Source organism: Chenopodium quinoa, unplaced genomic scaffold, assembly GCF_001683475.1.
Source record: "Chenopodium quinoa cultivar QQ74 unplaced genomic scaffold, ASM168347v1, whole genome shotgun sequence".
Classification (NCBI taxonomy): domain Eukaryota; kingdom Viridiplantae; phylum Streptophyta; class Magnoliopsida; order Caryophyllales; family Amaranthaceae; genus Chenopodium; species Chenopodium quinoa.
In genome coordinates this window covers 1-70,458 of record NW_018743518.1, presented here as the reverse complement: position 1 = coordinate 70,458, position 70,458 = coordinate 1, and the positions used below count along the sequence as shown (strand labels likewise).

At 33.8% G+C, this 70,458-nt stretch overlaps 7 protein-coding genes across 13 annotated transcripts in view; 5 read left to right on the top strand and 2 right to left on the bottom strand.

The window, feature by feature from the left end:
* The window catches only part of LOC110739954 (ATPase 9, plasma membrane-type), a 4,058-nt gene extending 3,550 nt beyond the window's left edge, over positions 1-508 (top strand). For both annotated transcript variants that reach the window (XM_021920434.1, XM_021920433.1), the window contains exon 11: positions 63-508. In XM_021920434.1, coding sequence (XP_021776126.1) covers positions 63-159 — 97 coding nt within the window. In that variant the 3' untranslated portion in view covers positions 160-508. The remainder of the gene's footprint in view (positions 1-62) is intronic.
* A 7,207-nt stretch (positions 509-7,715) lies between these two features.
* LOC110740118 (biorientation of chromosomes in cell division protein 1-like 1) lies at positions 7,716-12,445 on the top strand. Its single transcript, XM_021920615.1, has 12 exons — positions 7,716-7,745; positions 9,481-9,560; positions 9,652-9,711; positions 9,830-9,973; positions 10,792-10,884; positions 10,996-11,058; positions 11,219-11,299; positions 11,378-11,454; positions 11,532-11,585; positions 11,702-11,794; positions 11,914-12,006; positions 12,132-12,445. The coding sequence occupies exons 1-12, from the start codon at positions 7,716-7,718 to the stop codon at positions 12,443-12,445; spliced, it is 1,182 nt and encodes a 393-aa protein (XP_021776307.1).
* Positions 12,446-15,797: 3,352 nt separating this feature from the next.
* LOC110739952 lies at positions 15,798-17,468 on the top strand. The gene is made up of 6 exons (XM_021920432.1): positions 15,798-16,164; positions 16,252-16,411; positions 16,514-16,642; positions 16,718-16,861; positions 16,976-17,176; positions 17,276-17,468. Exons 1-6 carry the CDS (start codon positions 16,118-16,120, stop codon positions 17,387-17,389), a joined length of 795 nt encoding a protein of 264 aa, XP_021776124.1. The 5' UTR covers positions 15,798-16,117; the 3' UTR covers positions 17,390-17,468.
* A 128-nt stretch (positions 17,469-17,596) lies between these two features.
* Positions 17,597-21,988, bottom strand: LOC110739951 (protein FAR1-RELATED SEQUENCE 7-like). 4 transcript variants are annotated; one of them, XM_021920428.1, is made up of 7 exons: positions 21,544-21,988; positions 19,912-21,019; positions 18,665-19,667; positions 18,497-18,586; positions 18,338-18,421; positions 18,189-18,254; positions 17,597-18,102 (listed from the first exon to the last, which is right to left on the bottom strand). In XM_021920428.1, exons 1-7 carry the CDS (start codon positions 21,776-21,778, stop codon positions 17,620-17,622), a joined length of 3,069 nt encoding a protein of 1,022 aa, XP_021776120.1. In that variant the 5' UTR covers positions 21,779-21,988; the 3' UTR covers positions 17,597-17,619. The 4 variants fall into 4 exon arrangements, with proteins under 4 accessions (XP_021776120.1, XP_021776121.1, XP_021776122.1 ...); XM_021920429.1 differs by lacking the exon at positions 18,189-18,254; XM_021920430.1 differs by lacking the exon at positions 18,497-18,586.
* A 6,502-nt stretch (positions 21,989-28,490) lies between these two features.
* On the top strand, positions 28,491-54,207 carry LOC110739950 (V-type proton ATPase subunit a1-like). Its single transcript, XM_021920427.1, has 18 exons — positions 28,491-28,631; positions 30,022-30,066; positions 31,244-31,366; positions 34,744-34,851; positions 37,367-37,480; positions 37,554-37,724; positions 37,985-38,122; positions 39,781-39,888; positions 40,909-41,016; positions 41,133-41,281; positions 43,086-43,239; positions 48,323-48,483; positions 51,472-51,678; positions 51,763-51,946; positions 52,023-52,106; positions 52,753-52,949; positions 53,044-53,103; positions 53,616-54,207. Exons 1-18 carry the CDS (start codon positions 28,491-28,493, stop codon positions 53,818-53,820), a joined length of 2,457 nt encoding a protein of 818 aa, XP_021776119.1. The 3' UTR covers positions 53,821-54,207.
* Positions 54,208-55,360: 1,153 nt separating this feature from the next.
* LOC110739948 (KH domain-containing protein At3g08620-like) lies at positions 55,361-58,135 on the top strand. Its single transcript, XM_021920423.1, has 5 exons — positions 55,361-55,427; positions 56,128-56,210; positions 57,035-57,136; positions 57,276-57,419; positions 57,509-58,135. The coding sequence occupies exons 1-5, from the start codon at positions 55,361-55,363 to the stop codon at positions 57,653-57,655; spliced, it is 543 nt and encodes a 180-aa protein (XP_021776115.1). The 3' UTR covers positions 57,656-58,135.
* Positions 58,136-60,489: 2,354 nt separating this feature from the next.
* LOC110739949 (dehydrogenase/reductase SDR family member on chromosome X-like) lies at positions 60,490-66,943 on the bottom strand. Of its 3 annotated transcripts, none has more exons than XM_021920426.1 (10): positions 66,706-66,943; positions 65,268-65,471; positions 65,124-65,190; positions 64,893-64,921; positions 64,586-64,794; positions 64,158-64,276; positions 63,436-63,531; positions 63,275-63,347; positions 62,457-62,615; positions 60,490-60,979 (listed from the first exon to the last, which is right to left on the bottom strand). In XM_021920426.1, exons 2-10 carry the CDS (start codon positions 65,454-65,456, stop codon positions 60,856-60,858), a joined length of 1,065 nt encoding a protein of 354 aa, XP_021776118.1. In that variant the 5' UTR covers positions 65,457-65,471; positions 66,706-66,943; the 3' UTR covers positions 60,490-60,855. The 3 variants fall into 3 exon arrangements, with proteins under 3 accessions (XP_021776118.1, XP_021776117.1, XP_021776116.1); XM_021920425.1 differs by having other exon boundaries at positions 62,462-62,615; positions 65,725-66,936; XM_021920424.1 differs by having other exon boundaries at positions 62,462-62,615; positions 66,706-66,936.
* Between the last annotated feature and the right edge of the window lie 3,515 nt (positions 66,944-70,458).

Here is a 70,458-nt window from a genome sequence, read left to right as displayed (position 1 = left end):
TAGTCTATATTATTGTCAAGATGGGTAATGATAATAACAATAACTATTATTACTACTTTCAGGTTAAGGGAACTTCACACACTAAAAGGGCACGTGGAGTCAGTAGTCAAGCTCAAGAATCTTGACATCGAGACGATCCAACAAAACTACACAGTCTAAGTATTCAAAAGAGAGGATTATCAGGCTCAAGCTCTAAGCTACTCCACTACTTTGGCATCTGGTGGTAGATAAAAGTGATGAAGATATAAGAAAAATGGGAAGCCTAGCTATTTTTTTCCCTTGTTTCCTTTTTCTTATTTGAAGTTTGTTATAGATGCAAACCCAACGCCAATAAACCCAGCCACAGAGATTTCGCTCGGAGAAGATACAAAAATAGGCTTTTAGAGAAGATAAGACTAGTACAATCTTATCAAAAAAAAATCCAGAAAATGATAAAAAAAAGATTAGTACCATTTTGAGTCTTATGAAAAGTTGTCCCACTCTCTCAATGAAAGAAGATTTAGCTTTGTTTTCCAACTAAATCTGCTTTCGTCAGTTTTGCATAATTGTATAACATTGACTAGTTCATTCAAATAATCAATATAGTTCTTGAATCATCATTGATAATCTGTCAAGAAGATTTGAAAAATTTGTTAAAAACCATCAAGGGAAAAACAAATTTTGTTAAAAATCAATTTTTTTTTTGTCAAAGTACACCTATTTTTAATTTTTTTTTTGTAAGTCCCATCACTCCGGGATTCCAACCTTTGACTATATTTCCCGGCGTTGACTTGCACGTGCAAGTCACGTGACCGCCCCTTTCTTATTTTTTTCCCTTTTCCCTCCCTTCTTTCCTCTGTCTGCTTCTCATCACCTTTTCCCAATTGAAACTTCACCATTGAAGCTCAGATCTTGCTCATGAAAATCGCATCAAAAGCAAACGCAGAAGCAATTCAGGCAAGTAATCCCACTTCTCCACCTTAATTCCAGAAGACACAAATTGATGAAACTTAGATTCACACAAATCAATTGTTCTTTGAAGAGAGAGTGGCTATCTGGATTTCAATTGATAAACATCAAGTACAAATAGGAGTTTACCAGCATCAGAAGATAAAGATTGGGATAGAGAAAGAGTCATTTCGCTTGTTAGGGTTCCAGCGACGAGGAGAGAAGGAGCAAGAAATTGGGATGACGGAGCTTTTGGGTTGCCATTGATGTTGTAGTTGAGGTTGGAGTATGGAGTATGGGACTGAGAGGGAGGTTGGGGTAATGGCGGAGTGAGGTTGCAGAGTTTGCCGCCATTGGAGGTGGAGAAGAGAGAGTGCGAAGGTTGGTTGGTTGCTGCAGTGGAGCGGGAAAGAGGTTAAAGGGAAAGAAAGGGGGAGTTTAGTGGAGGTCAACGCCGGAAGTCCAATCAATGGTCGGAATCCGGGGAGTGGTGGGACTTAACCAAAAAAAATTAAAACAGGTGTGTTTTGAAAAAAAAAAATTATAAGATGGTTTTTAATAAAATCTACTTTTTTATAAGATGGTTTTTAACGAAATTTCCATATGATTTTGGTTGTTTTTTTACTAAGGCGAGGCCTTTTAACACATAGAAGGTCATTATTCACAATACTACATCAAAAAAAATAAAAATAAAAAATGCAGTTATTACTTTTGATGGAATTCATTTGTACCGTTTAAGGTATTGCATAAATTCATCTTGACAAAGTAAAATTCATATTGCCCCTATAGTAACTACTATAATAATGTATTGATTGAAATGATCATCAACAGTTTCATAATGAATCATATATTCTCTCAGTTAATACTCAATGTACTCTACTTATCCTCCAATAAAAGCATAGTTTATATGGCTCGGTCTCTAACCCTAGTCTCTATGTTTAAGTTAAGATTGCAGCAAGTTCAAATCCTTGTGTGAATGACTAAATGATAGGACATTTGGATTTTTTATCAGCCCATCAACACTCTCTCTTCCATGTATAAAAAAGTTTGTTTTATTATTCTTTTTTGTAAAAGTTTCCCATCCCCCATCTCTACACTCTCTCTTCTACATTGACTACATAGATAGATAACATAGTACATCATACAATTAATGTAATTATAATTAATTAAAGTTTGTTTTATTATTGGTAACCACTATTAAATTGTTTAAAGTTGATCAAATAAAAGTATTACCTCCTTTCGTTTTCTTAATATTTGCATCACTTTGACTGACACATTTGCTGAGACATAACTCTGATCATTAATATTGTTAACTATTAGTAACAATTATTATATTTTTTTTTATGAAAATAGACGTTGTAACTAATTAATCCAATGATATACTCCCATTTATTCGTTTTATAAAAAAAATATTAAGTCAAAAAGTATGTGAATAGTGTATAAGTCAAAGTGATGTAGATATAAAAAAAAATAGAGGGAGTAATTTAAATAGAAAAAAGTGAACTTGAAAAATATGTGAAACAGTGAAAGTACATCAATTAAAAAGTATAGTCTAGTTTATGCGTAGATCTCGAAAAATTATAAACATCGACATTTTTTTTTTAATTTTTTACTTAGCTTCATGATTTTTTCTTAAAATGCAATTGAAAAAAAAAAAAAAGATACATGCTCACTCAACCACATACCATGACCTGGTTGACCAGTAATGCTAAATATTTATACCATATAAATGGGGTAAACTTTATCAGAGTAACTAAATTAACTCTTGTGCGATGCACGGATATAATAAAAGAATTTATAATTGCGTAAACTTCAAAGACGTATCAATCAAAGTATGTAAAATCTTTGTATTACATACGATATTATTAACATTAACCAAACTACAAAAATTAAAATCATATAAACAAAAGAAAATTCACATCTACAATAAAACTTAGCGAACTTTGTAATTAGATGGAGTAATCACATACATAAAAGGTTGATATTTATTTTCCTTAAGATTTTAAAAAGGTTTTTTAAAGAAAAGGTAATGAAAACTAAAAAGTTTAATGTACTATATTAAACTACATTGCAATCAGTATTTAGATTTTTTTAAAAGAAATATGAAAGTGGAAAAAAGTTTAGGCGGGAAAAAAATGAAAGATAAGCTGACACGTGTACAATTTGAAAAAAGGGATAATGTCAACGGTTGTTACTTACAATACTCACTTGAAGGTACAAGGAAGCCATTAGACGTTGTAAATAATCCAATTATATACTCACATTTATTCGTTTTATAATAGTAACAATATAAAGTAAAAAAAAAATGTGAATAGTGTATAAGTCTAAGTGATGTAGATATAAAAAGATATAGGGAGTGATTTAGATAGAAAAAAGTGAACTTGAAAAATATGTGAAATAATGAAAATATATCTATGTTACTTTTTAAAGGGAACACCCTTTTTTGGTTGGGAATTTTCCCTTTCCAAAAATAACCTTTATTAAAATACTTATTTACTACAAAAATATAATCTTTTTAAAAGTAAAAAATGAAAAAAAAAAAAAAAAACTGCCAACAATCTTTAAACAGTTTAACGTGGTATTAAAAAAAAAAAAAAAAAAAAAAAAAAAAAAAACTACCAAAAACAAATTATACACAATAACTACCAAAAAGTTTGATAAAACTATTCTTTACTTTCTCATACTACCGTCAAATAAAAAACTAAAAAAAACAAAAAAATTTGTTTACAATTGCATCAATTTGGGTGACTCAATCTCTCCTCTATCAAATACATAACAATACTTACAAGGTAAATTTACATTTATTGTCTGTATATATCTTGAAAATAACAATACAAATCTAAAATCATTTTAATTTCTTATTTAATGAAATGCTTAATGAAAATTATTTTACTTCAAGTTTCTATCTACATGGAATTTAAGTTGTTCGTTTATTTTACTTTTTTCTACTCCCTTTCGGTGTTTGTTAACGATTATTTTTTTCTCTTAGTATATTGAATAACAATGAGTTTCTACCAAATCTTAACTTCGAGAAGTTTGTTGCATTTGATTGTGGGTAATGTATGTGTTTAGTCCTTCTTTAATATAGGGTATGCTTAATTATTAGTTTTTTTATATATAATTTGATTATGAGTACATAATTTCAAAAATATATATTGTACTTTGTTCCTATGAAAAAAAGTTGTTTTGTTTAATCTATATAATTATTTAATTTTAACTATTGTTTTTCTATATATCTCTATTACTAATGTAATATGTGTTCTTATCTCTGAATTTATAAATACAGGTTAAAATTATATATGATCATAAATGGAATCAATTCGCTCATTGGTATATGTTGGTGGATTTACATGCACATGTAAACAACATCTTTTTAATTAGATAAATTTCCATTTTATTATGGCTATAGATTTCTTTGTAAAATTGTGATGAGATCATTATAATTGTTTAAGAATATTTTTAGTGATGCTACTAACCATACCTAATATTGTTTGGTAAGTGAATGAATTGCTGATTAACGCATTGATTATTGAAGGATTTAATATCTTGGGATTATGCAATGACTAGCTTTTATGTTGCCAAACCTTAACGTTAATTGAAGTATTTATGATTGTTTGGAGTCAATGGTGTATCTCTTTCATCAAAAAAAGCAAGGAGTATATCTTGCCTCAAATCTTAACGTTAATTAATAAGATTAAATTGTTGGATTTGTGTTGTACTGTATGATTACTTTTTTTTAAAAAAAATAAGATGTACTATGATTAAACTCCTTTTTTTTTTGTAGATAAAAATTATTACTCAAAATGGTGTTATCAAGCTTATTAGTTATACTTAAACTCCTTTTTTAGGACTAATTATACTTTTTACCCTGAATGAGGGTGACAACCTTTCTTTTATTTCAACTTTTATTTATTACTTCAATTTTCTAAGAACCTAACGTTTGAAGTCCTTGACAATATTCTTAAAATAAAAACTTCCAAGTAGAAGGGTTTTTAATTATTTTATTTATTTTTTAAAATTTTTATTTTTTAAATTTCAAATAGAAGGTTTTAAGTAAAATGATTTGCTATGCTTAACATATTGGTTGAAGCAATTAAACTTTTAGTTTCGAGCCTGGATGACCCAAGGGGAATTTCAGCTCAACATTTACTTTGTTACGTATAATATAATTTATATGTTGAAAATTACTTAATTAAACTCTAACAAAATGTAAATTATATGAATTTGCCACCTTGAAAATCGTGCACGCATTGCGTGCACTTCCGAGCTTGTATAAATTAAAAAGTATAGTCAAGTTTATGCGTAGATCTCGAAAAATAATATAAACAATGACATTTTTTTGAATTTTTTACTTCATCATCGATTTTTTTTCTTAAAATGCAATTGAAAAAAAAAGGTACATGCTTAGTCGACCACATACCATAACCTGGTTGGCCTATGTGTTAAATATTTATACCGTATAAATGGGGTGAACTTTATTAGAGTAACTAGATAATCCCTAAGCAAATGCTTGGAATTTTAAGTTATTTGCAAAAAAATTTATCAACAAAATCGAAATGCGGAATAGATAAAATAAAAAATCAAGAAAAAAAATCATAACTAATAACGATAGCAATCCACACAAATATGATATTAGTCATTAGAGATGAAAAAACAAAGAAAATCTTCATGGTGACCTTGAATTATTAAAGAAGCAGAATTCGAAATTAATTTCCTTTCCATCGACCACCATATTAAAGCCATAAAAGTGATAAAATTACTTTTTAATTTATTTTTTGGGTAAAAATATCTACTTTGTTTACTTCTCTCTTCTAGGCTTGGCCATGGAGAACGATAGAATAAAGTCTCAATTCGTATACCGCTTCACTCACCTCAACTAAAAATTAAAATCCTAAATCAAGAGAATCTTAACCCATGTTCACAAAATTATACAACAATATCTCACCAACAAAATCTAGGAATCAGCAACTCAATATAACAGTTATAAAAGTTACTCCATTTCATAATAACCGTAATATTTCCTTTTACATCCGTTTCATAATAATTGTAACACTTTCTTATTTGGTAAGGACCCATAACTATTTTATTATTTCTTTCCCCTACCAACCCCACTTGCACAAAATTCTCAATGGTAGCCTTCATATTGTGACATTGAAATGGTAACCCTACCTTTTTGGATTTATCAAAAATGATAAACATAACCCTTAAGGCTATGTATAAGAAGCTAAAAAGGGAAATATTGAGGATAAATTAACATTAATTACACCGATTTGCGCGTAATGTTACCATGAATTCCCAACTTAATTCCATTTTAGGAAGTATATTTAATGCTTATATATAGCCCTAAAGGCTACACATATCATTACCCTTAGATATATCCCAACTATTATACTTTATATTAAAAAATTCTCTTTTTGTTCCCCATCAATAATTTTTCTAAAACTTCATGTCAACCCTACTGCTGCAATTATTATGAAACGAGAGAGTATCTAATTGATGAGAAAATTTTAAAAAGAAAGGTGAAGTCATGTCAATTTTTTCATCACGAGAAAGAAAATTGGAGAAAGAGAAGAAGCGTTGGTACTCCTTAACTTTGAAGAGGAACAATGATACTAAGAAAATCGGTGAGGTTGATTAAAGATCGGAGAGAAAGAGAAAATTAACATTCAACAAAGCAACAACCAAGAGAATATGAAAGAGTTTATTGGGAATTAAGTTTTTTTTTTGGATTAAAGTGTAATCAGATTTATCACAAATTTAAAAAAAAAAAGAAGTGATGTCATCATTGCATTTCGGCGGAATTTTTTTTTATAAAATAGTGACACATGTATAACTTGGGAAAAAGATGATATCAGCGATTGTTATTTTAGTATTAGTTATATATTATAGATTGGTAAACTACGGTTGGGGTTGCTTTAAAAACACAACTTATTAAGAAAAGTGTACTCTTTAAAAATCCAAAGAAGTACAAGTCCTTATCCAAATTCAATTCAACAAAAATAATTTCAGTTCATTAAAAATTAGTAAAAATAATTTTAGTTCACATAATTTTAATTCTATAAAAACGAGTTGCGTAAAAAAAATTGGAAAATTTAACAACAACAAACCAACCCTTGCCCCGTTCTCCCAAAATGAACCAACCTTTAAATCTGCTCAAAATAAACCTAAGTTTGTAAACACCTAAGTTTGTTTTGGTTGTGAGGAGGGTCCTTTGACCAAATTTCGGCGTTGACCTTGATATTCCGGCCATAAAATGTCACGTGCCGGGCACGTGACCTCTTAAATCAATTTTTTTTTATTTTTTTCCCTTTCCCTCTTCTTCCTCGATTTCCCCTTTCTCCTACAATTTCCCTCCCTTATTAACCCTAATTTGAGAAGAAAACTTCAATTCTTAACCCAGAAACTACAATTGAAGGAACAAGGGTAAGGTGCTTACCCTTGAGCAAAGGGAGACCAGATCGAAGCCGCGACAGGTGCTTACCCTTGGGCAAATCTTTAACCTGGAAGAAGCGTGATAGTGGCACTAGCTGACTCGACCTCCACCCTAAGATCGATGTGAATTTAAGGTTGTGTCTGGAAGACGTCCTCGTAATTGATACAATCTGAATGAATCAGTAGTTGTTTCCTCATAATAGCCTTTTGATTCTGCTTGAGCCTTGATTGAGATACCTTCTCTAGGTTGGTCAAACAACAAAGTAATCACTAAATTACACCCATAGCACTACAAGAATAAGTACTAAAAGAAGGAATGAGATCAGATTAATGAGTGCAAAACCAACACAAGTACAATGCAAGTTGAATATCCTGGTAGAGCCCAGGTTAATAAGGGAGGGAAATTGTAGGGGAAAGGGGAAATCGAGGAAGAAGAGGGAAAAGGAAAAAAAGAAAATAAATAAATAAATAAATAAATTTAATTTAAGAGGTCACGTGCCCGGCACGTGACATTTTATGGCCGGAATATCAAGGTCAACGCCGGAGTTTGGTCAAAGAACCCTCCTCTCAACCAAAACGCCATAAAAGGACCTTCTGTGCCACGTTTTTTTTTTAAAAGGACCTTTCTCACAAGGTCGACCAATTAAAAGGATCTTCCTTGCAATTTTTCCTTTTTTTAAATTAACAAAATAAAATAAATTAAATTAAAAAAAAAAAAAAAAACTCAAACCTCCCCCAACCCCACTGCCAGCCCCTCCTCCCCCCACCCCACTGCTGCCAGCCACTCCCTCCTCCCTCCTCCTGTCGGCGGCCGACTCCCAACAATCACCACCACTTCAACCGACAAGTGGTGGTTGTTGTTTGTTTTATATTTAAGAAAGGGAATCACCCTAACAACCACCATCACTTCAATCTACCCCTTCACCCTACCACCACTACTTTTTCCACCGCCCTCTTCACCACCTACCGTCGTCGCCCCTCCCACCGGACCGCCAACCGCTAACCGCCTACTACTACCATAACTCTTCTCTTTATCACTTTTTCTTTTATTTTTGAGTAAGTGTTGTTAGATCTAGTTTTGTGGTTGTTTTTATGAGTAATTGTTGTTAGATCTAGTCTTGTTTGGGTGTTTATGGGTTGTTATGAGGGTGGTTAGGGGTGTTTATGGAGATAATTAAGATTTTTCTGGTGATTTTCGTGGTGGATGTGGTGGTTTTAGAGGGTGATGGGTAGTTTAGGTAGTGTGGGGGGGGGGGTTATTTTTATGGGGCGTTGAGTGGTTTCATGGAGGGTGGGGGAAAGAGAGGAAGGTCGCCGGAGCCGAGGAACGGGTCAGGCGCCGGCTGCCAACAGTGGAGGGGTGGCTGGTGGGGAGGGAGGGCTGAAAGTGGTGGGGAATGGAAGGGTTTTTTTAAAAAAATTATCAGAATTTTTAAAAATATAAATAAATAATTATTTAAATTATCAGAACTTTTTTTATTAAAAAAAATTAAATGGATTGCAACTTGGTATAAAAGGTTAACTTAACTGCTTGATTTAATATAAGTGAAAAATTAGAAATTTAAGTTTATTTTGGGCTGATTTAAAGATTGTTTCATTTTGGGCAAACGGAGTTTATTGTTGTTGTTTGGGTCCAATTCAGTCCAACTAATTGGGCCAAGTCCAAATAATTCAACTCAAGCCTAAAACAATGTTCAACTCTCGAAAAGTAATTAGTATACACTAGACCCTAGTGTAGGTACCATAACCTACACCCCCTACAAAACGCAGCGTTTTGCGTTTTTCCCCTACCCCCACAAACTACAGTAACTACCCCCACTAACCACAGTAAAAAAAAAAAACTATCCATATCAAATTATTCTCTCTCTAAAAACCATCTTCTTCATTTTTGTAGAATTTCTCTCTCATCAACACCGTCGAATCGGAACGAAATTCTCTTCAAATTATTGCAAAATTGCTTCAAAACACTTCATAATTACTTCAAATGTCTGATATTCGAGATGAAATTAAACAATCGCAGCAGCATTTTGATAAAGAGTAAGTAATTTTGTTCATTTGATTACGATTTTAGTACAATTTTTGTATGAAGCATAATTTTGGTTCTTTTCCTTGTGATTGTAGAGTGATTTTGCAAAAAAAAACGCTTTAGAGAAGAACATGGAAGATAAAACTGGAAAATCAGAGCAAAATGTTACCAAAGAGTAAGTAATTTTGTTCATATTCTTGCGATGACAATTATAGTGCGATTTTATGTGTGAAACCTAATTTTTGTTCAATTTTTTGCAATTGTAGTATGATTTTGGAGAAAAATACTTCACAGACGAGTAATTTGTTGAAAATTTCTGAAGAAATGTATGAACCCTAACTTTTGTAAAACCTAATTTTTGTTAAAATTTTTTGCGATTGTAGTAATTGTTCTAAGATTTTACTGAAAATAACTAAAACATTAACAATTTATTAAATAAAACAGAGACGATGATGATGATGTACCTCTTCAGTCAAGAGTAGACAAATTGAAAAAAAACCGCCAAAATGATCCAATTGTAGATCCGGAACTTTTAAAAGATATTGACAAGTCAATTGGTACGGATTTAACAATGTCTCCACTACCAAGGTAATTAGTCATTTACAGAATATATTATGTTCATGTCTAATATGCTAGTTGTATTTGATAAAATTGGTTTTATCTTTGTTTAATATGTTATTTGTATATGATCATATTTGATACTCATAATGTTCATTTATAGATATAGTTATGATCATATATTTATATTTGTTCATATGAGTATTTATTGAGATTTAAAAACAAAAGTACATTTCATTGAAACATCATTGTATATGATCATATTTGATACTCATAATGTTCATTTATAGATATAATTATGATCATATATGTATATTTGTTCATTTGAGTAGTCATTGAGATTTAAATAACAAATATACATTTCATTAAATCATCATGCACATATATAAATATGATAATAATCATTTCAGTGATATGCATTCAAACTAATGTCATGTAATTAATTTATAATGTAGTGATGTGCCATTTAGAGTGATACACTTGCTTCAATTTAGAGATGGGAAATCTGAACCATTAACTCTAAAGAAGGTTATACAACAAAATGAATATGGTAATAGTTATGAAAGATACACTTTAAACAAGTAAGTTTATATGTATAAAATAATTGTTTTTACATTCAATTATTGTACATTGTATATATATACCAAACTTATTAGGTAATTCTTAAAATTTTAGTGAAAAAAAAAAGGTTCGAGTGAAATTTGTTATGTCAAAATCAAGACCACCAGAGACAAATCAAACAATAAGGTATAAAAGCTTTATACAAAATAACTAATTATCTTCTTCATTGTATAAATTAGTTCATACTTTAATATCATATTATATAAAATAATTCTGTTTTTTTTAAGTGAACAAAGTGAGAACATTCCTGCTACTAATGCAACAACTAAGAGTGTGTCTGCTACACATAACACAACTGACAAAGAGAGCAGGGATGAAAGGTATACTAATGATCAATTTTATATAAACAAATGTTCATTTTTATAACAGTATATTTTATGTACAATTTATGTGCATTTTTTATTTAAAGTATTTCTTAATATTGATTTCAGCAAGCAAGAAGAAGTTCAACCAAAAGTGCAAAGCAATCCAGTAAAGAATAGTCTTGGCCAAAAGTAAGAAAACTTAAATGTTCAATTTAGATAGACTATATGTTCATTTGAAAATCAGTACAAAAAAGTTTGCTCATGGCCAATAGTAATATAAGTTATATGTTCATTTTTTTATTTACTAATCAAAATTGTAAATTCAAACATATTTTTAATGAAATATCAGAAAACCCAAAGATGATTCAAGAATAACAACATTAAAGGACAAGATGCAAGAAATACATTTAGACATAGAGAGAAACCCAAAGTATGTTTAAATTTAAATAATTGAATTAATTTAATCAATTAATGAATATATTTCAAAGTTAATATCATACATTTACAGAAAGTACAAAGAATCGACAATCAGAATTATGAGAAATCTCAAAAGAATGGAAAAGGCAAGCAAGGAAATCAGGAAAGGTAAATGATCATATTTATTGAATATTTTTGTTTAATAGTCATAAATATCAATTTTAACAATACTATTACTTTTGAAGGTGAAGCAAAAAAGAAAGAAAAAGGGCCAATAGAAGAGAAAACTGTGGAAAAAGGTAAAAATTTTAAAATGTACATTTTTATTACAAAAAATGTTCATATTGGAAAAGCATAATATTAAATATTCAATAAGATTAAAAAAATTAAATTTTAACTAAATAAATTTTAATAGAAGTACAAGAAGGAAAAAAAGGGACTGAAAAAGAGAAAAGCCCTAAAGACAAAACTGTGGAAGATGTCTTTCCAAAGACAACAAATGTAGAAGGTAAAAATTTATAAATGTACATTTTTATTACATAAAATGTTCATATTGGATCTACATAATATTGAATGTTCAATAAGATTAAAAAAATATATAAATATTAACTAATTAAATTTTCATAGAAGGACAAGAGGGAAAAAAAGAGCCTGAAAAGGAGAAAATCCCTAAAGAGAAAACAGTGGAAGATGAGTCTACAAAGACAACAGATCCGAAAGGTAAATAGTGGAAAATGTACATATTCATTACCTGAAATGTTCATTTATATTGTATATAGTAAACTTTTGTCATCCAATTTAATAATGTTTATTTAATCTTTTATATTTGATCATTTCATATGCAGCACAAATTGCACCTGATTTTGTTCAAATTGAGGATGAAACTTATCTTCTAGATCAAGATGATGATAAAGTTTCCACAAAACTTAGTGAGGAGACAGCTCCATCATCACAAAAAAGTGATCAGTCAACCAAAATGAAAACAAGATACAAAATGGTTGCAAGGAAAAACAAAAACAAAAGCCTTGTTGTTGTGCCAAGTGGTAGAATTACAAGGAGCCAAGGTAATCATAATACTTTTCTGTTACACAATAAATATTACACTTTCAAATATACTAACATAAATTTTTTTAAAAACAATAGATGTTCTGTTAGATGAATCTAAAAAGGGAAGCCTGAAGAAGGATGTTGAGCCTGCTAAAGAAACCGCAAAAATAGGACAGAAGAGAAGAATGTCTACAAGGAATTTTCCTATTCAAAAGGAAGCTGATGCACCACCTCCAGCACCTACTCCAATAAAAAAAAATGGCAGGTGCTCCTGCTGAATATCCTCCAGACCAAGGCAAAAAGGGTAAATGTTCAATCTTAATGTATAGAATGATCATTTATGATGGTATATCATTAATGTTCAATTTCAATATATAGGTGGGAAAAAGAAAACTCTAGAAGTGAAGAAAACTTCTAAGGTTGCTGGCAAAAGAAAAGCAGGTATATAATGATATATTATAAATGTTCAATTTCTATATATAGAATGATCATTTGAGAAAACAATTTTGTTCATTTTATCATTTGCTTACTGTACATTTTCAATACTTAAACAAAATTATATATTTAATTTTCAGATGTCAGTCCTGCCAAGAGAAATGCTGGAAAGAGAAAAAAAATACAAGAAGTACCATCAGATGAACCCTCTCAAGATCCTGACAGTGATGATGATAGTGAAGAGTCAGTTTATAGAGCAGAAGAAGAGCCTGTCAGTGAGGATGATTATGAGGTGGAGGAAGAGGAGGAAGAGGAAGAAGTAAAGCCAAGGAAGAAACAGGCAAAGAAAGGGAATTCAGTGAAGGCAAAGGTTGAAAAGGAGGAGCAAAAGATGGTACTGTATGATGAAGGAAAGATTGAAGGTAGGAGAAAAAAGAAAATGAAAACTGAAATGGTTCAAGCAATAGAAACTGATGAAGTTGAGGAAATTCAGGAAGATGAATTTGAGGAAGAGAAATCTTCAAAGAGAGGAGGACATGTGAAGTTCATTGCATGGATAAAAAAGATGACACCTACCCAAAAACAACAAATTATTGATATAGGGTTAGGATCACTTCTTGACATTAGTTTACCTCAACTTGATCAAAAGTTCTGTAACTGGTTATTGGGAAGTTTTGAAGAAAATAGCCAGTATTTTGAACTACCAAAGAATGAAAAAATAGAAATTGAGGTAGAGGATGTTAGGGTAGTTTATGGCTTGCCTACAGGAGAAATTCCAATTGTTGAGCCAAAGTCTGATAAAATTAGTGAGGAGTATGCAGAATTTCTGAAGAAATGGAGAAAATCATGGTCAGGAAAAACTCCATCAGTGAGTCAGGTATGATCAGTTTTAAATGTTCATTTTAAATACATTAAATGATCAAAAGTATAAATGTTTTGTTCATTTTGTTTGCAGATTGTGAATGGATACATAAATGATAAATTCACCAACAACAGACCACCAAGTGAACATTTCATTACTAACTTTTTAGCAGTGGCTGTGAACTGCTTGATGAAATGTGTATCAAACAATCAATGCCATTTCAAATTTCTTTATTCTATGATGGACAAAGAAAACATAAAAAATTTGAACTGGTGTCAGTTTGTATATGACTCACTTATCAAATGTCATGTTGATTGGAGAAAGCAGCAAGGCAAGGGGTTCTACAAAGGCCCTCTTCAATTTCTGATGGTATATTCTTAGATACAAGATGTTCATTTAAATTTAAATAAATGCACTTTTTTTTATTGTTTATGTTCTGTTCCATGTTTTCTTTTTTCTTGTAGTTGTTCTATTTTGATAGAGTTCAGAGGTTAGACAAAAGGCCTCCAAGAACAATTCCTATCATATCTGCATGGAATAGAGACATGGTTCTTGAGAGGTTGAAGATTGAATTAGAATTGGGATTTGGGAGAGGGAAAATTCTACCAAGGATTGCTGCAGAAGTTGAAGAAAGTCCTAAGGTTATAAAATGATCACTTTTGTTAACATAAATGTTCATTTGTATAATCTGAAATGTTCAACTGCATAATTTTTAATATTCATTCATATAGGTTTTTATGGATGATTTTGTTTCCCTGGTAAAAACAACTTGTTCAAACCTGTCAAAGCTTTCTTCAAAATTGGTGAAGGCAAAGGATATCTTCCCTGGAAATGACTTGGTGAAAAAAGTTGATGAAGTTTTAGGAAAGGTGGTAGCTAGGGAACCATCAATTCTAAGCCAAGATGAAGAATTCTTTGGCAGTGAGGATTTCCTAAATGCACTTGCACAAGCTGAGAAGAATCTGATGCAAGGGTCTGAAAAGCAAACAACTGAGAAGCAAATGACTGGGAAGAAATTAACCAAAAAGGGAAAGGAAAAAGAACAAGAATATGACATCAGAAAAGCTTTCAGCTTGGGGTTGACTCCACCTTCTCCAGCCATTGGTAAATTCTAACTAAAAGAGACTATATATCCTAATTTTTATATGAAAAATTCTAAATTTGTGGTCTAAATTGTCCTAAACAGAAACAGGGCCCACCTTTTCAACACTTGGTGATATAATTGAACAACCAATAATTTCAACAAATGGTAATATGTTCATATATTTAATAATAATGTACATAAACTTAAGTAGAAATGTTCATTTCTAATTATTATGTGTAAATACTATTAACTTAGTGTATCTCCAAAATGATGATTTATAATACAGCTGGAGAAAAGGATGTGGGTAAAACTTCAGCAGCTTCAGAACAAAGAATTGAAGAATTTTCTAGAACTGGTATAATGTTCAATTAAAAAGTGTAAAATGTTCATTTACAAACAAGAAATATTCATTATTAATTGTATTATTTTGTTAGACGCAGCAACTGGTTCAAAACTTGATGCTGACACTAGGTCAGATAATGAAGGATTGCCTAGAACAGGTATAATGTTCAATTATAAATACTCAAATGTTCATTTACAAAGAAATTATATTATATCTAATTAAATTTTTTCTTAGATGCAGGATCTGGTTCAGTGGTTGATGCTGACCCTAGGTCAGATGGTGGTGAAAAAAGTGATGATCCAAAAAACACAGTTGGAGGTGGAAAACAAAACAAGGAAGATGTTTTTGAAAAAACAAAAAATGATGAAAAAGTGGAGGGGTAAAATCCTGAAGACATGTCTTACTATTAGGGTTATGTAATGGTGTAGGATAAAATATCTAGATGGAACAATTTAACTTATGTTACTATCGTGTTGTAACTTGAAACTGGTGTTTCTCAAACTATTGTATGTGTGAACATTATTTTGTTGAATATGTAATATGAATGTGTGGTTTATGTTAAATCAATAGGTTTATGTTAAATCAATATCTTTCATTTTATGAATTGAAAATGATTCAGGGTGTTACATAAGAAGCTTTTATTTTATTAATATGTACTGACATTGTTTCACTTTTCAGTGAAAACAAGAAGATTGTTGCTTCATCCTCAAAAGTCACAAAAAGGTACATTATTTATATTAAGTAAATGTTCAAAAATAATAATGAACATTTTCATATACCTAAATGTACATTTGTGTTATGTAATATGACCAGGAATGATGATAAGAAAAAGTCAATTGCAGAAAAGAAGAAAAAAACTGAAAAGGAAAAGGTTGAAAGGTATAATTTCAAATTTATTTATATACACTCAAATGTTCATTTATGTTCCTCATAATTTTCTTAATTTAACAATATTTTATATTGAACAACAAGACCAAAACGCGAAAAGAAAACACTTCCTCCTGCTTTCCGATCTCCTTACTTGGTCAAGTACAAGGATCTGTTTAAAGATGAGAAAGCCATGAACCAAATTGCAGTAGACTTTGCTCTTGGTGGAAAAGATGAAAGGTAATTACTTACACTAATTAAACTTAAGGTTTAATATCTTTTATAAAAATATGTTCACATTCATATTATTAAATGTTCATAATGCAGTGCACTCTTATACTATGATGGCTTGAATCTCATCAATAGAAATGAAATGAAAACTCTTGGAGATGATGTTGAAGTGACAAATTGTGTCATAGATGGATGGGCAAGGTTTCTTAATCATAAAAAGCCGAGAAACAAGATTTATTTCTCAACAGTGCTTCATGTTAGTCTTTCTTCTTTTTTTATATTATTGATTCTATTTTCCTATGATAAATAATTGCTAAAAATTCATTTAACTTCTATATGTTTGTTTGTATTTCAACAGCACATTATGTGCACAAATAAAGTTTGTCAAGAAGGATCATCAATGAAGACAAGAATTAATGCCTTCATAGAAAGAATTGACAATGAACTGAAGTTGAATAAAATTGACAGCATTGTTGGATATAAACAGGTATTAATTCTTGTTTAATACAAATGTTCAATTACCTTCAATATATTGTCCAATAACATTATATAATTTGTTCAGGTCTTCTTCCCAGTATCAACTTCTCAACATTTTTTTCTGTTGTGCGTCAATCATATAGAAGACAAAATTCATATAATTGACAATAGAAAACTACCAAAAAAGGTATCAGTCCAAGCAAAATATGAAGAACAACCAAAAATGATGGTGAGATAATATGTTCATTTATAGTTGACTACATGATCAATTATATTTTATTAATTGTTCATGTCTTCATCACAATACAAACTTCTAAACAATTTTTACTCTTTTTTCTATCAGTTAAAAGGATTGGCAGAGTACATGAAACACCTTGGATATCAAGATGCAAAAAGAATTGAAGACTACACAGTTGTTTTGGAAAAGATGAAATGGCGTAGCAACAATGACTATACAAACTGTGGAGTTTACATTATGAAGCATATGGAAACCTTCACTGCTGATCCTAATGAGAGCTGGATTTGTGATTTAAAACCAAACAATGTAAGAGTTATAAATGATCAATTATTTAAGATATAATATTCATTTATGAAACAGTAAAGATTGTTTAATTAAAATTTGACAATTCATTTTGTTCAACAGGTGGAACAAATTAGAAATCTAAGGCTCCAATACACAGCAGAACTGATGTTATTTGAAGAAAACACTGAATCAAGAGCAAATAGAAGGAAAGCTAGAAAATTTGCAACTTTGTAGTTTCAAATGTTCATTTACAACTATGTATATGTTCATTTCTTATATATGACTATTTTTTTTTTTTAGAAGTAGACTTATGGATTTTATTTTAATATTATTGTAATTGATATTTCATTTTAATCTTTGAATGAAAGTTTTTTATATAATAGATCGAAAATTCAAAATTACAAAATAGTAATTAAATCAACATTACAAAAAAGTCTAATGTTTATAAAGTTCTGGAATACTAATTATTTATCTTTATTAGCCAAACGTTTAGCTACACTTGTATCAAAAAAGGCTAACAACCTATCATATTTAGAAGAAATCTTTTTAGAACCTAATTGAACATTTCTTGATTGAAGAATTGGAACACGAGCACCTTGATCATTTCTTTGAACTGTGGGAGGAGTAACTTGAACATTCTGAACAGGAAATCCTTGATCATTTATTTGAACCGTAGGAGAAATAACTTGAACATTTGTTGATTGAACATTCCTGGAGTTGGATATGATCATTTCTGGATTGGTGTTTGAACAATTCTGAGTTTGATTTTGAACATTCCTGGGAACAGTAGGTTGAATAACAACAGGAGATTTTGTTGACGCACTAGTATGAATTGGAACTCTTGGATTAATTTGAGAGTAAGTTTTAACACCAGAAGCACCTTCATTTGCACCAAAATTAGAACAAGGTTGAACAGCAGAAACACCTTCAAGATTTAAATCCTTCGCCTTTAAAAAAATTAAATTGATCATTAATAAACCAGTATATGATCAGTTACAAACACTTATACAAACAAATATGGAAAAAAAAAAACCTTAGCAATAGATGAAATATCAACATCAATAGATATGATAGATGAAAGAGAGCTTTCACCAGTAGCCTACAAAAAAACCAAAAAAAAATATAAAAAATAAAAAATTAAATAAAAAAAAATTATAATATAGATCATAAATGTTCATATACCTGATCAAAATCATTGGAAATACTATGATTTGATTCCTTAGAACTAGAAGGAATTTCTTCTACAACAGCTGATTTTAAGCCGACCTATATTTTTAAATTATAAAAATCAATATTAATAAAATATAAATAAAATGTTTTTTTTGGCACATTTGAATTTACCTGAGCCCGTTTATTGCTCAAAACAATCAATTCAATGGGATCACTAATAGAATTAGCATAAGTAACAGCACAACCGTTCTCATCAAGTTCCTATTTAAAAAAAAAAACATAAATGATCATTTACGAAAACTGAAATGATCAATTTGAAAATATGAAATGATCATATACCTGTACAACTGCTTGCCCTATACCCCTTTTGTAAGGAGTGTACAGAGACTTTTTCCTCTTGAAATTACCCTTTGCCTTGTTACACTGCTTCTCCAAGGTACTCTTAGGCCTTACATTCCTCTCACCTTTAGGCCTAGCTTTTGGAGGATTCTTGATCTCAAGATCAACAATTTCAACCTCTTTAACAGGTTCACTAAAGTCAATTACACCTGATACACTCTCAACCTTTTCTTTTAACAGATTGAAATAACACTCAACCTCTGCCCTTGCATTCAAAGAATTCTGACAACTTGTTATCAACTTAACAAACTTTCTGATTGTTTGTGACCTCCAAACACTAGTAGCCACAACATTTGTCCTCAAAGTAGGTTCTTCAATACCATGACTACACATGGCAGCCTTTGTCCATCGTTTCATTATATACTCTTGTGGAATATTACGCACACAATGCAAATGATATACTCGAAGAGAATGAGAACAAAGTAAACCAGTCTCACTAAAGTACATGCATGTGCAACAAATTGCATGTGTTTCCTTATTAAAAACAACTTCATGCTTAATTATATCCTTCCCAGGCCTCCAAAGAAGATATGAATATTCTGGAAAACGCAAACCATTATCAACATGATCATAAGCTGTCCCCCTAATGAACTCCTCTTCAAAAAGAACATAAGCTTGAATAGTGTACAATGATCTTGCATGAACTAATATACCAATATTAGCAAAAGCTAGGTGCCTATTACCCCTCAGAGTATTGTAATCTCTTGCACCTTCCTTACTTCTCCACTCAGAAATGACATCAAGAAAAACATGATAAAAATCACATAAACCTTGAGTCTTATTAAGACGTTGTGAAACTGACTTATTAGTAGTTTCACTACGTTGAGAAGACAATATACCACCAGACCAATACTTCTTAGAATAAGCAGGACACCACATTTCCTTTATTTTATACAAATCACATAACCAATCATCATTTTCACATTTGTATTTATCACACATCCTGTATAACAGAAATGATCATATATTAATTTAAAAATGAACAAAATATAAATTAAAATATGTACATTTGTGTAAAGAATAATGATCATAAACAATATGGACACTAATAATATTATGATAACATACATAACAAAGTAAATTGTATGATCATATGTAAAACACTAAATGTTCATATATATATCACATAATAATCAAATATATCACATAATAAAAATAAAAAATAAATATAAAAAACAATAATTTACCTTTTCCAGAAATATTCAAATTCAGCAGGAGTTTCACAATACTTCAAAAGATATCCAAACAAATCTGTAAAGCCTTCCAAAGCTCTCAATGCTCCAATGTGTTTCTTAGAATTTTGTTCAAGATGCCATACACATAAACGATGATGAACAGTTGAAGGAAAAATGTTTCTTATACCCGCTGCAATCGCTTGTGCTTGATCAGTCATAATTGTAATGGGACTTTTCCTCCCCATTGAGTGCAAAAATGTATCAAACAACCAATCAAAAGACTCGGTGCGCTCATTAAGAATAAAACCCATACCAAACATGACATTGTTACCATGATGGTTCATCCCAACAAATGGAGCACATATCATTCCATATTTATTAGTTCTATAAGTTGTATCAAAAACCAACAAATCTCCAAAGTAATGATAATCTCTCATCATCCTACCATCACGCCAAAAAAAACTAACTAAAGCACCACTATCATCTTGTTCAAAATCATAATAAAAATCTGTCTCATCCACATGTCTCTTGGCAAAATATTTAATCAATTGGTTACCATCACATCCTTCAATTTGGGCAGCTTTTTCAGATGACAATGCATTATAAGCATCAGAAGCAGTAAAACAAAGATTAGGAGATCCCCCAACCTCCTTCTTTAGAACCCTCAAAGAATCAGTAACTTTGACTCCACTCAATTTCATTGTTGAAATGAAAAGAAGCTGCTCTTTATTCACATCTCTTTGAGACCTTATCAAATGCCTTTTTTCAGGAGGAATCATAGCATGATTATGAACCATTTCATGTCTTGTACATGTATAGACCCCTAAATGATCAATATGAAACTGCACAAAAGCTAAACAACCAGTTCGATGATCCAACTTCTCATAAATCCTTTTATTCTTACACTTATTATCTTTGAATCCCTCATTACAACAAACAAATCTTTTCATCAAAAAAGAATCATCTCTTCTTCTCTTACTCTTCCCAATTCGAATTCCAAAACCTTTCCTAAAAGCATATTCATTATACGCTTCGAAAGCTTCATCTTCAGATTTAAATTCTTTATCCTTTAATTCAGACTGTTCTGCTTCTAAATACATAATATCATCATTTTTTTCCACTGCACAATATACAATTATAAATGATCATAAAGAGTTTCATGAATGAACAATAACAAATAAGTAAAATGTTCAATATCAAAACAGCACATGATCAATTGCAAAAAGAATTTCAGCACATAATATTTTGAACAATATTTTCATTATTTACCACTACACATAATATCGATATAAAAATGTAAAAATAAATGATCAAAAATGACTTTAAGACTGAACATAAACACATTAGTAACAATGAATAAGAAAACATAAACGATTAATTGAAAGTATAATCTACAAAATATACGACAAAAACACACAATTCTAAAACACAGAGAAAACAACAAATGAAACAACAAATGAAGCAACAAAATGTTCATACAAAGTACAACAATCCAAAAACGTTCATCATAATGTAATCAAAGTAGTAAATTCAAAAATCGAAAGTGAATAATAATACATCAATTAAGTTCAAATTAACAGAGCATTATAACAGAACAAATTAGGGATAATTAAAAATTGAAAAATTATGATCACAATTACTCACATTGTTGCACAAACGAATCAACGAAACGAAGTCCAGAAGGAAACACACGCTCGCAATCGCGATCAAAATCAACGCAATCTCCAGATGCAGAATTCGCCATTGATGATCGGTAACAATTAACGAATTCGTTCAAAAAATCAAATGAAGAAGATGAATTAGCGAGAGAAAAATGTAGATCAAAAATGGAGGTTGGTTGATCAATTGAAGAGAGAGAAAAAATAGGGTTTAAAATCATATATATACATAAATTGAATAATAAGAATCAAAGGAAAAAGGAAAAAAGAGGAAGAAAAGAAAAAAAGAAAAAAAGGAAAAAAAAAAAAAAAAAAGGAAAGAATCGCAAAAGGAAAGAAGCTGCACATGAGAACTCAATACCAGCTACAAAACGACGTAGCATAGGGGGGGTGTAGGGAACACACCCTACACTAGGGTGTAGGGTAAAATTTTCACTCGAAAAGCATGCTAAGGCCAATAAAAGCCCAGTCAACGTCTTCAGCCCACCAGATTTCAAAGGCCCAATTCTCCTCAATTGAATCAGGGTATAAAAACCATCAATTGAATCATTTTACATTCATGCAAATGCAACAAAAGCCTCAAGCACTAAATCTCTTGCATAGCATTCTCTCTCAACTGAACTAACTTTACCATCGGAGGGGCCTTCCTCGGCAACCACCCCCAAGGCTAGTTTACGTGTTCTTTGTTGTGTAGGAAGTCCTCAGCTCCAGTATTCTTTGGACCGAGACCAGTCTTCTCCACCTTGAAAGGGCCTGCTGAAGGTCCTATTCACTATTAGAAATGGGCTTATTTCCGAGGGAATTGTTCCGACGGAATATAATTCCCTCGGAAAATTCAAAAATTCCGGCGAAAATTGTAATTGTAGGAAAAATCCGCCGGAAAAGTTCCATACCAACGGAATATTCCCTCGGTAACGTTTCGACGGATTGTATTTCCCTCAGAATATTCTGGTTCCGACGGAATATTCCCTCGGAAACGCTTCCGACGGAAATTATTCCCTCGGAATATTCAGGTTTCGACGGAAATTTTCCGTCGGAACCTAAATATTCCGAGGGAATAAATTCTGTCGGAAGCGTAGAACAATAAAAAAAACACGCGTTTTACGGAACAGAACCAAAAACAAAAAAACGCAAAGAGAGAAAGGGAGAGCGAGACAGAGGAAGAGGAAGAGAGAGGGCCACGCAGACGCCGGACTGCCCCTCCGCTGCTGCACTGCCGCCGGTAAGTTGTGGTTTAATTTTTTTTTTTTTTTTTTCGGAAAACCCTAACCACCACCATGTCACCTAGGGGTTATCGGAAAACCCTAACAACCACCGACCCCAAAGCCTCACTCGCCGGCCGGTCTGCAACCACAACATCCACCAGCTGCTGCCGCCAGCAAAGAGTATGCGGTTTTCCTTTTTTTTTTTTCTTTTTTTTTGTTTATTTTTTAATTAAATTTCACATCTATCATTATTCATTTTTTTTATATAAAATGCAACCATAAACTTAAAAGCTAAAATTATAAATATAGTTTATACTTTTATTTGTTGTTTATTTTTTGTTTGTAATTTGAATATTTGTAGGATTTGTAGATTGAATTGGTTCTTCGGTAATAACATCTTCAGATCTACAGGTTAGAGAGTATTTTAAAGCTAAATTTATAAATTTAGTTTATACTTGGCATGTTAGATCCTAATGGTGTGTAGATATATGTTAGTTTATTATTGTTTTTAGTTATTGTATTTACAATTTGTTGTATTTATATTTTAATTTATTGAAATATTTGAAATGAATGTGTTTGTGTTATGATATGTTAGATTAGTTTAGTTTATTTAAGTTTAGTTTTTAATTATTGTATTATAACATTTTAGTTTAATTTGGTTTAGTTTAGGGTAATTTAATATGTTAGTTTAGTCTATTTTAGTTTAGTTTAGTTTAGTTTATTTTAGTTTAGTTTAGTTTAGTTAAACTTGGTTTAGTTTTGTTTATAAAGTGTATGCTAGTGTATTTAGTTTAATATTTTTGTTTGATATAATGTTTAATATAATATTTAATAAGCGTTCTTATTTATTTGCTTAGTTTAGTTTAATTATGATGTATCTCTGTTTAGTAAAATGCATGTGTCCTTCACTTTATAATAAATGAATCATTTTCATAATCATATACCTAGATACCCGTTCAAGGCATACACATTAGGAGTATGTCTTGAATAGTCCCCGGTTGGGACTGTCCTTGTACGCTTATTCTCACTTAGGTGGTGAATGTAAGCCTTGTTTTTTATTCTAGGGAAAATCCTGCTTTTTCATGCATTTCTCTACCGTGTTCTCTGGGTACATATGTAGGTGTGTTTAATCGCCTACATCGTGTACTTGGAGAACTGTAGGGAAATGCTGGCGGATTTTCCACAGAATTGAAAACCTGGGTTACATTCGCTAGTGAGAATAAACGTACAAGGATGGGTTAGGTTGGAGTTATAAGGACCCTTTGGAAGCATTTCAAATCTCATTTGCATTTCCATAACGCTTTGGTGGATAATGACTGCAAAATACGGTTTATGACTAATGTGATTGTACATATGCGTGAGCTGTGTAGAAGTTGTAATCATGAAACGAAGAGAACGTAGGTGGATGTATGAAAGGATGGTTGGGCAAAGTTATAATCCTGAGTTCGTGAAAGGGGTTGATGAATTCATTCAGTACGTCACAGATCATCCCGAGTGTAGTAACCCGAATGAAGTTAGGTGTCCATGTGTTAAATGTAAGAACAAACGCCTTTGGGATGCGGATACAGTTAAAATTCATCTATATCGCAAGGGTTTCACACCTAACTACTATGAGTGGATGTGTCACGGGGAAGGGTATCCGGGAGTTCCCGAACGGCGGTCTAATGAATATCGTGACATGGTTTTGGATGCTTTTGGTCATAGTTAAGATCAGGGGAACTCCGAGGAGGCTAGTGTTTCATCAGAGGAGGAGCCTAATGCAACTTGCTAAGCATTTTCTGGATTTGTTGAAGGCTTCTGAAAGGCCATTATACGAAGGGAGTTCTTTGTTTGTGTTAGAGATGGCCGCTAGAATCACTAGTCTAAAATGTGAGTATAATTTGCCTCACAGATGTGTCGATGGGTTTGCTTCTTTGCTAAGTGAGGCGATTCCGAACAACAACCATATGGCCGACACTTTCTACGAGGTGAAGAAGATTGTGAAGGGGTTGGAACTGTCCCATCAAAAGATTCATGCATGCCCGAAAAGGTGTATGTTTTGGAAGGATGATGCTCAGTTGTCTGCATGCAGGGTGTGTGGCAGCGACCGATACAAGCAGACTTCCAGAGGTAGCCTAGTGCCTTTGAATGTTCTTTTTTATTTCCCGATCACACCAAGGTTGCAAAGACTGTTTGCAACGAAGAACATTTCGGAGGAAATGATATGGCATTCGAAAAATCCCCGAGTTCAAGGCATAATGGCACACCCTAGTGACAGTGCAGCTTGGAAACACCTCGATTGTCGGTTTCCAGAGTTTGCTTCCGAGCCTCGTAATGTGAGACTTGGCTTACGTACCGATGGTTTTGCTTCTCATGGTAAGTTTGGGGGACAATATTCTTGTTGGCCTGTCATTTTGACCCTTATAACTTGCCTCCCTCATTGTGTATGAAAAGACAATTCATGTTCCTTTCGTTACTCGTTCCCGGTCCTAAAAACCCTAAGGGCAACTTGGATGTTTACATGCAACCGTTGATAGAGGAGTTGAAATTGTTGTAGGAAGTTGGCGCGGCAACTTATAATATTTCGAAGAAACAGAATTTCAATCTTCGAGCAGCCATCCTATGGACTGTTAGTGACTTTCCGGCTTATGGCATGTTGTCTGGTTGGGCCACAGCTGGTAAGAAAGCTTGTCCACATTGCATGGAGAAGAGAAAAGCATTTTGGCTCGAACATGGTGGTAAAGTTACTTGGTTTGATTGGCACCGACAATTCCTTCCGACAGATCACCCTTTTCGGAACAATAAAACTGCATTCTATAAAAATAAATTAGAGAAGGGTGCCCCTCCACACATCATGTCAGGAGAGGAGTTGTGGGAATGTGTGAAGGACCTCCCGAAGGTTACAAATGGACTCGATTCAATTAAAAGGCTGAAAAATGAAAAGAAGGGGTGGTTCAAGCAAAGCACCTTGTGGGAGCTCCCATATTGGAAGCATCTCCTCATTCGTCACAACTTAGATGTCATGCACATTGAGAAGAATTCTTCGATCAGTTAATTCACACTGTAAGGGATGTGAAAAAGCATACGTGTGACACGCCATCTGCTCGGATTGACATTGCCAGATATTGTAAACGTCCCCAGCTTCATCTTCAAGAGGATGATAGAGGAAAAGAGGTCATGCCAAAGGCTCCATTCGCTCTTGACAAGGCTCAGAGAAAAGTTTTGTGTGAGTGGGTTAAGCAGCAGCGGTTCCCTGATGGTTACGCCTCCAATTTGAGCAGATGCGTAGATTTGCAAGCGTGTAAGTTCCATGGAATGAAAATCCATGACTGTCACATGTTCATGGAGAGGATGTTGCCCACAGCTTTAAGGGAATCGCTCCCTGGCCATATTTGGAATGCAATTACAGAGATCAGCCAATTCTTCCGCGACTTGTGTTTCTATACAACATCAGTTAGTGACATGGAGCGATTGGAGAAAAACATACCTGAGATCCTCTGCAAGCTTGAGAAGATATTCTCTCCTGCATTCTTTAACTCCATGGAGCATTTGCCTATACATTTGTCGTACGAGGGGAAGTTATGTGGTCCTGTACAATACAGATGGATGTATCCCTTCGAAAGGTAAATCAAATACCCTTATTTCACATCCTTTGTTTTACATCCTAATCACTTGTTCATACAGTTACATAACAACTGTAATTGCAGGTTCCTCAATCATTTGAAACGGAAAATTGGGAACAAGGATCGAGTTGAAGGGTCCATATGCAATGCTTATCTCACTGAAAAGATAGCAAACTTCTGCTCCAATTACTTTCAGTCGACAGTTGACACTAAAACTCGAGATCTTGGTCAAAATGTGAATGTCGTTGTTGAGTCCACATTGGACGACGCTGAAATACCAGAGTTGTTTTAAGAGGACAGTGGTCGTGTGTCAAATGAGGGTAGAACTCGGTTCTTAGATGACAAAGAACTCGAGTGTGCACATTTGTTCACGTTACGAAACACCAGCATTATTGGCGAATACGAAAGGTATATTAGGCCCAGGTATTCAGTGTATTCGTATTTACGATCATTTACAATGATGACTTTGTAGATTTACATTGTGTGTTTGGCCTCGTAGGAAGTTTGAGGACTACATTCTTAGTACTCGACCTTTCCTGCGTAAAGAAGAAGTCATGGAGAACTTCAAAGCTGAATTTTCTAATTGGTTTCATCACAAGGTGATATACACGGTGTAACCTGAAATAATTATGTATTTTACATCTTGCATTTCAATTCATTGAATTCAAAAAACCGTGATGTTGATATTCAACCACTTTATAGGTGGTCGAAGAGAAGCCAAATTCGGATGTCTAGCGAGCGTTGTGCATGCGTCCCTTCAGGCGAGTTCGTACTTGGGGCCAGATTTTTGTAGGTGGATTTAATTTCCATACACATGCCCATGGCAAGCACAAATCCACCATGAATTATGGTGTGTGTGTATCAAGTGAGGATGACGGAGAGTACTTCGGCATTTTAGACGACATAATTGAACTTGTCTACACGGGACCTAAGAGACAGTACAAGACAATTTTGTTTAAGTGCAATTGGATGGATTGTGGTAGGGGATTGAACATACACGAACAATACAGGCTAATCGAAGTAAATCACACTAAGAAATACCCCAAATATGATCCATTTGTCTTATCTTACCAAGTGGCTCAAGTGTACTACGCATCATACCCTAGCCTGAAACGGGACCGTGTTCAATGGTGGTCTGTGTTTAAAACACAAGCAAGGTCAGTGGTTGATGCTCCGGTGGACTTAGAGTTTCTGCAATCATCATCCCCAACAGTTATATGAGGATTTCATGAATCAAGAATTCTAAAAGCCTTAAACCGCCAAAAACCCCACGAATTCTTAATTAAACACAAATTGTCACACACGTTCCAAGTTAACTACCCACTAAATCCTTTATCCTCCCTAATTAATCTCCTTAATGGCAATTAAACGTCATTAATTGCCTAGATTCCTTCAAAATTCAAGTTGTCGTTATTTGTCCTTTCAAATTTGCAAGTCAGACCTAACCCATCTTTCAGCCGAATCGGGTCTGGGGGGCAAATTGTTTGGGTCCAATTCAGTCCATCTAATTGGGCCAAGTTCGAATAATTCAACTCAAGCCCAAAGCAAGGTCCAACTCTCCAAAAGCATGCCAAGGTTAATAAAAGCCTAGTTAACGTGTTAAGCCCACCAGACTTCAAGGGCCCAATTCTCCTCAATTGAATCAGGGTATAAAAACCATCAATTGCATCATTTTACATTCATGCAACAAAAGCCTCAATCACTAAATCTCTTGCATAGCATTCTCTCTCAACTGAACTGGCTTTAGCATCGGAGGGGCCTTTCTCGGCAACCACCCCCGAGACTAGTTTACGTATTCTTTGCTGTGCAGGAAATCCTCGGCTCCAGTATTCTATGGACCGAGATCAGTCTTCTCCACCTTAAAAGGGCCTGCTAAAGTTCCTATTGTTTTTATCCGAAACAATTGTTAAATTTTCTTAAATAATTTTGATCAAGTGAATGGGCAAATGTTACTCCGTATGGTACAAGTTTTTTGGGATGGACAGAATACTAAAAACTTCCATAGCAGATATAAATAAAAAAAACAAAATTTAAAACAACGTACTTCTATTTTTCTCCCTTGTTTCTCATCTAAATTGGATCACTAAACTTCCCAAATTTTGATCTCCGAGAGTGGTGAATGGAAGATGGAGTACATAGACAATTTGCCGGCAATCGATCTGATGAGGTCAGAGAAGATGACGTTTGTTCAGTTGATTATTCCAGTGGAATCTGCTCATCGCGCAATTTCTTACCTCGGTGAACTAGGCCTCCTACAATTCCGTGAGGTATTCCTCGCATTACTTTGTCAGATTAAGATTGTATTCGTATGTGATTTCTTTTGCTGTTGGTATGATTAGGCTTTTTTTTTTTTTATTTTTTTTTTATTTTATTTATTTATTTATTTTTTAATTATTATGTCTTAATATTGATGTTTCAATTCGTCATTTCATTTCTGATGTTGCTTTTGATGTGACTGTAGTTTGTAATTTAATGGTTCATCTGCACTGAATAGCTTAGATCTGAACCTCAATAAGGCATTATGAGGTTCTAGTGAGAGGATAGCGGAGCGCAGAACATCTCCATTAGTGCTCAATTACTTAAATGTGAATTAGAAATGTTATCGGGAACCTAATTCTAATGATTGTGATCCCCGCCTAGACAATTTGTCTGACTAATCAATGTTAGGTTTGTCTTAAGTAGGTATCAAATATTCAAATTTCGAGAATTATTTGGGGATTATCTTATAGAGTACAGTAATAATTCAGGAGGATCTCTATGTTCTGCTGGGCTGCTGTCCACAATGTTTTGAGGACAACTTTCCTCTGTTTTTGTACTTTCTTCTAGGCTCTCATTGTTTTTGTGCCATAGAAGGATGGTTATGGAGTTATGGACCACATTGCTAATACAGTTTGAGAGGCGTGTACTCTTCTCATTGTCTTGTTATAGAGCGGGCTCTTTTGAGGGTAGCAATCGTAGGATATGCCCCTGTTTCTCAATACTCTCTACACCGATTTTTAAGCATGTCAACACACAACTTTTTAAATTAATATCTTTAATTAAACTTTTTCAAATTTTTAAATTTTTTTTTTGCGTTGACACAATTTAACTTTTAACATGACCTCCTTTTGTAATTTATTCTTGTGAAAAAACATAGTCATGTGGGGTCTTGTTAGATTTGTCTCGACATCTATTTTTCGAATATTAAACTTTTACCAATTTTGTTTATGTTGATTGAAAATAAAAATAGTCAGTATAAAGCTGTGTGTCGGCAAATGTGCCTGAAGGAAATAGTGTCAACTAAAATGAAATGGAGCAAGTATATTAATTAAATTTTTAGAAAGTTGATCCTTTGAAAATATACATTGAGATCAACGTGACAACAACTAAAATGATGACATACTTAACAATGTGGCTTAAGTTAGTTATTAGTACGTGAATACTGAACAATGTTATAAAAATTCAAAATGTTGAAAATATTGAAACAAAGGAAGTATATACATCATAAAGATTACACATGCAATGAAAGAACTATTGTTGGAGTAGCTTTCTCTGATGTTCTAATTTAATACATTTCCTGGTTCCTTGCCTTGCAGCTTTGAGATCCAATGTATTGATCATTCTTTATTTTGAGTTGTGGTTGTCGGATTAATGTTTAATTTGTTTTCTATTGTGCAGCTTAATGCTGATAAGAGCCCTTTTCAGAGAACATTTGTGAATCAGGTACCTTTTTAATGCCTAGGTAGCTTTTCTGTTTTTGCCTATGTACTTTAGAAGGCTTCTTTTAAGTAATGCCTAAGCGGCTAAGCTTTTGAAAAGATGCAAGAAGCAAGGAGCTGTCTACTCGGGGGAACTTTTCCTTTGAAGCTTATTCTAGGCATTGATAGTTGAAAATGAATACAAATTTGTCATCCCCACTATGATAATTATTAACTGTGGCTATGTGTTACATAGTATGTTTATATGCCCTTGTTTCACGAGCCTCCTTTATCATATCTATTAACTAATACTAAAACAAAATATGCTGACATCATCTTTCTCTAAATTTGTACACATGTCGCTTTCTCATAAAAAAATTTCCCGCCTAAATGCTTTAATTACATCATCTTTATTTTTTATTTTTTTTAAAGCTGAACTACCCTATCTTTATTAATTTGAAAACTGAATTTTGACTAAAAAATCAAATAGATGCTTCTACAAACTACTATACAAATTGTTAATTGTTGGAAGCTAAAATAATAATTTTGATGACATTGGTGCTAATTATATACTATGTATTTTTTTTTCTTCAGATTTCATTAATATGCATTCCTTAAATAATTTCCTTTTGACTATTTCAATTATTAATTGTAAATAATGTGGTTCATATATATCCTTAAATGTAAATTAATTTTATATCTAATTATAATCTTTATATACGGTATAATGCAACAGTTAATAAATTACAAGAAAGATACATTCTAACCGTGCATCGCAAGGGGATAACCTAGTTTACTTATATATTTCCTATTGCGAAGAAAAGATGGAATAGGATAACTAGGTATATTGCTGAGAGGACCATCCCAAATTTTTATTGGCTAGGCCTATAGCAAAAAAACCCCCATTTTTTAACGATTGCAATATGTATTTGATTAAGAAACCTAATCCTGGAGTAAAAAGAAAATATTTTTATTTCAATTTTTTTTTTTAATATATTTGTGTAAATATCTTTTAGAATAAGGACTATCCTCATGTCAGTGTCGGTTTCCCAATATTTTCCTGATATGTCTGCTATATGCATGCCCTGAAAGGCTGAGATTCATACCCTATGACTGACTAGCATAGATTTCGGGCTATTGTTCTTTCAAATTTCTAATATAGACACAAATGGATATTTCATATAATTGGGTTATGATTGCAGGTGAAGCGATGTGCAGAGATGTCAAGAAAATTAAGGTTTTTCAAAGATCAAATCAGCAAAGCTGGCTTGTTAGTTTCTGGTCATCCTGGGATGCAACCTGATCTTGAGTTAGAGGAGTTAGAGGTTAACCATATATCTTTAAAATAATTTCCAATTCACAAATATCAGTGATGCTGGAAACTGTTAATTGCTGCTTCGTCTTTCAACAACATTTCATTAGTTGAATCTTCTGTTATTCTAGCTTTATTTGAATTTTTCTTGTCTTAATTAGATAGATAGGCAAAACGTGGTTAGATGTAATGTTACTTCATTCCTAGATAAGTCACACATTCACACTTGGTTTGGAGATTTAGGACATTTGTTTATCGTGAATTAAATTTTTAGAAATGGGTGTAGACTATAGAAACAAATGAAAGGGATAAAACAAATAAAAGGCTGATGATGTGGAGCTAGAAAAGGAGAAAATAGAATCGTGATTGTGTGAAGATTATATTGGGGCATCTTGTAACAGAATGTGTGTAGTTGATTCTGGGAATGGGTTTATATTTGATTACCTTGTTATACTATGTTGCATTCCAATTAGGTTCCCTCTTTTATAATCGTGTAGAACTGAAGTCTAGTCTTGGATCGACTATTGAAGTAGGGTGGATGGTAAAGAGGTGGTTTTTAAGATTGATTTTGAAAATAAGGGGCTTGATGGGCGATAGGCTCTAGATTTGCAATTGCTTGTCTAATACTCTAATGCTTATTATTCAATAATGGATTAATGGTGAATGGTGCACCTAGAGTGTTTAATCTTGTTGCAAAGGGATTCTCTTCTTCTTTTCTTTTTCCTATCTCTTAGGAGAATTTTTGGAGTTGGGGAGGGGGTTGTTGGAGGTTAAAGTTATTTGGTTAATGGTGTGTAAAGAGGAGTTGGAGGTTTCCCTTTTGTTTTGTCTTTGGAAGCTGACTTTTAATATTAAAAAGTTATATTTGAGGTGGTTTGAGCAGTGTTACCTTATTCGCAGTTTGCTTTGGTACATGGTATGGCAATATCACAATTCGCTAGTTGGTTGATTTACAATTCGTTTTGGGGTTTTTGTTTGGTACGAAGTTTGGGAACCTAATTCGTCATTGGTATTCAATCAGTTTGCAACAAATATATATAATTAATAGAGTTTAAATTGCATTTTACATGGGAACATTCAAAGGGGACATTAAGAGAGAGAGAGAGAGAGAGAGAGAAGGGGGGATAGAGTTAGAGTCGGAGTTAGATTATAGTCATGTCTAACATGGTGGGGCAAGGGACTAGGGAGACACCTTCAAATTTGGAAAATGCTACCTACCATTGTTGGTGGATTAGCATAAAGTCACTAGGGTCTCTACAGTTTCAATTTTTCAAGCAATTGCCAACCAGTTGTCCAGTCATACCCCTTTGTCTAGTACCACACACCATTTAATTTTCAGCCTCCTTGAAAACAAAGGAGAAAAAAGAAAAAGAGGATAAATGAAAGGGGCAAAACTTCAGGTATCAAGAAATGAGGGTCATTGGTTAGGATGGCGAATTGGTGCTCTAGTGAACTGTAGTTTGGGACGGTCAAACAAAGTAACTCACAAGGGTTGGAGCAAAACAGGGAACATTGGGCTTGATACTTAAGTTTAACCTTATTAAATGTAGTGTGGAGGGCATTAACTTGATGCTTGTGCTCTTAGGGAGTATGCACCTATGGCTGGCTGACAAGTTGAGAGCTGGCCTCTAGTCAGGTTTTTACTCTATTCGATTAGTTTGAGGATTTTTTTGAGACGATGTATGGAAGTTCTACCTTACTCTTGGTGGTAGGATGATGTTGATTTTTATTTATTTTTAAATATTTATTTATTTATTTAATTTTTTTTTTGTTTTGCTGTTGTTGTCTGAAATCTCTCTATACAATCTCTCATTGTTCAAAATTCTTGTTGCTATTTAAACTTGTAAGTAAAATTTTAGGACTGGTGATATTTTCTGATTTAGGTCTGGTGATTACTGTTAAAAAAACTTGTGATGATGATGATATTTTCTGATTTAGGTCTGGTGATGACTGTTAAAAAAAACAACTTGTGAGCTGGCATTGGTATGTTATCCAATGGCTAAAGGAGGTTTATATTTTGAGAAAGTGGTTCCTAGATATATTGCATTTGTTGGAAAATGGTTGTGGCGTTTTGCTCACAAATTTGAGTCTCTTTGGCTCCAAGTCATCAAGGGCAGATATGGGTGGGATGCTGCCAAAATGAAACAAAGTACCCCCCCCCCCTCCTCTTTGGGTGAGGTTCAAAATAGGGGATAGACTTCGCATTTGTTTTTGGGAATATAATTAGAGAAGAGACTAAAGAGCAACCTTTTTTGTGTTCGATGTCCTTGATTATTCCACTTGTCTTCTATTTATATTTACGGATTAAAGAGGAGCTTTCTTTTCTTGTTGAGATTATTGATTATTGATTATTGATTTGCTGAATAGAAAAAGGCTGGTTGGGTAATGATATCTGTATGCATTGCCAAGTTAAAAATGTGTCTTGCTCACAGGGAATTGATCATAGTGAAGTGGCAAGTTGATTTTGAGGAGATTTTTTTTGCTTTGTATGTCTTTTCATGGCTTTCAATGGGATAAAATGTTGTCCAGGGTTTATAAGACTTACTTGATTGGTAAGATTCAAAGATATTGGGTTAATTTGCAATTTTGGTTTGTGGTTGACTGATTGCAACGCAGCTTGTCCTTTATTTGTATTCCTTTACAGGCTGTCAATATAACCAATTTTCTTATACGACAACAACAATAACAACATGAATAGTTCATGAATCTGATTTGGGGTCGGGTTAGCATAAATCATCACAAGGAATTGTTCGCAAAAGTTGGAAAATTCTCTTTGCTTCCCTACCTTTTAAAAACTTTGAGATAACTCTTTTGAATTGTGTTTGTGACAATAATGTCCTCTAAAATGTTTATTTATTTATTTGCGCTCATTTATGTTAATTGCCTCTTTTTTTGAACTCTTAAGATTAGTGTGCGGATATTTATACCCTTAAAAATATTTGTTTACATATTTTCCCTCATTAATGCTGTAACAACTAAATTTGTGACACAAGGCCAAACCATAAGAGTTCCACGGACACCCACATTAGCTGCCCTAGTATACAAACATATGTCACCCTATATCAGCTGACACTTTTTAGTCTGGATCATATTATACGTTCTTTTATGCTATTCTAAAGCCAAAGATATCCAATAGAGGGCTCTAATTCAAAATTATTTGATGCAAGTGTTTGATGCTCCATTAATTTTCTTTATGTAATCATACCTATATGACAATTCCTCCTTGTGAGTACCCAACTTATGATAAGACAAAAGGGGCAAAATGCATTAAGCTACTAAGACAATAGTATGTCATACCTTCAGGCACTTGACTGAAAAATCTCGTGTTAGTATCTTACAAAGTTTCATATAGGTTCCAGAATGTTTAATCACTTCTCTTTGTTGCTGTAGATACGACTTGCTGAGCATGAACATGAGCTGATTGAAATGAATTCGAACAGCGAGAAGTTGCAGCAGACGTATAATGAGCTTCTGGAATTTAAGATGGTCTTGCAGAAGGTACTCATGCAGTCATGCTTGCTATTCCGAATAGATTTTATATTCTTTGTGCCATTGTATCTTTTAACTATGTGTCCTCTGCAACCTTCTGTTTCCACAAACGCAGCATGATTTTGTTCTAGGAATGCGCCAGTTATTATCCTTGATGTTTGAACTCCATATAGTGTTAATGCTACCTTTCTTTGTCTATCAATCTACTATCTTGTACTGTGGTTTCAGTTTTTGTGTCTGGTTTCTAATGAATAATGTTGTTAGAATATTTCCTTGGAAAAAAGCTTCTGATTTGTTGCAGTTTTTTAGACTGTTATTCTGATGAATACCCCTTGTCCACCTGCCCTTAAGTTAATAAGTCCTGCTTGAGATAAATAGGTTAAGGCAACTCTTTTAAATAAGGAAATTGAAATGCAGCGCAGGATGAGATGTCCACTATCTGTGGTTATGGGGTGAAGAATTATGGAAGTTTTAGTTGAAAAACCACTATGGCATACATAATTGATTTATGAAGCTATACATTGATACTGGGTATCCTCTGTGGTATAAATTGAGAAAAACCTAACTCAAAAGAGTTACTTTGCTCCAGATTAAACCTAAACAAAGAGCCTGTTCATGGGTATCTTAGCATGATGATCTCTTCAATGGTAATTAGTAGAAACGAGTTATGTAGTCAGTGTGTATCTGTTTTACGATATTTGCATCATATTGACTTTTTACACTATTCTCTTATTAACTTAGACCATATATAGTTACTCACTTACTCATATGTAACAATTAATGTCATTATTTTATGAAGAATTTTTTACTGTTGAAGTAGTGCATTGGTAATTGGTATACATGAATATTTAAAATGATGCGACTATTGTGAAATGAGAAAAATTCAATAATAAGGGCTACTTGTAGTTTAAAAAGGAGTATTGTATATTTGTATATAATTAAAGGGGTTTTGCAAGAAATGGTGAACATGTCCCTAGCATATGATCAGTGTATAAAAAGGCACGCCTAGGCGCTAGGCAATGAAGGTAGACGCTTTTTTTGTTCTTGGTGAGGCTAGGGTTGGCAATCGGGTCGGGTCGGGTTGGGTTTAGGTTGACTTGTTTACATAAACGAGTCAAAAAAAATTTTGTTTGAAAGAATTGTTTAACCGATTAATTTGGGGAAAATTGAAAATAGATTATAGCAAAAACACATACTCAAATTTCAGAGTAAGGATTAAGTAATAGAGAATTTAATAATACTTAAAATGAGACAAACCCTAGAAATTAGGGATAATTGAAAGACAAATTAAATAAGTAAACAAAGAGGGGACAAAAGACTTTATCACACAACGATAAGTCGGTAAAAAGGGGGAAGAATGAACTCATTAAACATTTCCAATATCTCTTAACAAAATTAAACGATATAATTGTAAAAAGACGGAAATTAACAAGTAAATTAATAAGTAAGTTGAGGAAGATTAACAATTTGAATCTACTATGAATTAGCAATGAATGAAAAGAGGAGGGTGGAGAGAGGAGAGAGTAGAGTGAAGGAAGGAAAACGGCTGTGTGTTATTTTCAGGTCGGGGGCTAACCCAATTAGATAAACGGGTTGAAAATCTCAATCAAAACCCATTTATTTCGGGTTGGGTCAACTTTTGGCAGTAAGGCGCATTCAAAGATGCGCATCTGAGGCGCGTATAAGCAAATTTCTTGGAATATGTTCCAAGTTAAAAAGGGGTATTGTATGTAGCTAAATGGGTATGCTAGAAATGGTGAACATGCTCCAAGCATACAAATAATCACAATAGCCGAAGCTTTTAGGCGATTATGGATACATGATGTATCTCTCCTCTTCAACACTATCACAAACTCATGAAAACAAAGGTTAGGGGTTGTATTTTTTATGTCTAAGTTTGTGCTTAAAATATGATAATTACAATGAGAATATTGTTGTTTACTTTGAAGTTGAATTTTATTCAATCACGATAAAAGAGCTCTTGTTATTTTCCTTGTATTAGAACTATATGTCCATCTTGTTCCTTTGATTGAACACTATACCCATTTTAAAAGGAGCTTAATTTGATTTAAAAGGAGGTCCTATTTTTCAAAAAAAAAAAAAAAAGAAAAGAAAAGAAAAAAGAGCCTGCTCCTAGAATAAGAAATTAAGAAGCGAAGAAAAATATCTGAAGCAGACTCACTGTTTGCCCTGTATAACCATCTGTCTTCCTCTGTGGAGAAATGTTCTCGATTATTTAAATTATGCTGATATTCCACAGCGAGTTGTTTTATTTGGTCAATGTATAGGGCTGACCTTTTGAGTAGACAGGGGTTAGTTGTGTACTCAAGATTTGTTTTTTCCACGTAGAGGTTAATATCTTTATAACGTGATTAAACAATGATGCATCAGCTGTCAAGACATGCTAATTATACAACTTAAATTGATGAGTTAAATTATGCTTGCAATGTGCTAGTTAATGCCCCTTTTGGAATTTGTTATTTATCTATTTATTTTTTATTTTTATTCTATTTTTATCAACCAGGCCGGATCCTTCCTTGTACCAGGAAAGAGTCCTGCTGTTGCAGAAGAAGTGGAATTAGATGAGAATATTCATTCAAGCGATGATTATGCTGATACAGCATCTTTATTGGAACAGGTAACTTTGTGCCTTCTTTATATATTCTTTACTTGTTGCTATATTTTCTGATGGAAGAGGACCAATTTGTCAGGAGATGCGTGGAACACCAGTACAATCTGGTGTCCGGTGTATGTGTGGAATCATATGTAAATCTAAGGCTCTTAAATTTGAGAGGATGTTGTTTCGTGCTACAAGAGGCAACTTGCTTTTTAATCAGGCACCAGCTGATGTTTATATTTCAGATCCTACATCATCCGAAATGGTCAGTATCATAGATTGTTCTTGTAGCTAATGTTTTTTTTTTCTCAGTTCCTGTACTTGGCCAGTTCAGTTCTTTGCTATTATGAATTATCGCATTTCAAAAAAAAAAAAAAAAAAACTTTACAACTATATCTGATTTGGTACTGTTCTACCTTTTCTGTTTTTGGAAACATTTACATTTGGAACTGTAGAAGTCATCTCCTACTCAATCTCGGCTTTATTGGTAGAAAGTTTTATAGTGGTTGATTGTTGTTGCTGCAGGTTGAGAAAACAGTTTTTGTTGTATTCTTCTCTGGAGAGCAAGCGAGAATGAAAATTTTGAAAATTTGTGAAGCATTTGCTGCTAATTGCTATCCAGTTCCAGAAGAAATTAACAAACAAAGGCAAATTATTAAAGAAGTGAGTCTTGTCGATTCCCTATTCTAGCTTCCTTTTTTTTTATTTTTTAATTTTTTTTTATTTATTTATTTATTTTAATTAAATGTATTCTTTGGCAGACAACTTCAGCTTCTGTTTTCTTTAAAGACCTGGCTCTTTATGTGTGAAACAAATTTTTTCATCTTCAAAATATATTATTAGACTAGGGGCCTAAAAATTCAACAGCTATCCATGGTGCAAGATCATAACTACAACTAAACCCATCAACTAGGTTGGTAAAGTCAAGTTTTGAGTTGGGATTTGTTTGTGGATGAGTGGATGTAGATGAGTTGCAGGTCTAGTGATGTTGAATTTTGACTGTACTAATGCTTGGTTGTAATCCAAAATTTCCATTAATGGTAAAAGTGACTATAATGGATAGTTTCTGCTAATTATTTTTAAAAGTTGAGCTTTTACTCTAGAATCGTGGTTTGAATTGACCTTTCTAATATATTATCCTATTTCTAACATGTACTGTAATTATTTTCGGTCAATCTGCATGAAAATTTTGACTTCAATTAATATTTATTGTATACCAAACTAATGAAATAACCTTGACCTTTCAGCCCAACATGTGATCAAGACTGACCTGTTCAGGTTATTCTTGTGCAGCCAATTTTGACTTGTGGTCCATGTATCCATGTTATACCTTACTCAGCTCAGTTCCTAGTTGGGTTGGATTTGTCTTTTTATTTATAATAGTTGCTTAATCAACAAATTTACTCTAAGTTATCCCTAGACATGCTCACCAATGACAACACCCTCCCTCCTCCCAACGAAAATATTATTTTGAATGTCTTGCTCCTTACCTTCCTTTTCCAATGTACTTCATTTGGAAATGCTCTTAGTTTAACGAGGATGGATTGCATGGATCTGCTTTTCCCCTTCCACAAAATGTACCATACTTATAAGTAGCAGCAGCTCTAAAAAAAAGACATTATTTCCTTGCATGCTTGCTCAAATTCATTTTTAGGAATTTGGTTTGGTTTTCAATTCTCGGGCAATTTTTAGTATTGATTGATAAAAGTGGTTGAAAGTTCCCTTCCCTTTATTTATAAGGGAATTAAGTTCTGAAATGGACCATTTGATTGATTTTCCTTCTAATGAGATGTTTATTTGTTACATGAAGTTACAAAGTCCTAAACCACCTCTCTCTAGTTGGCCTATGGACTTGAATCTGCCATATATTATTCCATTACTTCCAATTATATTATTAATTTATAATTGAGGCATTCTTTATTTTGTTTGATCCTATGTTTGGGAGACTAAATGTAATCTGTTATTACCAAGAAGATGACCCCTGCGATCCATAGTTATGTACTTGGTTACTTTAAAAATGAAATTAGCTTTCCTAATATGATTTTCTATTATGGTATCAAATCTTGGCTGCATCACCACATCACAATTGCTTTATAGAGGACTTTAAACTTACCCGGACCAATATATAGACTGCAACTGCTGATTACCACCCACATTGTCCACCAAGATGGTTTCATGGCTGAACGTGAGATTTAAACCATGTTTTCCAAGCTGTTCCTAAACATGCTGGTTGAATATGATTGTTGTCTTTTTAACCCTGAACCATTCAATAGTGAAAAGGGGGCCATAATAAATAATGTAGGCTGTTGACATGCTTTCAGGTTTCCTCACGGTTGGCTGAATTGGAAGCCACACTTGATGCCGGGATGCGTCACCGCAACAAAGCCCTTGCTGATGTTGCCTTTCACCTAACAAGATGGATGAATTTGGTAATATATGTTGACATTTCTAGATCTGTGTAGATCACTGCTTTGAATTTGGAACCTTCACTTCTTGGTGGCGTGAAAGTGTTTATAATCAGTTTGGATTGTGTCATTTGCTGGCCATGTTTATGATTTATGTGATAGTGGACTGTTTAATTATGATAGAATCTTTAGGGTTTTGACTAATTCAGAGTTAAGTACTTGTGATGCCAATTCAGTTTTGAAAAGGAGTTAAATGAGGATTTATGCTATTTTTATGAAATTTTGTCTTAGAAGGTATTTCTTTTTGTATTTTTGTGATTAAATTAATTTTAAATGAAAGATGGTATTGAAACCCGCTAACAATCAACAGAACAAGTAAGTACTCCCTCATAACAATAGAATATTAATCAAGCTTAAGCTCGACTCAATAATGAGGGAAGACAAAACTTATCTTGGATGGAATAAAAATAATATATATAAATTGGGTTTACAAGAGTTTGCTTAACCTCCGTTCTTTAATAATTTGCACATTTGCACGGTATTTTACACAATTTGTACAATCTCCTCGGATAGTATCTCATGATTTATTTATAAAGAAATAACGTAATCATGTAAAATCTTATTGGATCATCTCGATGTAAAACAAGAGTATGACACTTGTTAATGTGAATGGAGAAGTTACATTTTATTTACTGAACAAAAAAAGTCTGATGCTGCTCAAAACCTGATGCTTGACTCCAGCTATTCGAATAAAGCAACTTGGAACTTTTGACATGAGAAAATTATACTCAGAAGCTGCTGTCTTATATAAGTTCATCACCACATTGCCAGCAGACCCAATTTTCTGACTTCAACAATCCAGCCTTTTGTTATCCTTGGTTTTTCACAGGAACATCATTGTTCAAACGAGGTTGCATCCAACGTTCCAACTTATCCCAAACTGGGCTAAGTGTCAAATAGAAAGAACTCAAGCAACCTGGTGTTTGCAGTCCTCTTAATTTTTGTTGCCTTTTAAGTTCTAACGTCAGAGTGAAATGTTCATAGGTAAGAAGGGAGAAAGCTGTATATGATACCCTGAACATGCTGAATTTTGATGTGACAAAAAAATGCCTTGTTGGAGAAGGTTGGTGTCCAATATCTGCAAAAGGTCAGGTAATACCTCTTTTATCAATGTACAATACTACAATATACTATTGGAAATGTTTTTTCAAATTCTTTTGAAGTAAATTTTATCTCCCCAACTAATATTCAGAATTTATGATTCCCAGATTCAGGAGGCTCTTCAGCGTGCAACATTTCACAGTAATTCTCAAGTAGGCGTAATATTTCATGCTATGGATTCAGTGGAATCTCCTCCAACGTACTTCAAAACCAACCGTTTCACATATTCATTTCAAGAAATCGTTGATGCGTATGGGTGAGTTTAGCTCTATCTTCTAGTTATCAAAGGTCCTAGTGTCCTACACTCCATTCTACTTACCATTAAACATTTTTTCTCATGAAGTCCGAAAAGGGATAAAGCTTTCACTTTTATATTTTATGTGTAAGAAATTAAGAATAACATCTCAAATATAAGATTTCATATTGTTGGGTATAATGGGTTTGTCCAACTATCTTTGTTTCCAATGATGCTCATCTTCTAGGGTAAAGCTTGAATTACAAACTCATGTACAAAAAGTAAACATTAAACGTAATGACAGGATAATTCATCAAGAGCAAAGAAAATTTGGATATTCATGTACCATGAGATTCTCCATTTTTATATTATAATTAGCTTCATTAAGTTAGGAGTTCTAATTGTTGGAAGTGTAGAGGAACAATAGGATTTTTTTTTTTGTAAAAAAATAAATAAATAAATTTGTTTACAACTGGACGTTGTCGAGATTAAGAAGATCTATAGTATTGTATTATGCCTTTCTGCCTTCCATTTTACTTGCAACACTAAAATTTTACACTTGCCCATCCACAATTTAAACTATTAAAATTTTTGGTGTGTTTTGGTAAAAATTATTAAAATTAAATTTTAATAAAGTAAAAATAGACAAATTCGACAAGATCCCGCATGACTATATATTATTATCCCTCTATACATTAGTTTATCCCACGTGACAAGATCTGCAGTTAATGGTTCATCTTCCTTCTCATTCTTATATTCTTATACCTCTATACATTAGTTTATATAATCCCACCGTGTTAAAAATCTCCACCCATTTGTCTCTCACCTGCTGTTAGGTTTTATGATTGTACTTGCATTAGTTTTTTGCTATTTTGCTTATGGTATGTAATCCAACTATTGGTTTGTATTGAAGGTGCTAATGATGTAATTAGTCTCAAAGTTAACTCAATTTATTCATTTAGACTTGTAAAATGAAAATTCGAGCTCCCAAACTTGAAGTCAACTCAACAGGATGATGAATTAATAGAAAAAGGTGAGAGATAGATGGGTAAATAAGGGGCAAATCTGGTTATCCTTACATGTTTTAATAAGTGGTTATACCCAAAGTTAAAAGAAAGTAATACACACTTCCTTTTATTTTATTTTATTTTATTTTTTTATAATTTGCAGCACAACTTTTGAGCACACTTTTTTAGGAGTTCATTAGAGTAGGTAAATGAACAACTATCAAAATAATTTTAACACCGTATTAGAGGAGGGTTAGGTACTCCGTGTACAAAATATTTTGATTTATTTGCCCATTTACATTACTTAATCTCTTTCTCAAAGTGTGTGCCATGAAGGTGTGTTGCAAATAAAAGAAAATGAAAGAAGTCCATTACAAGTTGATTTTCCATAAAAGGTATATTTACATGCGTGTATGCTTACATGCATGCACACGTTCATGTTCACATATTATGTGCACACAAACACACATGTGACTTAGATGTTTGATGAAAAAAATCTCTTAAATTGCACTTTACTCCTAGCACATCTAGCCTAAAATTAAACAAGCATATACATTTACTACTCGATCTTTTGGCTGTCGTTCGTTGTGTAATACAAATAAAGTAGTTTTCCTTGATTGAATAACCTATGTTGGTCTGACTCTTCATTTGTGCTATATTCGACACTTAGACATGGGTATGACACTTGCCAATAAATGGGTAGACATTAGAGTTGACACGAGACCAAAGAGTGACTTAGATATCAAAAAGTGACTAAATTTTCTTCTTTTTTCTCTGCAATGGTGAAGTAGTGACTCAAAGAGGGACTTATTTTGCAGTGTTGCTAGATATCAAGAAGCCAATCCTGCAGTTTATACTGTTGTCACTTTTCCATTCTTGTTTGCGGTTATGTTCGGGGACTGGGGTCATGGAATCTGCCTGCTGATGTTAGCATTATTCCTCATATCCCGAGAAGGCAAGCTTAGTTTGCAGGTACAACCTTTTTCTGGTATTTTGTTGGCCACTGTTCTTTTTGGTGATTTTCTCTGTCGCCTCCTATGTGTTTAATTTTTCATCATTGATTGTTTACTTTTCTTCTTCTTCAAAAGAATCTGCATAGTCATTGAAGAAATTTGTCTTGCCATAACACACGTTTGATATATCTAAATGCTTGTAGATTATCTAAAAGATAATTATTTGATGAGGTCCTACAAATTATCCACTGTTACAGTAAGGCGACAATCAGGCAGACATATCATCTTCCTAAACATTTCACTTTTTTTTAACACATGAAATATCTAAATCCTTTTAGATTAGGAAAAATTGAAACTAATAATCCCACCTTTGGCTCACCTTCTAGAAACAATCCCACCTTTGTGTATTCTGAAAACAATCCCACTTTTATACCCCATATTCTCAAAACAAGCCTTTTACCGGTTTGTGAAATTGGTAACTGTTTTAGATGGTAATATGACACGTGTCACCTTCTAATTGGGTTTTATTTATAATTTTGTAAAAAATAAAGGAATAAACAAAAAAATAATAATATAACCTTCTTCTTCCTTCCCCTGACGGAGTAAATGCCTCGTCGGAGCAGCCACCCAATGACCAGCCGGACCCAGCCACTCGCCGAAACAGCTGAACCCTACCAATCGTCGGAACAGCCAGACCCAACCACTGATTCCCTCCCCTGCTGGACCCTCCCTCTCCCGTCGGACCAGCAACCCGCCGGATCAGCCAGGCAGCCACCTATTGGAATTCCCCTTTGCTTATTTCCTTTCCTGCCGGACGCCGGCTTCACCAAAACCATTGTAAAGCCATTCACCATTTCTCACAGCCGTATAATACCCAACGCCACACTCCTCTAACCACCAAATTTAAACGGACAACGCACCTCATCAGCGGCGGCGCTGCTCCACCATTCATTCAGCCCAAAAATAATCCCGACAGCCACCAATTCAAACAAAAATAGCGGCCAGAATTCGCAATACAATCCACAAATCATAACAAAACCATTGTGGTTGGGTGTTGCAGAGCAGGTGTGTGGTTTGATGGTGCCGGAATTGGCTGCAGTGAGGAGGTGGCTGGAGTTGCGGCTGAGTGGTGGTTGAGGGAAGGTGGAGATGGCTGGGCTGGTTGCGGTTTGTTGCAGTGGGCTAGTCAGGTGGTTGTTGCGATGGGGAGCAGGGGAGCAGGCGAAGGTTGGGGCTGCTGTGTAACTGCGTAAGGGTGTGAGAATTGGGGGTTGGAGATGGTGATGCGATTGCTGGAATTTGTACAGTAGTTGGGATTGCTATTGGCGATGTGGCTGATTGGGTTTGTAATGGTTGGAGGTGTAACATGGCAGCCCCTTTGAGTTTCGGGATGGGGATCAGTTTGGTGGTGATGTGGTGGTTAGGGCCAGTTTAGTTCAGAGGTGGGGGTGAGGGGTGGTACCCATGGTGGTGATGGAGGGGTTGCCATGAAAGAAGGTGATAAGGTGGGAAGAGATAGATTAAAGAAAAAAAAAGACAAAAAATTTAGGGTGTGTTTGGCATCATTGCCGTTTTTGGTTTTCTTGTTTTTTTCTGCCAAAATAAAACAAAACAGTGTTTGGTAAAATAGCTTTAAAAAACAACTTTACACTTATTTTGGAGAAACTAAAACGATAAACCTAAAACATCTCAAAGCAGTTTTTGAGGTTTTGTTTTATAAAAGATTAAACACTATCAAAACCCACGCTCATATCTCCTTCAATATTTCATCTTTCTTCCTCAAACCCTAATTGTTCTCTAGATTCAAGGAGCAAGCAATTATGGAGCCTTCTGTCTCTTTTATCTTAATTTCCTTTATAATTGCCATACGTTTCTCCCCATTGTTCTTACTATATGTTTTTGTTGGTGAAATTGGTTGAATTGTATTTCTTTGATCAAAATTGTTTATCTTTGTTCTTAATTTTTTCTGTATAATTTTTATACAATTTATTTTGGGTTTATTGTATTTGGGTTCATGAAAGTTCAGTACTATCGCCATTGTATAAAATCGCCTAAGTGGTGATGTGATTTGGTTCTTGAGAAGGTATGAATTTTTAATCTCATACCGCGGGCATTTTTTTATAGTTGGTACTATCGCCATTGTAAATTTTCGATACGGGCAATTTTTTTTTAATCTTCTTACTATCACCATTGTTAATGGTGACTGAGTTTTATTGAGAAGCGGGACTGAAGAGAGTGTATAGAAAATGGTGATTCTGCCTTTTGCAGAGTGTAAAAGCAAAGGTTATTGTTATGAATTTGGAACTTTTTATTTTACTCTGTAATTATTTTTTCATGGATTCTTTTCTCAAGGTTAACAGTGTTTCTTCTACAATTCTAGACCAGTGTTTCAATAATGATAATAATAGTTGATTGAAGTAATACCTATAAATAATAGAAGTAGGTAGTATAAGAGTTAAATGCAAACACAAAACTGGTGGAATATAAACAGTTTTAAAAAGCAAAGAATCAAAAACTGAAATCAGTTTTTAGTTTTTAAAAAACAAAAAACTGAAAATAGAAAACAATGCCAAACGAACGCTTACCTGTTGAAACGGTTGTAGGTAGAAAGGCTCATTTTGAGAATATGGGGTATAAAGGTGGGATTAAATCCAGGATACACAAAGGTGGGATTGTTTTGAGAAGATGAGCCAAAGGTGGGATTATTAGTTTCAATTTTTCCTTTAGATTATCTAATAGGCATATCTTTGATGAGGTCCTACAAATACTGTTACAATAAGGCAATCAGGCAGATAGGTCATCTTCCTAAAGGACCTAAACAGTTCACCTTTTTTACAAAAAAATAAATTAAATTAAGTTCTATATCTCTGAAGAGGAGGCGGGCTATTGTTATTGATATGAAACATCAGTATTTAGATGTTTTATATGTGTTCTTATTTTTTATAAAATCTACCACTTTAACTTGCATTATTTTATTAGATTTTCATTTTTATGGGAAAACGATATATATGATTAGACCCACATTCTTCATCCCAGATGTTTTATCATTTTTTTTTCCTACTTTTGTTATATGTAATGCCTAATAGTGATGGTGCATAGGTTGTTTTGCTCCGTGACTTCATGTTAGTCTTTTTAGGATAGATGCTCATCCCAGTAAAGTCCCAGGCAGTTTATTGGGATTTGCTTAGAAGATCCTAGTCAACGATGATTGTGGTAATAGACGTTTATTAAAATCTTGTTTAGATAATTTTCCTATTACAGTGTGTTTGGATAGGATGTTTTGGAGGGAAAGTGATTAGAGAAAGTGAGGGATTTAACTTCTTTCGTTTTGGTATGATTTGGTCGAGAAGGGAAAGGAATTGGGGGGATGCCTCCAATTCCCTTCCCCTTTAATTAACCAAATCCTTTTAATGTTATAAAGATTTGGAAGAAAAATGCTAGCTCATATCTTCTATTCTCTAGAGTTGGGTTATTGTGAAATTGGAGCAATGCAGGCAAGACTTAGAAATTAGGGGTTTAGATACTATGTCGTAGCAAGATTGAGTACATAAAATGTGATTTAGGACTTAATGAGGAAGTCAAGTGGGGATATGATAACATTGGATGGTAAGGAGGTTCCCATGAGTGAGTTTTTTTATAAACCTTGGGTCGATTTTGCTAAATGGACCAAGGTGTAACCCACACAATTAACTTAAGTTGGCTCATATGATTAGCAACTTGGGTACTTGGGTATTGTGTGAGTTGCTAGGACTTAGGATTAATTAGATCGTAATAAGCAGATTTGCAAAAGGATAGAGCAGCAATTGGTTGTAATATTTAATCAGAGTAATCAAATATTACAGATAGGCCTTCTTTCGAGAGGAAGGTGCTCTCCAAATGCTACTCAATTTTCTGGATGCCCTTTACATCATCATAGCCTCCAATATATACTGCTTACAGCAAGCTTCTACAAGGATCCACAACATTCCCCCTTGCTAATGGAATATTGTTCTCTAAACAAAAAGACTAACAAACCCTTATAACCCCCTAACAGAATTACAAAAGCTCAAACAGATTTATTGAAGGCAAATAAAATATCTTGGGCTGAAAAACGCATTTTCCTTCACTTGATTTGCTGGCGCTTCTTCCTAGCATAAGTCACCAGAATTGGAGGCTTGGGCTGATTGGGCTGATTCCTTGCATGAGTGGAGCATACCTATGAAGTTAAAGGAAAAATTTTGTTTGCCGACTATCATTGAGTTGTTATGTATGACAGATCCAGGAAAGTCCATATTAGGAAGATGAGAGTAGCAGATATGTGTTTGTTAGAGATGGATGCGTGGGAATACCTTAAAGGATAGAATTAGAATTGTTGATATTAGAAGGAAAGTTGGAGTTGCGGACATTGAGTATATAATAAGGGACAACCGATTGCATTGTTTTGGGCATGTAAGGCGGAGATTGGAAGACGCACCAGTTAGGAAATTAGAGGGTTGGGATTAAGGCGATCTTAGAAGAGGTCGAGGAAGACCAAAGATGACTTAGATAAAAGGTGTTAAGTAGGACATGAAAAAGTTTGATTTGCGGGAGCATATAACATTGGTTAGAAGGGAATGGAAGGAGAGGATCATAGTTGGCGAAGAGATAAATTCTTAGTCCATGTAGCCGACCCCATGATTGGAATGAAAGCTTTGATTGTTGTTGTTGTTATGAGTTGACATGTAAATCATGATTACATATGTTTGGCACTTTAAGGTTTATTAATCCTTTTAGGTCTTATATTAATTATAACCTATTTGAAAGAATAAGGTTGTTGATGCCTGGAGGCTGGAGTTATATATTCCTCCTATTTGTGGTATGTTTTAAGTTTAAATAGTCACAGGATTAGTACCTTTTTCTGTGTGTTAAATATGAGTTTCCACTTCTTGTTATTGGTGTAGACTGCTTAAATTTTTCGTTCTAATTTTACAATTCTCTCTATCGTTGTTCTCTATTTTTCTGTGACTTCCTCTTATCCCTAGTTCATTATTTCTTTAATAATTTTCTACATGTAAACTGGAAAGGGTTGGTTACATGTGATTTCTCTCAGTTTACTTTCCTTACCGTGCAATTTTTACTTGCAGAAACTTGGCAGCTTTATGGAGATGCTGTTTGGTGGGCGCTATGTGGTCCTTCTTATGGCTCTCTTTTCAATTTACTGTGGGCTGATCTATAACGAGTTCTTTTCTGTCCCATTCCATATATTTGGTCAGTCTGCGTACAAATGCAGAGATGCAACATGCAGGTAATTGTTATATGTTTGCTGCCTGGGTTGTGGAAAATATGATGGGTTTTGTAACACCCCCAAAATTCGAGTCTTTGTAAAATGATAAGAATTACCTTTTTACCTTTCAAAACCCAACCATTGAACCTTGGGAGTGTTACAGCTACTCTTATTTTCCATAGAAAACAAATGCAAAGCAAATTAAAATACCATTTAATAAACTAAGTGATCTAAGTGGCAGCAAAATAAAATAGTCATTACATCCAAACTGTAAAACATTTTAAATAAAGTAAATAAAAGGAAAATAAATAAGTTCAGAAGTAAACTAAATTGTCTTAGCTACGTGATTATTCTAACGTCTCCTCACACGTAACCGAGTACCTTCTCACCAACTTGCAAAATAAATCAGAAACAAGAAAAGAGAGAAAACTCCCAAAATCAGATAAACTGAGTAATTCCAACTCCATCCCGTAAAATAAATAATTTTAGTTCGAAAACATTTTATACATAATACAGTTACATAGACATTATGTACTAAACCAATATCAAATTATCACATAACACTTAATTACTTTGGTTAAGAAAGGGAAAGAGAACGTCCGGGACTCCCAGTCAGAGGGTCGCGCGTAACCCCAAATGGCCATAAAATAAAACAGAAAGTCCCTAATGTGCACACCCCTTACTAATACCCATTGATTAGGAGGAATAGGAGGAAGACTAAACAACAATATACGTTAATTTAAACCAACTAGTAGCAACCATAACTACTAGTGGGCAACCTGTTCTTCACCCTTTCGGGTTTCATTTCCCTTCTTAATTTCAATGTACATTTTAATAGATTAAATTTCCTGACCACATTGCACACAAGTATTGCACAAAACAATTTAATCCCTAGTAACAATATCTCAATTTCAGTATTATTAGAACATAGTCATTCTACTTGACATACGAATTACAACTCGTTTTCCAATAAGCCTTGGAGACCATTAATTACATATAATCAATCATCCCGTACCCAAGATTTTAATTATTTTAAAAAAACTCATACGATCAAATTTTCGAAAATACTTATACTAGTACACAAAATATAGAAAACTAGTAAATATGATTCCAGCATATCATACAATAACACTCATCACATATAATTACATAAGCACGTAGTTACTTGGCACACAATTTTCAAAACAATTTCCTAACGGGATTCTAAAAATGATGGACATTGAAAGTTACCTTGAGTTGCGCTCAAGGTAAATAACCTCCGAAACGTTCACCTAGTAGCCTCCGTCTACAATTAAACAAATAAATGGCCTAAGTTTGATAATTATACTACTAATAGAAAAGGGCGTAAGATAAGTTGAATGATAAATAATGAAGATGTCCATTTAGCTTCGGTAAAACATAAGTCAAAGGTAAAAAAAAAATCCTTTTTTTTAAAAAAGTAAAACAACTAATGGTTAATTAAGAATCCAAACCCAAGAAGGAAAAGTGACGAGTTGTAGTAATGAGTTATGAACTCGGTATTTCGGCTTCAATACTTTCCTTTTTTTTCAAAAAATAAATAAATAATGACTAACATGATTAATTAAGAAACCAAAAACTAGAAAAACAGAGGTGACGAGTTGATGAAGTACCGAGTTCCGAACTCGATGTTTCGATTTTCATATACTTTTATTTCCTTTTCTTTAAGGCTTCCATTTGAGAAGAAAATAATTAAAAAGGAAAGAGTATATATGTATACATATGAAGCAGTTCAAGGTAAAGGTTGAAGGAGTGATCATAGCTTACCAAAGAATGAAGATGTAGAAGGATTTGGTATTTTTTTTTTTTTTTTTTTTATGGGACCGAATATGACGGTAGAGAAGGATGATGAATATATTTATAAATCAATCTTGATGGTAGGTATCAGTCTAGAAGGTTTGTGGGATAGGATCAAAATTTGAAATTAAAACTGATTTTGTTTCTAGCCTTTATCCGTGAAACCATTTATGCCTTTTTTTTTTTTTTTTTTTTTTTTTTTTTTTTTTTTCAGTTTTCAAAATCAGTTTCTATGAATTATCCGAAACCAGATTTTTTTTTTTTTTAATAATAAATCCGAAAATGGAAAATAATAATTATAAGATTTATTACTTGAACATATAAATTTGAGAATAATTATAAATTTAAAATTTATACTAGAAAATTCGTTGACTGAATATACTAAAAAATTTGGGGTATTATTGGTATGGGAAAAGGCCCAATTACAATTAGATTTATAACTAGCTTTGATTTAAAAGCTTATACGGAATTATATTGTATTAATCCAATTTAAATATAACCTCAAGTTGGATGTCACAGTGTCCCACTAACAATGGCTTTTGCTAGGAATTGGGTTAATTTCAGAAAAAACAGGGGAAATTTGAGGTAAGAGAGAGAGAGAGAGAGAAGATTGGTGTAACTAATGGTTGTATTGCAAAATCCGTGTGATCTTACAGCACAACGATGGCCTTCATTTGAGAGGAAGGTGCTCTCCACAATAGCTACACACTTTCTGGATGCCCAACTAATTACCCTCATTACAGCTTAAATAGCTCTATTACCCCACTCCTAAGCACACCTAAGCATGCCCCCTAACAGAATTATATTCTGTTTTACACAAAGACTAATAAGCCCCCATAACAGAGTTTATTATTATAACAGAATGCCCTTAACCAAAACTGAAATGCAAAACTGAAATGCACTAGCCATGCTGCTTCAAATATTTCCACGCTTGCGCCTTGCATAAGTTGTTGTAATAGGAGGCCTGGTTATGTTCCTTGCATTTCAGAAAAATATAAAATTTAAGGTTCCTTTGTAGTTATATTTATCAAATATAACGATCTGTTTATTGTTTTGAATGATTATGAATTTGTTGATTACTTAGGTAAAGGCAAGTCTAAACCTGACTTGCAAACATGCCTCACTAATGTTCTGGTATCACTCAAGGGGAAAAATTCCCACTTATATTTATATTTTGTTTTATGATTTCATCAGTGATTCTTCTACTGCTGGTTTAGTCAAATTTCGGGATCCCTACCCATTTGGTGTAGATCCCAGTTGGCGTGGAAGCCGTTCAGAGCTACCATTTCTTAACTCATTAAAGATGAAGATGTCTATATTGTTGGGTGTGGTGCAAATGAACTTGGGGATCATATTAAGTTACTTTAATGCAAGGTTCTTTAGCAACTCATTGGATGTAAGGTACTGTCTTTAGCTGCATATCTGGTCTTCAAGTCTCTATGGTTCATGTGAAATGTTCACCGAGGGACTTATTTTGGTTCTTAGGTATCAGTTTTTGCCTCAGATAATATTTCTCAACAGCCTTTTTGGCTATCTTTCGCTCCTAATTATTATCAAGTGGTGCACTGGATCTCGAGCTGACCTCTACCATGTTATGATATATATGTTTCTGAGTCCTTTTGAGGACCTTGGAGAAAATGAGTTATTCTGGGGGCAGAGACCATTACAGGTAATTATTTGAATCATCACTTTGTTACATCTTAAATGTAGATCTTTCAGATCTTATCAAACCTTGTCATGTGCAGATATTACTTTTGCTACTGGCCATGGTTGCAGTTCCTTGGATGCTTTTCCCAAAGCCATTTATTTTGAAGAAGCTTCATTCTGAGGTAGCTTGAAGTGCTTATACCTGTTTGACATATTTCTCTCTTCCTCAAAGTCATTTCTTTATTTGTGATATTTTATGCTTGGTTAATGATAAAGAAAAACATTTGAGTGATTTGAGACATTCAGTGGTTTTTATAGGAATTTAGGCTTACATTTTTGTATGATTTATAGGACTTAACTAGGTTAAACCACGTGCAATAGATGCATGGTTGTTCAATTATTATTTAAAACGATTTTTTTAAGGCCACATGTAAAATTATATTGATCGAACAATTTAGTAGATAGCCACATATAGAATTATATTGATCAATTTAATATTTTAGAAAGTTTGGTTTATATTTTATGTAAAGCAAATGTAATAATTTAGATACAATCTTTTCTTAAAGTAATAATTTTTTAAAGCAAGGATTATTGGAGGATATTTTTTACCAAGTGTTATTCGAGGGAAAATTTTTAACACAATGCTGCCAAGTGTCCCTATTGGTTTCGTCTATGTACTACATTTACGGAAGAGAATTTAATGTGTCATCTTATTTAGTAATCAGGATGATATCAATTAAGATCTTCTTTATGCTCATTGGCCATGTCAGCTTCTTTGCTTTGCTTGATGTTTCTGCTTGTCCCTCTTTTTACCATATTGCTTCACAGAGATTCCAAGGGCGCATGTATGGGATACTTCTCTCCACTGAAATGGATCTTGATGTGGAGCCTGACTCTGCACGACAACTCCATCATGAGGATTTCAATTTTAGTGAGATATTTGTGCATCAATTAATACACTCCATAGAGTTTGTCTTGGGTGCTGTTTCGAACACAGCATCATATCTACGTCTTTGGGCTTTGAGGTACAAGATTTTTTTCATTTCTTAATGCTTTGCAGCTGTTTAGTCTTGTTCATCGAACTCATATTCTACATTGACCATGGTTCCATATTGACAGCTTGGCTCACTCAGAATTATCAACCGTGTTCTATGAGAAGGTCCTGCTCCTTGCCTGGGGGTGAGTGTTCATGGTCAATTTGTCTTATTTACTACTTCCCCCGCCCTACCCCCACCCCCCAACCCGGAGAGGAAAAAGAAACAAAAGAAAGTTAGTGAAACCCACTGTTTCATACTAGTTGGGCTCTGTGTTTCATTATGTTTTAGAATTTGAACAGTAAGTAATAACAGTAACTAAACTTCCTTACTAATTTTATGTGCAAGCATATAAAGGGACATGTTAACTGAAATTAACAAGGTAATTTAACTTCTATTGAAGGTAATTTTAACTCTAATCATGTCATTTATCTAAAATATATTCTCAACTAGTTGCTCTCAACTTGCTCAGTTTGCTGGATCTTCATGATTATTAATTTATTATTATGGTGTGATATCCTTTTTATTTAAATTCATTTTGCCGTTAGGTTTTTTGCATAAAGCTTGTTTTCTGCAATAGATCTAATATAAGGAAAGATACCCGTCATGCTTTTGTTTGATTATTGTGTTTGATAGTTATTATTGTTATATCTTCAGGTACGAGAATCTTGTTATCCGGTTGGTGGGGCTAGCTGTGTTTGCCTTTGCAACTGCTTTCATACTGCTTATGATGGAGACTCTTAGTGCATTTTTGCATGCTTTGAGGCTTCATTGGGTGGAATTTCAAAACAAGTTTTACCATGGCGATGGTTATAAATTTAAACCTTTTTCCTTCGCCATACTAACAGATGAGGATGATTAGTCAACTTTTTGTAAAGTTTGAGTCTTTTAGAGATTAGTATAGTGAGAAAAGTAGCTGATGCTCCCAAGTCCCTGCAGAAGCTTGAGTGGGCCATTCGAAAACAAGTTTTGGCTGGCTGACGTGAAAGTCCTTCAGGTGACATTTTCTGCATATTTACGAAAAGTGGACCTCACATACATTCTTCCATTTGATCATAATAGTGTTTCTTACAGTTGTGTCAAAGCCAGGAAAATGAAATCATCTTCTGTTAACACCACCACCCCCCAAAAAAAAAAAAAAAAAAAAAAAACAGTAAGCTAATAGGGATTTTTGTAAAGATTGACTTCTTGTTTTGGATCGTGAACATTTTATGCAGAGCTATAAACTGGAGAGCTGTTTACGAGATTCCTCAATTTGTCATTTCAACTTCTTTTTTTTTTTTTTTTTTTTTTTTTTTTTTTTTTTTTTTTTTGGCAACGTCAAACAGTCAACTTATCGATGTCGCAATCCCAGTACGATGATTCTTTACGAAAGTTTCTTGTATTTTCATGCTCTATACCCCCTTTAAGCCTTAGATTTGACTAAAAAAAAAAAATGGTTGGTATTCACTGACATTGAAGCCCTAAATTGAAATCTCAATTTTGTGATACCCTAAAATTTAGCTCGGGAAAGATTTAATCGAATCATTCACAAAAAATTTGTCATATTTTAATCCTCAAGTTATAAGCCCCATGTTTACAGAATTCGAAACATATAAGTGATTCATTCATGAAAGTTTCTTATTATTTCATACTTTAAAGCTATGCATGCCATCTCATAATTTAGAAAAACAACAGTTGATTATAGCCTAAAATTGAATCAAAATCCAAATTTCATGGCCACATAAATTTCAGCATAGAACATTGTATGGTGATTGTTATTTCATGAAAGTTTTTATGATCATACTCTAAAGCCCATTCGTCTTACAATTCAATAAAACAAACACAAATGATTGGGTGAGTTTGTTGCACCGCAAGTTCAGCCACCTAATACATACTCTATATATTACGTGTAGCACTGTCAAAGTGGTTTGGATAGTTAGGTTTGAAAACGGGTCAGTTTGAAATCGGTTTAAGTGTCTTATGGGCCGGTTTTGGTTCGGTTCAAAATATTATCGGTTCGGTTCAATTTCGGTTTATTCTTGAGCGGTTTTAATTCGGTTAGGGTAATCAACGGTTCAGTGCGAACGGTTTTTTTCCTGATTCAAATGGTTTTGAGTTGGAAACGGTTTGATTCTTTTTTGGTTCGGTTTCATTTCGGTTTGGTTTAGAACGGATTCGGTTCGTTAACGGGTTCGAATGATTATGTGTTGATACTGTTTATGCGATGAGAAAACCCTAGATATATAATGTGTTTGACATTGTTCCATTAGGTGATAGATTTGAGCTTGTTACTTTGACTACTATATTAATGGACTGCATTCAATTTTAAGATTTATGGTTTAGGTTTAGGGTTTAGGGTTCTATCTTTTGTATCTCTGGGCTCCTCATCTCTAGTGCGTCTTTTAAATTTTTTTATATAGATGACTTATGGTGATAGCTGTAGCCCTAATACAACATTGCAGAAAAACTGCTTGGAACTAGGAAGTTGTAGATTTTGTTTGTTTTGAGAAAATCTGCAATCATCATGTGAGGGAGGCTGAGCTCATGCTCTTAACTTGATGAGCTGAAATGAAATTCACGAGATTGAAAGAACACTGATATTCCTATAAGAACACTGTCATAATCTTGAGTCTCATTTTTGGTTGTCTTGACAAAAAAATTAATTGGAAGTATTTCATTGTAGCTGAGTTGGAGACCTTCTAATGTACAGGCCGGAAGAGCAGAAGAATTCCTTACGATTATACTTAAACTGGTTAAGCCTAGAGTCCTTGTTACATGATTGCCTTTTCTTAGCGAATATTTATAAACAACTGTGCTCATAAGCATTATCATCACTTGGTCAAACAGAAAGGATCACCTGGAACGACTCTTGTGAGATGTTGAATTGGATTCTTGCATCAAATGATTCTAGGTCTGTCTTGACTTGGATCTGTATTCATGTTTTCACAAATATTTCTTGGCATGCAGCATGCCATTCACTTTTATGCACTGCACTAGTAACATGGCATCCAAAGGTTTCTCCTTTATTTCTGAAAATTATATTAATGTACCTTGATTGCATGAAGTGTGACCTAATGGTTACGATGATGATCGTGCTGCTTCTTTTCTTCTGCTAGTTTAGTCATCTCCCTTCATGTTTGAAGAGATTTGTGGAATTGTCTATTGAAAATTGTTAGTTTTTATTTAGGCTCCGATATCTACTGGTGGCATCTGATTGAATTGACTCAGAAGAATAGTTCATCATCTGGTCAGCATTTCAACTCTGCTCCAGTAATAAATACTAAGATAGCCAGTTAGGGTAAAAATTAGCATGTCATCTCCTGTGGGTATCTTTCTCCTCCTTGACCATGCCTGAATAGGAGAGGAACAGAAGAATGGTTTAAATCTTCCTTCATCTAGTATTAGCACTGTGCTTGGCTTTATGGCTTGCAAATTACAGTCTATAAATCATACTGTAGGAGTTGGTCTGAGCCATTGCTTTAATCAAATTAATCTAGTCATGGTTCCCAAGAATATATGGAACTCTATGTCCATACAGATTTGGCTTTTCTAAGAGATTTTTGTGATGGAAATCTAGTGCCTTCTGTCTCAAACCTATATACTGTTGAGTAGGCGTTGAGAAAAGGAATCAACAAAATGCAAGTAGAGAATAGGAGGCAGAATATGAAAACAGATTGCGATATTTTCCTTACTAATTGAGTGAAGTGGTGGAACTGTGATAGAAATTTACCGTTACTTGAGCTGGATTCAAGCAATTTAGGATTATACACATTAGCTTATGTGTCTCTGGAGTCTGATATTTTGCCATCTGTCCGTTCTATCATATGCTACAGACCTGTCTGCAACTCTTATGAATATTTAAAATACCATGTCGTGCATATCTGCCTTTCTTTTGCAGAAGTACGGCTACTGGCCTACTTTATATCTGCCCTATAACCCCTGCCTGCTATACTTATGAGGGTTTTCAGAGTATTGTTGTTGTTGGATGCTCCAAGTTCATTACCATCTTCACCATCATAGTTTTGGCTAATGCTATGAATCATGATGTTTGCAAACAGAGACTGAGTGGTCCACCTGGAATGTCGATGGACTGACAAGGGGCACATGCGAGAGGAAATTCTCTGAAACGTGTTGAGGCTTCGACTGGTTGTCGTGTGTACATTAGGGGTAAAGGATCAATTAAGGATCCAGACAAGGTACTATCCTGTGCAATGTTGCATTGTGAACTGTTTGTTATCGTTTTATAAATATAAGTTGGAATCGATTGTTGATTCCTGTAAGTTTATGTCCCTTATTCTTGTAGCTTATGTGGTTTTTCTTGGTTTATGATTCTAGGAAGAGAAGCTTCGAGGAAGACCTGGTTATGAACACCTGAATGAGCCACTTCACATTTTGATTGAGGCTGATATGGCTCCCAATATTGTTGACATAAAGTTGCGCCAGGCTAAAGAAATTCTAGAAGAATTGCTGAAGCCTGTGGTATGCAACTTCAATGCCTTTAAGACCTACTCTTATTGTTTGGCGTCTCTTGCCTTTTTGTTTTGGTTAATTGGAATTTTTATTAGCAGGACGAATCACAAGACTTTTACAAAAGGCAGCAACTTAGGGAGCTTGCTATGCTGAACTCGAATTTCAGAGAAGACAGTCCTGGTCCAAGTGGAAGTGTATCTCCATTCAATACTAGTGGGCTGAAGCTTGCTAAAACAGGACGTTAATTATTTTTCTGTATGTCTGAGTCATGGAGCTGCCTCTGCGTCGCGTCAACGTCAAAAGGCTCACCTCCCAAAAGTGCTGACTGTCAGAGTGAGCACAACAGCTGCATATAGGGCAACAGTTGTTCGTGGTGAGCTAATTGGTGGGTCATTTCCCGTCGTTTTTCCTCCCTTCTCCTTTTCTATTTGTCATCTTAAAGTTTTTATTTTCTTTTTTTCTAATCTTTATTAATCTCTATTCTGGGAGAAACAGTTTGGAAAGGGTAAAAAGGAAGAACAAAAGAAACTATTTCCAAAAGAAAAAAAAAAAGGGGAAAGTCATTGTAGTGTTTTTGGGTTAAGTTTTTTTGGCATTCTGTCAGGTTCTTGTAAGTTGTAAGCTATTATATTCATTGGATTTATTCGTGTGTTAGCAAACGTGAACAGTGTGGGTATATAAATATAAGTATGAATATTGCACATTTGGGCATTGGTATTGTTGTACTTCTATGTGTGCTATGTTACGAGTGGCTTGAGTAAGATGGTTGGCTCGATATGAATGGGGGTTGCCATAATTGTCGATGGATTATGGTAGGCTCTGAGAGTAGTGGTTAGAATTTAAGCTAAGCATTCGTAAGCAGTGTGGTTTAGAGCGTAGGGTGGAAGCTAGTGAGTTGGCGTAAATGGTGAATATTGATCCCACAATGGGGTTTGATCTGCATGAAATAAAATTTAGGGCATCTGAAAGTGTAAAATCGCTTTTTAGGCCATTGGATTCCATAAAGATATGGGGTGAGTAGAAATGTAAATGTTGGTTGGAAATGGGGTGAGCTGGAATAGCTGGATCACGTCTGGGTTGTGGCTGTGGCTGCTTCACAAGTATAAAACCAGCGGGGATTGCATTATTTGTTGCCGACCATAAACCAACCTTCCCAATCCCAGGATTCACATACTATTTCTGTTGGAAGTTGGAACTATCTATTTCCCTATTGGCTGTATACCATTATCACTCCTTCCCCCTCCACCTACCTCTTTTGTTTATTTTGTTGTTTGTCTACATTGATTGATAACATATTCTTTCCGTCTCTAAAAGTTCTTATTGTATTTCTTGTTTGATTGTGTACATCTTTAACCACTAATCTTTCTAATTACGAATTGTTATTCTTAAAATAGTATTTACATGCCTGTTTTTTCATAATAAATTTAGAATGTTTACGCAAATTTTGAAGAGTTGCAAAATTATAAATAAGAAATTTTTTAAGAGAGAGTATTAGTTGAGCTTAAAATTGTATGCTCTTCAATTTGGGACAAAAGAAGTAAAGGGTTTAAATGTTTAATACTTTACCACCTCACTAAGTTTTTTCAAGAATTGAGGTGTAAATAGCAAATTACTTGTAAGGTTTGGTTCAATAGATTTTTTTACTACGAATTATAAAATTCCTTTTGCCGATAAGTAATTTCATTTAACATGCTATCAAAATGTCTACGATTATATATACTATTTTTTTTTTTAAAAAAAATTCATATTTATTTTTTATTTATGGAGGAGGAAAGACAAAGAGTAACCTATCGCATTGGCTCATTGTGGATGATAATATACGATAATACTCCGTGACATTTAATAACTTGATTTTCTAATTGAATCCATTTAGGTTGTAGATATAATAATACTCCGTAACATTTAATGACTTGATTATCTAATTGCACCCATTTAGGATGTATGACGGGAATTGAAATAAATCGAAGATTATCATTATAAGCCGAAAAATCCTTACAATGACAATGTTTTTAGTTTTCCTCGTGTAGAATATATAATCGAGCATCTTCTGGCCCCAAAAAATTATGGTCCAAAAAATATAAACCTTAAAAATAATTCATGTGCAAAATTATCAGAAATGTTTGTCATGTTAGCTTGGATGCCAAAAAGAATGGAGTCTAGTAACGTGGATGGTAGGGTTGAATGGAAAACGCCAAAGCTAATTAATTAGTCAACACCATGATTTTGACTTGGCTTGTGAAACAAAATTAAAAGTAATCGATTAATAATCAGCGTATAAGTATGTAGGTTTCATCAGACAATCAATAACAAAGGTCGGTCCCATTTTATTTTTTTTATTCATCTCCCTAAATCTTACAGCACAAGTATGAAAATATGTACTCATTTCAGATTGTTCTTCATGAGTTGCTATAATTATGTTATTATGTGTTTTCTTTTTTAAGTCTTCAAGATTAATTTCCAGAATACAAAATACTTAGGTGTATAAAAAGAAAAGATATACTATGATGATGTTTATTGCTTGTTTACAAAGTTATAAATTAAAAGGAATGCTAATAGCAATAATTATAATTCATGAAACATTAATTTTCCCCATTAGTACCTCGTCTGTGGACATTATTAACTTTGTACATCGTATTATTATAATGATATACGAAGTAATAATTAATGTTTAGTATCTTGTATAGTCATGTTTATTCTTCGTTCCTTGTATTTTGAGCAAAATTAAAGGTGTACATTTTTGGTGATATTGTACCTCGTAAATTTGCATTAATCAAATTCAAAGAAAATTTTCTAAGGTGTCTCAGGTAAAATCTCCATGGTAAGAGTTTTTAGCATCCATGCACGCCTAGATTTTGTGAAGTCGCAGAAGTATAGCGTTCGACTTCAACAAAATGCACGCCCAGATTTTTCTCCATGCTGAAGGAGTTTTAACCCTTCATCAATTTAGGATTTGTTAACAACCATTTCTGAAACGAAGAATTATTCGAATTGAAGATTTACTTCAACTTTGGCCTGAGAAAGGATTTAAGAGGATGAAGAAATTGATCGAGGTATGAACTATGATATATAATCCACAGGATAAAAAAAATCTCATAAAATTAACAGACTAATCATTTAGTCCTCAACAAGCTAAAAACTATTACTCGTACTACATAGAGAGAACCAAGGGAAAAGCTAACCCTATCACACAAAACATCAAGACAACTATAACAAATTTGTTACAAAGTGCGCTCTGGTCCAAACCTATGACTGTTGTGGTGGTTGAGTAAGAACTTCTCAATACAAGAGTTCTTCAAATACATCGTATAAAACATGTAGATTATCAGATTATGATTATACAAGTCCATTCACTCAATTCTGCTGAAAATTTTCAAGTCAAAGGAAATCTTGTCTTAAATTATCGCCTAGTCACAAACAGATATCGAGGATTTCTCATGAATACGCTTCAGCTCTTGAAAAATATCACATGACGTTCCCCATAATCTCTTTGCAAGCATTTTGTTGTAGGACAAGGGGGAGGAATTGATTGTCCTGCCTTTGCCACCAAAGAAATACATTCCAGAAGTTTCCTGTGACAATATTACCACGGCATTAGATTAACAGAAATTAGATCACTAGCAAGGACGAGGGTTACGGTAGGCCAGTGACAACCAATGTAAATCTATGTCACATCACATGACATGAGGCCATGAGCCACAATGATTGAGTAGTACTAGGATGGGTGACTTCCTATGAAGTCCTCGTGTTGGTTCATGTAGCCGATCCCCCTTATGGGATTAAGGCGTTCAAGCAAGCAGATCACTAGCAACATTGGTGTTTAACTGAAGCTTGTATAAAGGCAGTACAAACAGTTCTTACAACAGCTGATGGATTAATGACACTGAAGCAGGAATTAATACTAAGTAGGAGTAATAGAGACGAGTTAAATAATATCGAGGTTGTAGCAGGTCAAATTGAGCATTTAGAGAGTGGATTTAGTATCAACATAGGCAAGGATTTAGGATTACAGTCCTGTGAAATTAGACAAGAGGGACTGAGGTAGCTAGCTATAATTGGGTGCTCCAAATAATTTAGGGATATATTATACAAAGGAATGGAGATCTGATGAAGATATAACTCAGGATTAATGGTGGTCGTGCCATAATATGAAAGTCATGTTGCAAATATTTATTGCTCTCAGTCTTTGCCCGAAAATTCACCAGAAACGCTTTAATTATCATCAAATAACACTATAAATGGAGCAGGGATCTTTGTGTTAATGACCCTGCATAATTCTTTCAACAAAATACTTGGAAAGACCTAATATCTGATACATAATCCCAATTTTTAGACAAAAGACTGTTCCACTCTCCAAAGATAATGAAACCTTGATGATAAATTGCAAGAAAAATTTTGTACTTTGACCTCACTTTTTTCCAACTAAACCCAAAAAAAAAAAAAAGTTCCAAATCGTATCCTCAATTTTTTCAATAGACCAACGGGGCACACTGTCTTATGCATATACTGTGTTAGGAGAGTGAATGGGTTAAGGATATACTCATATTTGTTTGTGTTGTGAAGTAGCATATTTTACATGGCACAGACTTTTGAGGTGAGTCAAGAAGTTGAACTTGTCTAGATACCATATTGAAGCATTGCTGCAAAATGTTAGTATGTAATGGTAAAGGATCCAAAGGTTCTTACAGAAATGCGCTTTGACATTTTGGTGGGTATCATTCCTTGAAACAAGCGGTAGAAAAGAGAACAGGGCGACAAAACTATGTTTCTGTGGGATCAAGCTATAAGTGTTTCTTCAGTCACTTACTTCATTGGAACTATCAGGGGTTTCTCAATTATTAAGGGAACATTCAGGGGTTTCTCTTCAACCATATGTCAAGGTTTGATTGGCATACCCTAATGGATAGCTGACGAGGATACCCGGTCAATTGTGCCTAAAAAACAACTTTTCTTAGGCCCCCTGGCTCAGACATATTTCTCCTTTATTGATATATTTAATACCAATAGAAAGACTAAGTTCCACAAGGATGTAGTACAAAGTTTAATAACCTTACAGGTGGAGCAAGGGCTGCATCAAGAATTGAGCTGATCCCTTTCTCTGGAAAGTGCAATATTCCCAGAAATCTTAGGACTGCAAATGCTAATTGAGAAAGACATTGTGGTATTTCCCGCATGATGTTGGTTCTCACTGCTCCAGGATCTGCAACACTACAAAAGAATGAAAAAAAAATATATAAACATGACAGAGAGTGGTGATCGGCATTATGGACAGCTACGCATTTGTCAATCATCAGAAAAGCTACACATGTATAGCAGTAAGTTATAGGAGCTTAAAAACTCACAGAATGAGAAATATATCCATTTTAAATCCTGATACCCATACACTCATGTACATATGTAAGGAAAGAGGAACTGAAAGTGTGTTCCAAGAAGTCATAAGAAAATGGCAAAGGATCAAACTTTAATGATCAAATAAGGGTGTGCCCAATTGCTCATAACAATCAATAAACTAATGGAACATATATATATATATATATATATATATATATATATAACAAAGTTCAGTTCCTGTAAATGGGAAGCTAAGCTACATTTACTTTAAAAAGTCTTCCTAATTCACGTATATCAATGTTCCTGCTCCGCTGCAATGCATAAATAAGGGAAAGGCTATTCATAGTCATTCATCCTCCTATGTCCTATGACTCATCTCAGCTCAGTTTTAGACTCTACAACTCAGTTTCAGATTTTTGCAAGACCTTGGGAACCATATTTTCACAACAAAGAAAAGAAAATCAAGTACCATTTAAAATGTAACGAACAGAGCACAAAGATATCTATGCTTCTTTGACTAGATATAATAATCTTACTTGATAGATAGTTGAGAATCTTTGTCCTTGGAAAATTGTCGATGAAGCTCATATGAGAAAAGCAGTATACACACTGCCAATAAATGCCCAATACGTTGAACTTTAAACTGTCGAATATAAATGTTTACCAACCAAATGATGTTGAGCAAAAGTTGACTTACATTTGGAGCACCCATATATCTGAGCAAATGGATATTGCTTGAAATTTGAAAAGGATTTGCCATAAACAAGCTCCTCATCAACTTGCACATCATTCACTAAACCAACAAATGATGAATACCAAAAAGTTTACACTCGATACTCATCCAGTAACTATCGAAATCTAAAGTAAAAAAGCCTTAGAGCTGTAGATGGATAAGTAAATAGTTTTTGTTTTGCCTAGCATGAAAGTTCTACACAACAAAGCCATATAAAAGTCCTAAGTTAGCGTAGCAAGCCAATACCACTTTTCCTTCAAAGAGCAACAATAAATTGTTCTGAAAAACTATTTTAATAAATGTAAGGCAAGTCAAACTCCTACATCATATTTTTTTTACTATGAAAATATGAACATGCTTACATGAATACACACCAATCTGTTAAGGAGTATATAGAAGGTCCAACCTTAAGAATCCTTTTCGATTCTTAAATCTAATCAATACAAGGCTTACACATTGGGCATTATTCAAGTGAAAGTTTTTTATCCCATGGAGCCAGATACATACAAACATGATCATAACTTTCTAGTAATTTGGCCAGAAAGGCAATTCAAAACAAGGATTTGATGATAATTGAACCCTTTTTAAAGACATTCACAGATATGAGATAAAACAAAACTACTAACGAGCCTCACTCATCAGAGGAGGAAACATTCAAATGACTATGATCAGAGTAATATGATTACCCGTTCGATGCGTAAAAGATGATACACTGACTATACGTGATGGAACAGGACTGTTCATGAGTAACGGTAGTAAAACTTTCGTGAGACAGAACGCCCCTAAGTAGTTTGTCATCATCATCCTAAGAAAGTTTACAAACAGATAATCAGTATTCATGCATTGTCCGTCTGGAGGAAATGAAGCAGGAAACGAAAGTTTAACAACTCAGACTTAACTAGTTTGAACTTATTAGAGCTTACCATAGTTTTCAATTGAACTTGGGTAATTCTTACTATCCCTAAACTAACATGTGCCTCTAACAAACTAATGGATGAATTACATTCCTTCCTCGTTAATTTCAGTAGTAGAAATTATGAATCAGTTTTTAGGAGTGAAAAGCATGGAGTTGACTTAGGATAACAAAAAGGTGGCAAAGAAATGACATGATTACTCATCCAAACCATCATCAGTGGGTCTGTATGATGTTGCTAATATCCCAGCATTGTTTATCAACAATTGGATTGAAGGATGCAGATTCATATCCAACAGCCACTGCGTCAAGGAGTTCTTTAGCTTCATAATGGATGAAAAGGATGACAAGTCGACCTCAAACGCTTCAAGCTGAGCATCTTCATTCTGTTTACGGATCTCAGCCATAGTCTGTCCACACAGAATATGTTTGTTGAAAGATGAAAGAAGTGGGTTTAAGCACAAAATCGTCAAAATACACAATCAACCCACATTTTTAATAAACTAACCTTTGACAAGAGATGACCTGATCTTCCAACTGCACATATGGAGGAAATCATGCATCAAATATACACTACACTGTGATCTAGCTCTTATGAAAACCAGCTAAGTAAGAAATCCTGACATCCAGGAAGAATGATGCTTATGAAAAACTACGTAAAGCGGGATCCATGTATTCAAGGGGAAACTAAACATTAGAATGAGAAAACAGAAACAAGAAAAGACACACAGAGGAATACCCAAGATAACAAAAAAGCCTTGTTTCGATAGAGCTTTGGTGGCAGCAGCTCCAAGGCCTGATGTAGCCTGCAAAAACAGGCATAACTTGATGTACGGAAAGTAAAAAGAAAGGAAAAAAGAGAGAAAAGGAGAAGAAAGATTACACCGGTGACAATGCAGACGGGTCTGTCAAAAACAAGTTGTCTTGGGAAAGTGGTGGAGTAGTGACGCCCACGGAAGAGGCGCAAGTGAGAGAATACAAGATAAAGAGGCCACAGCAAACTCATTCTCATAAATTCAATGGAACATATGAATTTTATAACTCTGTATATCCCCTTCATCTCCATTCTCATTCTTTCACTCACACACTGCAAAATTAATCAAGCTTGACCAATTACATTAATACAAATGAAACCCATTATTCCTATTCATTCATTCATTCATTAATATAATCAAGTGATCCTAATCAAAGGTAAATAAATTCGGCCCAAAAATTGACATCTTTCAAATTAAAATTAGCTAATTTTATGATCGTCTAAATCCAATCTAAGGAGTAATTAATCAATAGGGCTAGTGATTATAAAGGAACAAAAAGAGTTTCTCCATAATAAAGATTCGAACCTTAGACCGAATTAGCTTCCTCTTGGGTTGAGCATTCAGAGACTCCCACAAAGCGTTAAAAATAAGAGTTTTTCGTTTCTATAAAATTTGTAAGTCAGTAGTGTGATACAGGGCGATTAACAAGGCCACTGACTTTTTCAGTTGTTAGGTTCTACCCCGTACATACTATATACTACACTCATTTCACCTACGGCAAAACCAAACTATTTTTTTTTATTTTTAATTATTTTTATTAACTGTGTGGAGCGATTACCATAAATGCTCTAAGCCTATAAGTAATTCCTTGCACGTTGATTTTAAAACTATTTTTTTTTTATGATATAACATTTGTGGAAATCGCTCATTTAGTGTCTACCAAATATAAGAAAAAGGAAATAAATACGAATAAAGCGACCATATGGGAGGAAATACAATTTTTTAACCTTGATAAACAAATTCTTAATTCTTGTACTCGTATATCAAATGACAATTTCATAAATAACATGCATTGACATTCGTGCATATACATTAAAAAGTCATATCCACCTAGAATATACCTTAGAGTAACTATGTTAATGGAATTTCTTGATTCAACAATAATGGAGATGAAGAGAGGAAGAAAGTGAGGAAGAAATTGAGGAGGAAGAGGAGGAGGCAGAAAATACGAGAGAGAGAGGAACAGAATATTATAGTTAATAGTCCTCAAATATGTGCAAAAACAACATTTTTATACACATATCCACAATACAACTTATTATAGCAGCAGAAAATTTCACTCAATTGAAACAAAAAAACCTGAACTCGGCGACAAAGTCCAATGCAACCACATTCGGCTAAAAACAATAAGAATTCGCATTCACCTTCAACATAAATGTATTTACAGTTTTACACAATCCACCAAAATACAAAATTGAGTAAATTAGCTAGAAACAATTATCTACAAACAACTTATTTATATAAAACTAAGCCCTAAAAATCACAAAATCATCAAAAACAACTAACCTGACTAACAATTTTGGCAGAAGAAAACCAGAGAAAAGGGGAGAAGAGAGAGGGGAGAGAGAGGGAGGAGAAGAGAGAGAGTAAATGGCTGCAACACAAGGGGAATAGTGAAAGCCAATAAATCCCAACCACTATGGTAGATTCCAGATTAAAAAAAAAAAAAAAAAAGCTTTAACGGGTTTTTTCGGGTACCCGCCAGCTACACAGACCGGCCCATGACCTGACCCGAGAGTTACACAGATTTCCCGGGTCGAGTACCCGACCCGATAAATTGATTTTTTTTTTTTTTTTTCAAAAACTACCCGACTATTTTACACCGGGTCGGATCACCGGGGTCAGGTATTTTTGAACACCCCTAATGCTTAGTAGTTCGAACATAGGTGACATTGGCACTAAGTTGGGTTTGAACTTAGGTAGATGGGTTAGAACTTTGGCAGTGTACACTACAAGGCACGCTAAATTGTTTTCTGTATGATGTTAAGATAAGTTTGGCAATCCGTTTGCAGAATGTATTCGTAATAAGTAGTTTTAGTTGTAGAGTAAATTACACATGATGATGGTGAAAATTGGTACGTGTAGTTTATCTCGGGTTGCTATCTCAAATTCAATTAAACCAAAATTTTGTAGCATCAAGTTAAGCCAAAAATAATTTAAAGAACGGTTATTAAATTAATTTTGGTTTGTGCACTAAAATTAAATTTAATTAAGTTGGACTTGTTTTATTTTCAATATTGCTCAATATTAGTTCTAAAATCAATTTATAATTAATTTTTATGTCACACAAAAAAATCGGAATAAAACTCCACTACAGTTTTGTAACTGTTCATTGAGTGCCCTGACAACTCAGTCATTTTTATCATGCACAACAATTGTGTTCCATGCTTTAGCAGAAGGTCTAGCGCTGGGAGTCGCAGCACCAAAAGCTTACGGGCTTGGCCAATATATTTGCTGCCTGTGTCTTTACACGGGCTAATCCGTGGGGCTGCAGCGGCAAGCCGCATATATGGGGCTACAAATAGTTGACATGGGTCTATTGCAGCAGCTACACTGATTGGGGTGCTAGGCCCAGTGTCGGCAATTGGAGCAATAATAACGGGAATAGACTATAAGGGGCAAAAAAAAAATTATATAAAATTAACTCTATAGTCTTATAAAATAAATTAAAATGTTTACCAGAAAGTGAATAATTGTTGTGAAATTAATCTAAAAATTGTAACTATACAAAATTAAATCTATGCATTGGAATTTTTTCATCGTCCCCAATCGCCCAAACAATAGTATTTTGGAAAATTGAATCATTATTTTGTTGTCGCTGACGACAATGCGTGCGATATTGCTTCTTATTTGTAATGACTGAAAAGTATTTAATGGAGTAAAATTTTCCTTCAATCAATTTTGAACAAAATTGTAGAACAAAGTTGACTTTAATTGAGGCATGAACGTAATTACCCTGTAATAAAAAATAAAAATTAAAGTTAATTTTATGACTTAATTAAGCTACTTAAATCACAAAAAAAAAAATTTAATCATAAGTTAATTGATAAAAACTAAAAGGTGCATTAAAAGATTTAATAAATGTAAACGATTTATAAAGATATAATACCTCCTCATCCAATAGGATCATCAGGCGAGAAACTCGTACTTTGGTACTCCAAAGATTTTTGCTCGAATATAATTTTCTGATTAAATTAGATCTGCATGTAAAAACAAAATTCAGTAAACAAAACATAAACATATAACCATTAAATATCCCAAATAAACACAATTTAAGCAATAATCACAAATATACATTTAAACATGAGTTTTAAAAATTAGGCTAAGAATTACCCGGCCATTAATGACCTAATAAAACTGACACAAAATTAATGACACAAAATTTGCTTGGTTTGGTTTTGTATTGATACGAAATTTTGCTGGTGTCATATGATGCGTCAATTTATAATGGTAAATATCACAAATTTTAATTTAATTATAATTAAGGAATAATTTTCATTTCTTATCATAAACACTATCAAAATTTATCAGTAGGTATATAAATCTTATATCTAAAGATGATTATTTCAAAAGATAATTTTTAGTTTTTTAAATAAATTAAATCCTAATAAATCAATATTTGTTGTTTTTATTTACGTGGAAAAATTCTTAAATCTCATTCGTCACTTTTGTTTAGGTGGCAAACGAATATTTTAATTCCAAAATAAAATAGAAATCTGTTTAGGGTTTAGGGTTTAGGGTTTAGGGTTTAGGGTTTAGGGTTTAGGGTTTAGGTTTAGGGTTTAGGGGGTTTAGGGTTTAGGGTTTAGGGTTTAGGGTTTAGGGTTTAGGGTTTATTTAGGGTTTTAGGGTTTAGGGTTTAGGGTTTTAGGGTTTAGGGTTTAGGGTTTAGGGTTTTAGGGTTTAGGGTTTAGGGTTTAGGGTTTAGGGTTTAGGGTTTAGGGGTTTAGGGTTTAGGTTTAGGGTTTTAGGGTTTAGGGTTTAGGGTTTTTAGGGTTTAGGGTTTAGGGTTTAGGGTTTAGGGTTTAGGGTTTAGGGTTTAGGTTTAGGGTTTAGGGTTTAGGGTTTAGGGTTTAGGGTTTTTTTTAGGGTTTAGGGTTTATTTAGGGTTTAGGGTTTAGGGTTTAGGGTTTAGGGTTTTAGGGTTTAGGGTTTAGGGTTTAGGGTTTAGGGTTTAGGGTTTTAGGGTTTTTTAGGGTTTAGGGTTTATTTAGGGTTTAGGGTTTAGGGTTTAGGGTTTAGGGTTTAGGGTTTAGGGTTTAGGGTTTAGGGTTTAGGGTTTTTAGGGTTTAGGGTTTAGGGTTTAGGGTTTAGGGTTTAGGGTTTAGGGTTTAGGGTTTAGGGTTTTAGGGTTTAGGGTTTAGGGTTTAGGTTTAGGGTTTAGGGTTTAGGGTTTAGGGTTAGGGTTTAGGGTTTAGGGTTTAGGGTTTAGGGTTTAGGGTTTAGGGTTTAGGGTTTTTTTAGGGTTTAGGGTTTAGGGTTTAGGGTTTTTTAGGGTTTAGGGTTTAGGGTTTAGGGTTTAGGGTTTAGGGTTTAGGGTTTAGGGTTTAGGGTTTTAGGGTTTAGGGTTTTAGTTTAGGTTTTAGGTTTTTTTTTTTTAGGGTTTAGGTTTAGGGTTTAGGGTTTAGGGTTTAGGGTTTAGGGTTTAGGGTTTTAGGGTTTAGGGTTTTAGGGTTTTAGGGTTTAGGGTTTAGGGTTTAGGGTTTAGGGTTTAAGGGTTTAGGGTTTAGGGTTTAAGGGTTTAGGGTTTAGGGTTTAGGGTTTAGGGTTTAGGGTTTAGGGTTTAGGGTTTAGGGTTTTAGGGTTTAGGGTTTAGGGTTTAGGGTTTTTTAGGGTTTAGGGTTTAGGGTTTAGGGTTTAGGGTTTAGGGTTTAGGGTTTTTTAGGGTTTAGGGTTTAGGGTTTTAGGGTTTAGGGTTTAGGGTTTAGGGTTTAGGGTTTAGGGTTTAGGGTTTTAGGGTTTAGGGTTTAGGGTTTAGGGTTTAGGGTTTAGGGTTTAGGGTTTAGGGTTTAGGGTTTAGGGTTTAGGGTTTAGGGTTTTAGGGTTTAGGGTTTAGGGTTTTAGGGTTTAGGGTTTAGGGTTTAGGGTTTAGGGTTTTTAGGGTTTAGGGTTTAGGGTTTAGGGTTTAGGGTTTAGGGTTTAGGGTTTAGGGTTTAGGGTTTAGGGTTTAGGGTTTAGGGTTTAGGGTTTAGGGTTTAGGGTTTTATTTAGGGTTTAGGGTTTAGGAGGTTTAGGGTTTAGGGTTTAGGGTTTAGGGTA

Coding starts and splice junctions, on each gene's coding strand:
- LOC110739950 (XM_021920427.1), top strand. CDS start 28,491: ATGGAGTACATAGACAATTTGCCGGCAATCGATCTGATGAGGTCAGAG. Junction 37,481..37,553: donor CAGCATCTTTATTGGAACAG/GTAACTTTGTGC, acceptor CCAATTTGTCAG/GAGATGCGTGGAACACCAGT. Junction 48,484..51,471: donor TGCAGAGATGCAACATGCAG/GTAATTGTTATA, acceptor TGATTTCATCAG/TGATTCTTCTACTGCTGGTT.
- LOC110739949 (XM_021920425.1), bottom strand. CDS start 65,456: ATGAGAATGGAGATGAAGGGGATATACAGAGTTATAAAATTCATATGT. Junction 65,191..65,267: donor CCGTCTGCATTGTCACCGGT/GTAATCTTTCTT, acceptor CTGTTTTTGCAG/GCTACATCAGGCCTTGGAGC. Junction 63,348..63,435: donor GATATATGGGTGCTCCAAAT/GTAAGTCAACTT, acceptor ATTTATTGGCAG/TGTGTATACTGCTTTTCTCA.
- LOC110739948 (XM_021920423.1), top strand. CDS start 55,361: ATGACTTATGGTGATAGCTGTAGCCCTAATACAACATTGCAGAAAAAC. Junction 55,428..56,127: donor CTGCTTGGAACTAGGAAGTT/GTAGATTTTGTT, acceptor GTTTTTATTTAG/GCTCCGATATCTACTGGTGG. Junction 56,211..57,034: donor AGCATTTCAACTCTGCTCCA/GTAATAAATACT, acceptor TCGATGGACTGA/CAAGGGGCACATGCGAGAGG.
- LOC110740118 (XM_021920615.1), top strand. CDS start 7,716: ATGCAAGTTGAATATCCTGGTAGAGCCCAG. Junction 9,712..9,829: donor TTGAAAATTTCTGAAGAAAT/GTATGAACCCTA, acceptor TAAATAAAACAG/AGACGATGATGATGATGTAC. Junction 11,059..11,218: donor AAGAATAGTCTTGGCCAAAA/GTAAGAAAACTT, acceptor ATGAAATATCAG/AAAACCCAAAGATGATTCAA.
- LOC110739952 (XM_021920432.1), top strand. CDS start 16,118: ATGAACCAAATTGCAGTAGACTTTGCTCTTGGTGGAAAAGATGAAAG. Junction 16,862..16,975: donor AAGAACAACCAAAAATGATG/GTGAGATAATAT, acceptor TTTTTCTATCAG/TTAAAAGGATTGGCAGAGTA. Junction 17,177..17,275: donor GTGATTTAAAACCAAACAAT/GTAAGAGTTATA, acceptor TTTGTTCAACAG/GTGGAACAAATTAGAAATCT.
- LOC110739951 (XM_021920428.1), bottom strand. CDS start 21,778: ATGATTTTAAACCCTATTTTTTCTCTCTCTTCAATTGATCAACCAACC. Junction 21,020..21,543: donor TGATTCGTTTGTGCAACAAT/GTGAGTAATTGT, acceptor TATATTGTGCAG/TGGAAAAAAATGATGATATT. Junction 18,103..18,188: donor ATATTTCATCTATTGCTAAG/GTTTTTTTTTTT, acceptor ATTTTTTTAAAG/GCGAAGGATTTAAATCTTGA.